The sequence below is a fragment of the Cryptomeria japonica genome, chromosome 5, assembly GCF_030272615.1.
Source record: "Cryptomeria japonica chromosome 5, Sugi_1.0, whole genome shotgun sequence".
In the NCBI taxonomy this organism is placed as follows: domain Eukaryota; kingdom Viridiplantae; phylum Streptophyta; class Pinopsida; order Cupressales; family Cupressaceae; genus Cryptomeria; species Cryptomeria japonica.
The window spans coordinates 424,316,819-424,388,907 of NC_081409.1; positions in this window are offsets into that span (position 1 = coordinate 424,316,819).

Here is a 72,089-nt window from a genome sequence, read left to right on the forward strand (position 1 = left end):
CGAGTTCAAGGAATATGAGCAAATGCTAAATCTGAACAAGATATTCCAGAAGCAGTAAAAGAAGAGATGGCCAAAATCAAAGAACTATTTGTACCATATAATATTCCTATATGGTACAGGACAATGATTCAGAGACAGATTCAAATGACTATGAATAGGGTCCAGATGTATCATATAGTGTATCAAGTGAAGAAAATAATGAAGAGCAAGCAACTATCACAAATGAAGACTTGTCTTTTACAAAATAAAGGATAGAGTTAGAACTCATAATCCAGAGAAAAGAGGCATATACAAGACAACAAAAGAAAGAGAATGAAAAGACCAAGTAACACCACAAGAAGCACAAAAAGATATTGATCAAGCATTGGGAAATATCATACTTATATCAACTGAGGAGCAAGATGTACCAAGGTATGGAAGAACCATAGAAGAACTAAGAGATAGTCAAGTAGGATTAACTATTAGTCCATAAGAAGCTGAGTTCGAGAGAAGATAGAAGCTAGTGAAAGAATCCTCTATATCATGTGCACAAGTATGTCAACTTCAAAATACAAATGAATCTATTGAAATTAATCAAGAAGGAACTTGCAGTATTAAAGATGTGTGTGTTGATATAATCCATTTGTTTGAGGGAAAAATGTCACATGAAGAGTCACTTGAGTGTGAACCACAAAATACTAATACTGATTTTGTTAGAACTAATTGGAGAACACTTGGGAGAGACTATCCTCAAGATCATACTATCTATGATATTACCTACTCTACACCAAATTATGACTATTATGTCATGAACCTTGAAGCACCTAACAATGACGATGACTATGACTTACCCCTTCATCCATAAATAATTGATTGGGATAACCTAGAAAACTGTGAATTGGACGTCTTTTCCAATGACCATGACTTAGTTGTGTATCTTAATGTTGTCGAATCCATAACACCTATGATATCTTCCATCGCGAAATCAAGTAACGTTTCTTGCAGTCAGCAGAATGCCAAACTTTCTAGTCACAAAATTGAAATAAAACAAGGAAAAAGACCTAGTGCTGAAAACCATTTCATGGCAACACTAGATCAATCAAAAGGAAAAATAAAGGACGTATCTAACGATGAAAACCTCTTTTAGGTGCTTGAAGATGGAAATTTTGACATCCTCCCTACATATTTTTAGGAGAGATCTTCTATTCTAATAGAACCAATAGAAGCAATAAATATTGGCACACCAAAGGATCCCAAGATACATCATTCTGTTACATTATTATCAGATAAAGAGGGGAAATAATACATAGAATTCTTTAGACAAAGATAGATAAATTTTGCTTGGTCCTATGCAGACATGCTAGGACTTAATCCATATCTTATCATGCATCATCTCAATGTGGATCTAAAAGAAAAACCAGTTAAACACAATCTAAGGAAGATGCATCCACACATCACTCTCCTTGTAAAAGTTGAGCTAAAGAAACTATTAGATGTGGGTTTCATAAGACCCGTTGCCTATCCAAAATGGGTTTCAAGCATTGTGCCAGTGTCAAAGCTAGAAAAAGCATAAGAGTCTGCACCGATTTCAGAGATTTAAATAGGGCATGTCCCAAAGATGATTTCCCACTACCCAACATTGATATAATTATGGACTTATCAGCAGGACATGAGCTATTTTCATTAATGGATGGATTCTCAGGATACAATCAAATAAGAATCACCCCTAAAGATCAAGAAAATACAACATTCACCTGTGCATGGGGTACTTATTGTTGGAACATTATGCCATTTGGTCTTAAGAATGCAGGAGGAACTTATCAAAGAGATATGACAACAATTTTTCATGATATGATGCATACATTTATGGAGGATTATGTAGATGATATACTTGCAGAATCTCATACAAGAAAAGAACATTTGAACATCTTGGGAAAGATCTTTGATAGGCTTGAAAGATATCAGTTAAGATTAAATCCAAAGAAATGTGCATTTGTAGTAACTGTTACCTATTTTTGCTGCTAGCTCAATCAGGATACAGGAGATATCAGACCAATGTGTCTCAGAAGGAGAAACAAGTGCTAAGTATGAAAAGAATACATGTTTTTTGTCTAACTTGTTTGCTTCATGTGCAGACACAAGGAAAATAACTTTTGATTCATTGAAGGACAACATGTGGGGTAAAATGTGGCTCCCATGAGGGTTGAGCCTAGCATGTTGATGGAAATGGGTGTTTCTTTGCAGTTTCTTGAATTTTTGCCTTATTGGCATGACCTACCTTGATCGGTAAGACTTACCCCAAAGACCCAAAGAGTAGTGCGAAGCGTAGAATGTAGTCATTAGGTTATCAAAAGGAACTATATTATGTAATCTTGATCACCCGATAGAAAGTGCAAAGTGGTGTGCGAAGTCATCAGCTATCGGAGGGAGTCTTTTCATCTTATCCCAACAATCCACTATAAAAGGCTAAGGTGAACCTTTTATCCCACATTGGCTACAGGGAGGAGCATTTTAGTATTTATGTGCAAGGCCATGTATATCTTAAGTGTCAAAGCTTACAGCCTTTTGGCAAATGGTAGCTTAGAGTTGGTGGGCCCCCGCATGTGCATGCATCTCAGAGTGGCTTAATTTTGCAGCAAAAGGAGAAATTAAACAATAGTTAGGTTGCAAAAGATCGGACGATGGTTGCTATACCGCAAGATGAAAATGCTCAACTGTTAACAACTGTGACTTGGTGACTGATGAGTTGGCAGGTTGGGTGGTGCAAAGGTAAGCATAGAGAAAATAAAAGGGTGCCACATGGTAGACAGATGGTAGATGAATGTTGAGTAGACTGTGGGTTCGATGGATCTCAATATGGACTCACCGAAGGCATCGGTTTCATCGACATGAAAGGTGTTGATGAAACTAAGATTTTGATAAGACAAGAAAGCAGTTCACCAAGAGCTCAGATCCATCAACAAAGGCACATCGAAGAAATATCAACCGGTTCCATTGAAAAGTGAAGGCATCAATGAAATTGCAGTTTCGATGAGACACAAAAATGGATAGCCAAAGAGTAAGTTTGGCCGAAAGGTTGAAGCTGAGCAAACCAAAGTAAAATGGTGGGCTCGATGGTGTTGAGGTGGTAGATGAGGCTGTGCTCAGGTGAATCAGGTAGCAAATCAAAGGCTAACACGTGGCAAATGTCTGTAGACAAGCGGATCAACTTGGAATTTGAACTTCAACTTGGTTCAATGATTCAAAATGATTCAATGGCTCAACAATGGTTCAAAATACTTCAATGGCACAATGATGGTTCAACCGGTTCAGGGGTTCAACTAGTTCAATGGTTGAAATGCAAATTAATAAGCAAGCAACATAGCAAGTTATCGGTTATCGGGAGGAGCTATTCCAATATTATCATGATAACTCGATGGAAAAGTGTGGAGTAATGGAAAAGGCATGAAGTAATGCGGGAAGCATCGAAACATCGGGTAACTCATTCCAATGTTGTTCCAAAGACCCAAAAAAGGATGCAGAGTCAATGCAAGAAAGAATGTTGTTGGGAGCGCGCCATCAGTTATCGACGGGACTATTCTGATGTTACGTTGATAATCCGATAAGAAGGTGCACGATCTGAAATAATGACATCCAACAAAATGACTCAAAAAGAGGGCCAAGTCTGGTAGGGTCCAGGTGGAATCAGCGAGGAAGAAAGGAGAAGTCATCAGGTAGTAAGTTGCAGTCTTGGAAGAGTTTCTCTCTTAGTTAAGCCCCCTGATTTTGAGGAAAAGCTTAGAATTGATGACAATTGATCCATCTTGGAGCCAAAACTTCAAATTTTGGTTTTTTTGCAAGTTTTTGTATAAGTGTTTATTTTTTGCTCTTGTTTGGGAGAGAGAGTTTTTTTTTTGAGTTTAGGGGGGAGGTTTTAGAGTGGGAGAGTTCTGGGTTTGAGCTCTGTGGTAGCAGATATTCACACTTCTATAACTCATTCCTTATGAGCATTGATCAGAGTTTGTAATGTAGAAAGTTCCTTGTTTTCAATAAAGAAGTTGAGTTCCTCCTTAAATTCTTGGGTCTAAGTGTTATGATTGTAAGTATTTTGATTAAAATTCTATGATTCTTTCATAGAACCCTTCATTTTATCTTAGTTTCTTCAGATGCTTAGGGTTGAGATACATGTTATAGTGTAGGTCTCTGATTGTGTATGTGAATCTTTTGCATCAAAATTGTGAGAACATTAGTATTCTCCTTTTTGTGAACATCAGTAAGTTAGCCTTTCAAGAGAATCATTTATGCAAACATGTATGTTTGAGTTGTGAGTTTAAGCAATTTCATTAGTTGATTATCTTGTAGATTTGTAAGTAGTTTGCAGGTCTTTTATCATTGGTGGATCACCTAGAAGTAGCCAATTTTTAGTTTTATGCATATCCTTCTTCCCTTTTTCTCAGAAATTCATTTAAGTTCTTTAGGTGATCAAATAGGAAGCCGACCTATAATTTGGAGGTCTGCTCTCATAATAGGATACTGACAGCCTACGAGTAGTCCCATGTGTCACTGGATTGCAAGAATTTCAAGCTTGCATCAGGAGCAAATCCATGTGACAACAGATTTTGGCATGCCCGGTGGGATCCTTTGAATCAGGATAGTGTAATGAATACATGTTACTGCTGGTTTTTTATATGCATCTAGCAAGTTACAATCTTTTTAGAGGTTAACATCAGCATATCATGGTGACTCTGAATTTGGGAAGTAGTAGGAAAGCTAGTGCATCATTGAGAATATCACAATACTAAGAAATTGGGTGTTTTTCTCAATATTATCGACCTTTGGAGGCAGTACAAACAACACCATGGTGACTCCAACCCTATAACAACTGGTTTCAGCAGTCCAGATACTTGAAATTAAATGGGGTTTTTTGTCTAGGCTTGCTATTGTTTCATGTCTTATCTTTGCAATGTCTAGTTATCAGTATTATAATGGTAATATATCTTTCCATTCACCATTTAATGAAAATGTTGTACCTATGTATTCCTATCAACCATATCATGCTTAGGATGATACAAGTTTTTCTCAAAATGACCCTGTAATACCAGAATACCAGTATTCTCATCATGTTTTCCACTCTCTTGTCTCTACTCAATCTCATTATCATTTAGTATATGATCAAAATCAACCACAGGAGGAGGTTTTTGGTGCTAACCAACATGACTATTTGCATAATTAGCCTCCAAACCATCCTTACCATATTGTATTAGACCTCTTCCAATAGTTTGACCATGTGTTGTGGGCTTTGAGCCAAGAGTTTGAACTTATGCAGATTAATGATGTCAATAGGACACTTGCACACATGTTTGATATGATGGTCGACATCAAGAAGAAGAAAACGACTATTATGCAGTAGCAAGAAATGGCTAAACATGCCTATTTTTGTAACCAAAGGATCCAGACACAGAGGATATAGTTTGAAGAGGGCCTTGAATGAGAGATAGTCATTAAGGAGTGGCAGATGAAGCTCTTATCTGCTTAGGTGCAAGAAAGTCAGGCTTATTTAGAGTATGAACACTAGCTATTTGAAGAGAGTTTTGAAAATCAAAGAGCTATTGCAAAAGAGGAACAAATTCAAACAATTCCTGTTGTTCTAGAGCAGCCCATTAACCGACACAACTCACATAATATGGAGGAGACTAAATATATAAACTTGCTGCATTTAGCTACGGAGGAATATAGAAGACAACAACAATAAAGTTTTGAACAAAAGAACATTTGTTCAATTGAATCCTTGAATGTTCTAACTAATGAATTTCTCTATTCTGTTAAAAGTGAGGAAGATGTCTCTATAGTTCATCTAGAAGAAAATGGTGATGGAGTGAAAAATGTTGTTGTAGAGGACCAACCTTCAACTTGGACTGATGAGTTACCTACTTTTGTTGACAAGGATGATGATTCAAGGCAACAAGAAGACATCATATAGTGTGGTGAGTTGCTAACCAATGGTCACCAACAAGATAATAGAGCATTAGACCTGGAGAAACAACATAAAACTGAACATGATACTTTTTTCCAAGATATAAGCTTTGATATTTTTGAGCATACTATAAATGAGAAGGCTAATGTTGAGCTCTATGAAGAGTTGTGCTCTGATATTCTAAAGAAATTTTATTCAAAGTTGGATGGCAAAGAACCAAAAGAATTTGATAGCCTTGATGGTTTGGAACAACAACTTATAGAGGTGTTGAAACAATAGATGGAGCCTCATGAACCTGAGTTGCAAGGTTATAACTAGTTGGAGGAGCTTCCTTTTTGCTGTACAGAAGAGTTGGGAGTTGATGTACCCATTGAAGGTTGTTTTCAAGAGGCTAGTTCATTGTTTGAGCATTTTCCTACCTTCTTTGAGGATGTAGAGCCTAAATTAGAGTGTCCTTTGAGTGATAATGAGGACCATAAACAACTTCCTTTCTGGTGTATAAAAGAGCCCGAGATTGATGTTTTAATTACAAGTGTGTTGGAAGAAGTCATTTCATTATTTAGATAGTTTCCTTCCTCTATTGAAGGAATGAGTGTTCATTCAGAACATTGATATGTACATCAAGTGAGTGAGCATGTGCCTTGGTTTCTTGACAACTAGGAGATCATCAAGGAAATACCGAGCTTTGTCCTAACAAGGGGCTGTCCTATTAGATACTTAGCCCAGATGGAGTCCAATAAAGCACCCACACATGAAGTTTTAGTTGGAGATGGTGTCGAGGATGCATTTGCAGCTCAGCAAGAGTTTGTCCAACTCTCTTATCCTCTTTGGAGCAACAAAGAATATGATCAGTTTGATCAGGTAAGTGGACTTGTTCATCTCTTTCAGGGGATACTACTTCATCTTGCTGAATATTTTTCTGCATATCATTTTTTCTTAGTTGTCCTAAAGCATGCAACTCATAATAAGTTGAGAAGAAAGGGAAACTACTTCAGTCATCCTATAAATGGTTTTGTTTAGCTAAGTTTGGTCTTGTTGTTAGTGTAGGATAGGTTTTTTAGTTGTAGTTTTCATTTTCCCTAAGTGCCTTGTGCACAGTCCTAAAAGTAATAAGAGGCATACTGTTGCAATCCATCAAGGATATAAAAGAGAGGTGTCCATCATATGAAACAAGGAATATGTTTATCCCCAATCATACACAAAAGACATCTCCCTCATATAACTACAATAAATTGTTGCAGTGTTTCAGAAGTGTTTTGTTGTTTTGTCATGTCCTAATCTGTCAATACACATGCCTAATTCATGACAGTAAGGTGTTAATCTCACTACCATAAACCACACACCTGTACTCCATAGATTAGGATAGGTTTTTCAGAGAAAGGAGAGTTTTTGCAGTCATGTATGATGTGTTGTTTCAGTTTTTCCTCAGTCTCAGTGACTTTGTGCCCAATGGAACGCATAAGGCAGCTGGTCGAAATGTTTAGCAGGAAAACATATAGAAGGTGTCACCAAAAATGTTACCTATTTTTGCTACTAGCTCAATCAGGATGCAGGAGATATCAGATCAATGTGTCTCAGAAGGAGAAACAAGTCCTAAGTATGAAAAGAATACATGTTTTTTGTCCAACTTGTTTGCTTCATGTGCAGACATAGGGAAAATAACTTTTTGATTCATTGAATGACAACATGTGGGGTAAAATGTGGCTCCCATGAGGGTTGAGCCCAACATGATGATGGAAATGGGTGTTTCTTTGTAGTTTCTTGATTTTTTGCCTTATCGGTATGACCTACCCCAATCGGCAAGACTTACCCCGAAGACCCAAAGAGTAGTGCGGAGCACAAAATGTAGTCATTAGGTTATTAGAAGGAACTATCTTATGTAATCTTGATCACACGATAGAAAGTGAAAAGCAGTGTGTGAAGTCATCGGCTATTGGAGGGAGTGTTTTCATCTTATCCCGACAACCCACTGGAAAAGGCTAAGGCAAACCTTTTATCCCACATTGGCCACAGGGAGGAGCATTTAAGTATTTATATGCAAGGTTGCATATATCTTAAGTGTCAAAGCTTATGAACTTTTGGTAAATTGTAGATCAGAGTTGGTGGGCCCCTACATGTGCGTGCATCTCAGAGCGGCTTCATTTTGCAGCAAAAGGAGAAATTAAACAACAGTCAGGTTGTAGAAGATCAGACGACGATTGCTATACCGCAAGATGAAAGTGCTTGACTGTTAACAACCGCGATTTGGTGACTGATGAGCTGGTAGGCTAGGTGGCATTGAGGTAAGCACAGAGCAAATCGAAGGGTGCCACGTGGTAGACAAATGGCAGATGAATGTCAAGCAAACCGTGGGTTCGATGGATCTCAATATGGACTCATCAAAGGCATCGGTTTCATCAACATGAAAGGTTTCGATGAAACTAAGATTTAGATAAGACAAGAAAGCAGTTTACCGAGTGCTTGAATCCATCGACAAAGGCACATGGAAGAAATATCAACTAGTTCCATCAAAAAGTGAAGGCATCGATGAAACTGCGGTTTTGATGAGACACAAAAATGGATAGCCAAAGAGGAAGTTTGGCCGAAAGGTTGAAGTCGAGCAAATCAAAGTAAAACAGTGGGCCCAGTGGTGTTGAGGTGGTAGATGAGGCCATGCTCAGGTGAATCAGGTAGCAAATCAAAGGCTGACATGTGGCAAATGTCTGCAGATGAGCGGATCAACTTGGAATTTGAACTTCAACTTGGTTCAATGATTCAAAACGGTTCAATGGCTCGATAGTAGTTCAAAGTACTTCAATGGTTCAATGATGGTTCAACTAGTTCAATGGCTCAAAAGTAAATTAACAAGCAAGCAACATAGCAAGTCATCGATTATCGGGAGGAGCTATTCCAATGCTATCCTGATAACCCAATGGAAAAGTGCAGAGTAATGGAAAAGGCATGAGGTAATGCGGGAAGCATCGAAACATCGGGTAACTCATTCCAATGTTATTCCGAAGACCCAAAAAAGGATGTAGAGTCAATGCAAGAAAGAATGTTGTTGGGAGCATGCCATTGATTATCGATGGGACTATTATGATGTTATGCCGATAATCCAATAAGAAGGTGCATGATCCGAAATAATGACATCCAATAGAATGACTCAAAAAGTGGGCCAAGTCCGGTAGCGCCCAGGTGGAATCAGCGAGGAAGAAGGGAGAAGTCATCAGATAGTAAGTTGTAGTCTTGGAAGAGTTTCTCTCTCATTTAAGCCCCTTGATTTTGAGGAAAAGCTTAGAATTGATGACAACTGATCCATCTTGGAGCCAAAAATTCAAATTTTGATTTTTTTTGCAAGTTTTCATATAAGTGTTTGTTTTTCGCTCTTGTTTGTGGAGAGAGCTTTTTTTTTTAGTTTAGGGGCGAGGTTCTAGAGTGGGAGGGTTCTGGGTCTGAGCTCTATGGGAGCAGATATTCACACTTCTGTAACTTGTTCCTTATGAGAATTGCTCAGACTTTGTAATGCAAAAAGTTCCTTGTTTTCAATAAAGAAGCTAAGTTGCTCCTTAAATTCATGGGTCTAAGTTTTATGATTGTAAGCATTTTGATTAAAATTATGTGATTCTTTCGTAGAATCCTTCATTTTATCTTAGTTTCTTTAGATGCTTAGGGCTGAGATACATGTTATAGTGCAGGTCTCTGATTGTTAATGTGAATTTGTTGCATCAAAATTGTGAGAACATTATTATTCTCCTTTTTGTGAACATGAGTAAGTTAGCCTTTCAAGAGAATTGTTTATGCAAACATGTATGTTTGAGTTGTGAGTTTAAGCTGTTTCATTAGTTGATTATCTTGTGGATTTGTAAGCAGTTTGCAGGTCTTTTATCATTGGTGGATCACCTAGCAATAGTCAATTTTTAGTTTTATGCATATCCTTCTTCCCTTTTTCTCAGAAATTCATTTAAGTTCTTTAGGTTTTCAAATAGGAAGCAGACCTATAATTGGGAGGTCTTCTCTCATAATAGGATACCCACAGCCTACGAGTAGTCCCATGTGTCACTGGATTGCAAGAATTTCAAGCTTGCATCGGGTGCAAATCTATGTGACAACAGTAACCTCTCAAAAAATTCTTGGGTATGTTATATCAGCTCGTGGAATTGAAGTAGATCCAAAAAAGGTCAAAGCTATCATGGAAATGGAGTCATCTAGGAACATAAGTCAATTGCGTTCTTTACAAGGAATATTGCAATCAATCAGAATATTTGTCTCTCAATTAGCCGATAGATGTCATCCATTCACTCATATTTTACATAAGAACGTTCCATTCAAATGGGATCAGAAGTGTGAAGAGACTTTTATGCAAATCAAAAAATATCTGATGAATCCTTCAGTACTTGTATCCCCAATCAAAGGGAAACCATTGTTACTTTATATCTTAGTGACAAATGTATCATTAGGAGCTCTGCTAGCACAACATGATGAAAAGGGAAAAGAAAGAGTAGTGTATTACATCAGTAGAATGCTTGTCGACTATGAATTAAATTATACATCAATAGAGAAGACATTCCTAGAAGTTGTATTTGCAACTCAGAAGCTACGACATTATATGCGAACTCATCTGTGAAACTGATAGAAAAAATAGATCCACTAAAGTATTTGCTAAACAAGTCAACTTTGACAAGTAGATTGGAAAAGTGGGTTATGGTACTAAGTGAGTTTGATATGGAATATGTTGATCGAAAAATGTCAAAGGACTGGTCATTGCTGATCGATTAGCTAAAGTACCTTTACATGGATGACATACCATTGCACATTGAATTTCTTGATGCAGACATTTTGACAATAAGTATAAAATTTTGGGAGTTGTACTTTGATGGTTCTTATACACAATATGGATCAAGTATGGGAATTGTGTTCATCACACCTTAGGGACACACAATTCCAAAATCATATAGACTGTGGTTTCCATGCACAAACAACATTGTAGAATATGAAGCATTGACTATTGGTTTCAAAATGGCTATTGAATGGAATATCAAGGAATTACATGTCTATGGTGATTCACAGCTTATCATCAACCAAATAAATGATGATCATCAAACTAAGGATGACAAGCTCATGCCCTACAAATAGTTGGTAGACGAGTTTAAAGAACACTTTGAAGAAGTATCATTCACCCAAATCCCAAGAAATGAGAATAAATTAGTAGATGCAATTGCTACAATAGCATCTCTCTTGCAGAATCAGGAGAATCAATAATGATACGAATTCCCGATGAAAGATATGTTAACCCCTACCATTCAATACCAACATACCTACATGATTTGTCATATATCTGAAACTAGTCAATCCTTATACGACCAAACTTATAAATAATTAAAAGAGAATATCCTTCCTCTTGACCTATCCTGTAATCAGAGAAGAAATTTTATCTGTTAGTCATCTCACTATACTATTATTGTTGATACCTTATATAGGAAAGGTCTAGATAACACTTTATTGAGATATCCCGAACAAGAAGAATCTAAGAAAGTTCTTAAAGAAGTTCATTTAGGTATTTGTGGCACACACTCAAGTGGATTAATGCTGGCTAAGAAACTTCTTCGTATGGGTTACTATTGGCCTACTATGGAGAGAGATTAATTCACATATGCTAAGAAATGCAAACAATGTCAGATCCATGGGAATCTCATCCACGCACCAGGACAAGAATTGCATCCTATAGCAGGATCATGGCCATTTTCTCAATGGGCCCTTGATTTGGTAGGTAAGATAAATCTTTCATCCTCTAATGGATATAAGTTCATTCTGATTGCTACTGAATATTTCACTAAATGGATTGAAGTGGTACATTTGACAAAAGTGATAGAAAAAAAAATATAATCATTCATCTTGAATTATATAATCTATTGATATGGAGTTCCTATGACCATTATCACTGACAATGGATGACCATTTAAGAATCAAGATGTGAAGGAACTATGTGAGAAATTCCATATCCAACATAGGTTTTTTACTCCATATTATCCACAAGGAAATGGTCAAGCTAAGGCATCAAACAAGACTATCTTCAAAACCTTGAAGAAAATAGTTAATGAAGCTAGAAAAGGCTGGCACATTCAGCTAAATCCTGCTCTTTGGGCATACTGAACCAACATCTGCACACCAACGGGGGAAATGCCATATTACTTAGTCTATGGATCAAAATCCATATTACCAATAGAAGTAGAGATACCTTCTCTATGAGTTTCCTTGAAAGGTCCTATACCGGAAGAAGAAGAACAAGTCTGTAGACTTCAAGAACTTGAGCTGATTCAGGAATGTCACCAAAATGCAACAAATCATTTGAAGGTATATCAATAAAGAATGGAAAGAAGTTATAATCACAGAGTCAAGCCACACATTTTTCAGATTGGAGATATAGTTCTAAGGGAGAATCCAAGAAATTAACAAGACCAAGAAAAGAAGGGTAAATTTGAACCAAATTGGTTAGGACCTTTTGTCATAGTAGCAACATATGGCTTAGGAGAATACAAGTTATCTACCACTGAAGGTGATTGGTTTGATGAACCTATCAATTCTATCCATCTCAAGAAATTCTATGCTTGAGATATAAATTTTTGAAAAAATCAATAAAAAAAGCATATAAAGTCCTGACGAAATTATTAAAAATTAGAAGAGTAGAAAAACTCTAAAAAGTATTTTAAAAAAAGAAAAAAAAGAAAAAAAAAGTGAGTTCTTCCATCTATGAGATCGCTTTGCGCACCTATCCACTCCATCTTATTGCATCTATCACTTCCATCTATCATAGCTCATCCATTTCATCTTTTGCATCCATTGCTTTGAACCATTTAGCAGGAAATATGCAGCTTACCAATAGTTATCAATTTTTGACATACTTGTAATAGTCATTGTCTTAGATTTTATCAGAATCTATCAATTTGCATTATATTCTGCCATGGTTTGGATCTTGATCAATTCGTACATCTATAATAAATTTTTGTTTCCACTGGGGGCAAAATCCTAAATCCTTTTGCTAAGGTGATCTTTTGAATATTTGAAAATCCAAAACATTTAGAAAACTTAGAAAAACCAAAAACATCTAGGATTTTGAAACAAATAACAAAGCAACAAAGATCAAGGCATTTTATGATAGCTGAATTGTGAAACTTAGGAAACAAACAATCAACCAACAAGTAATAAAAGATTATCAATGATCATTAATCAAGATGATTATATTAGTTAATGACCATGAGAACATGTGAATGACCTACAAGATTTAGTGTTTATATCTTGATTTTATTGCTAATCATGTACTCTATGCGACTCAAGGATGTCCATGACTAGAGAAGCTATGATGGGGCATGATTATTTTCTTTGTTTGTTGTCTATGGTTTATCTCTTATAAAGGTATGTACTTGTCTAAGGATATGATCGACAAAAGATCAAGGAGGACATTCCAAGTCATGCATGAAAGGGGATACTTCTTGTTTGTTCTACAAGAAATACTTAGGTCAACTTGATTCATTATATCAAGTTGCTTGTATAAATTTTCTATTAAAAAAACCCATGTAATAAATACTCAGGTTAACTCAGATCTTTATGTCAATTTTCTTTTATTTCATCAAGCACTGTTACAAGACAACATATGAAGAATGGAAGTATCATTTTAGTTAGATCATTTTTAGATTAGCTCATTATTCATTTGCATTATAAGCATTCATTGTCAGTTGCATTATAATCATACCATTTCATTCATAGATCAACGGTCATAAGTAAAGATTGAGTATACCTGGAGAAACAAAAACAATTTGCATTTGATCATTATAGGTGCATTTATCTTTAGAATCATTTCAATCATCATTCATTTTATTTAGTTGCATTTCAATCATTGCATTAGTTTGCATTCCATTAAGTACATTTCATTAATCATGTAGTATATCATCATTATTATTTGCATTAGGATCATTATCATTGTAGTTCTCTTTATCCATTAAAATCATTTAGTTGCATCTTTGCACTTAGATTCATTATAATCATAAGCATTACATATAAACATCCATAAGTAGCATTCATTAATCAACATTTGCATTTAAAATCATCAAACTTGAAATCAAAAACATTCCATGTAGATCATTTTCATTTCAAAATCATTACATACACATAAAAAATATACAAAAATCATCATTCATTTGCATTCCCATATAGATCATTGCATTTGCATCATTTAAGTTAGTAATCATTTTCAAGTGCATCCATGATCATCAAAATTAGAAATCAAAAGAATTCATTGTTGCATCATATAGAATATCATCATCATGAAAAGAAAAGAAAAGATCAATATAATATCATCCATGTAATCAATGCATATATATCATCATCATATAGAGTAACATGCATAATAAATGATCACCATATAGAGTCCATGTCTGCATATAGATCAACATAAAACAATAAAAAGTCTAAGTATACAATGATATCGGATAAAAAATACAAGTGCCTCATCAATATAAATCAAGTCAAGGCTGTCCTGTACAACTACCACCTAACTCTGTGGTTGTGGGTGAGAAGATCCTCTAGATGCTTGTCTCACATGATCACCACTCCTCTGAGGAGGTCCCATGACTCCACCATTGCTAGTATCCATCCTCACAGTGGTATGATAAATACCTTCACTCTGGCTCTCTGCAACTAAATCCTCATATAATCGTCGCCAGTGTGATGTCTCCTTCCCAGCCAGAAATAGTGCTCTGATGGTATTAGCTAAGAGAGTGCCCAATCCAACCAATTGAATGCGATCAAGAAGACCCTGAGTATCATGTTGTCTCCTAACAACCTTGTCCATCTTTTTCATGAGTGTTTGTACCCGTGCTCTAAGATGATCTATTTATGCTTTGAGACTATCCAAGGTATCCCAATTTGGCACATCCTGCTGAGGAACATGACCCTGAATTCCCTCATCTCCACCTCCCTGTCCACCTATTGGAATCTAAGCCCGAGTAGCTCTCAGAACCCATCATCTAATGAGAGGAACATGATCCTCAGAATCCTCCTCCTATCCACCATGAGTTGCAATTACCCTAGGGTCTAGCTGAATCTGACTAAAATCAATGCCTCTCCCACAAACACCATCTAGTACAGTAATCATGCCTCCTCTTGTAGAGGGCAACCCTCTCACTAATCTCATACATGTCCTGCTAGTATCCCTCCCAATCCATCTTGCATCTCTGCCACCCATGGGTAGTGGTCTCCCAATCCTGCCAACCAATCCAAAAGGTCCTCCATGGACTCTCAATTGACCTCCTCTCTGTCCAGGTCTCCTACCACCTCCATCTCCATCTCCTCCCTCATCTCCATCACCTCCAGCCTCCTGACTAGAGCTTCTACACTCGTAATATGAGGAAACGGGTGTGCAAGCATGTAGTGAGCATAATCCGCAATCACCCTAGGATCTAGAATGTGTAATCTCAAATCATAAGCCACCCTAGGAGTAGCCAGAAATTCTGCGTGTGCTATCTCAAAAGACAAAGAAGGTCCCCAATCTTGCCTATCCTTGTACCATTGTGCATATATAGTGACACCAGTCGACATGTGCTAAATGATACCAAACTGTCTCAAAATATGACTAATCAACTGCCACTCAATAATGTATGGAGTCCGACCAATGAGATATCTACTTTGCATAATATATTGTAATGTCCGTGCATCATCCATCCATGGCTCACAATCGATATAAGGTCTCCAAATAATGCTATCCAATGAATCTAGAACCCAACACCAATACTCCATCTTACCCAACTTATGCTGAGTAAGGTTACCTGCATATCAATAGACATATGGTTGGCTTTCCGCACAAACTATATGCTATATAGGATGAGTAATAGAAATGTGCTCCCAATAGTAGATCTATAAAAGTGTGCATCATGTAGAAAGACTAGCACTCTCATAAAAAAAAACCTGATGAAGATCATGATACAAATGAATGAGCATGAAAACACCCCAAGCATATAGAGTCTGATGCTGCACCATGCTCTGAAGAATCTCACCCCAACCAACAACAAAACCTTGAGATCTCCTATCTAGACAAATAAATCCCCCAATCAAACCTACAAGAATCACGGGGAGAGTATCATAATACATGATCATATCCTCCCATTGGATCTCTCCTCTGGAAATTCTCTCATCACCAAATATGGTTCTGCAAGCCTCTGTGCCTCCATGATCCTGAAAATCATACTGGAATAACTCACTAGTCACGGGGATGTGAAGAATCCTATAGACATCCTTGAGTGTCACACTAATCTCACTAGTGGGTAGGTGGAAATTATTATGCTTACTATGCCATCTCTCTGCTAAGGCAGTCAACAATCCCCTATTATGGGTAATATCAGACATATATAACAAATGGTGTAATTCATAGGCATCTATGTGTCTAACCTCGACGTGTGTAAGCTTTGGCACTAAGTGGCGCATGGCCAGGAATTTCTCCCGACACTAGAGAACATTGAGTTTATCCTGTTTACCAAGAGAATTTGATCTCTTATCAATCATCTATCTATCAAATCAAAGCGATCGCTAATCTATCACATCAACAATTGGTACATCTTTTCAAATGAAGCAAATCAGGCTATCAAATCAATCTAAACCTATCAATCATGCAATGAGTTCAATCAAACTCTATTATGCTCTTCATCAAAAATTGAATCAGTTTCTTAGAGCTAATCTAACAGATTACCAATCAAATCAAATCAATCAATTGTTTATCCTATCAATCAACATTACCAAATTTATACAATCAAGACATCAATCAAATACCTATCAATCACAATTGCGCATCAAAATGACTTAAATCACATCATCAAAATGAATTTTAACATGAACAACATCAAACAAATTCATCTAAAACAAAAGTGCTAATATTTTAAACAAAAATACCAATCTATTGAACATAGGCCTTGAAACACGCATAGGCATGAACCTTTTTCATGAAAGCACTAACAATTGGAAAAAAAGCGTGAAACAATCATATACGCTAACCTTTTTAACATATGCACAAATACTCAAAGCATAAGCATTAACATAACGAAAGCGCTAAGATACATCACAAAGGCGTGAACAAAACAAACAAATGTGCTAAAAATATAAAAAACACTAACATCAAATGCATATGCGCTAACATACAAGACAAAAGCATTAAATCATAAAGCTGAAAATCGAAAAAATTCAAAATAGCCTCACATGTGCTGAAAAGCAAGGAAAATTGTACAACAAATTACAAAAAAGCTCGAGATAAGGTACATATCGGATAACCATAGTCAAGAGGTCGTTGATATCATCGAACGCACTCAAATCGATGGTTCTCAAACGAAATCATCATTTTGCCACCTCACCAATGACAATTCTCTTCACAAGCTGACAAGGATGCAAATGAGATTAAAATTAACTTTGGTTAATTTTATATTTACCATTTGGAAGGGTAATTAATACTTTTAAATGGGATAATTTAATTAATTTTTCATAAATGAATTTAATTGAAGGACCTTTTCAATTATCATGAGATCAATCGCTTATCCAAAAGTTTCAACAATTTCACGATTAATCTCTCGAGGGGGCACACAATCAGGATTTTTATCTTCATCGAGCGCACTATCGAGACTTGATTTAATCTTTGAAACAATGTTGTCTCAATATCATTTCAAAGAGGGGCAAAATGTATACACATAAAAATGGCTATGAGCGATTAAATAAATATTTTATATTTATTTAATAATTATTCTTCTATTAAATAGTTAATTTGAAATGATTAATTTATTTAATTTCATGTCCTATTAATTAATTTGATTAAACCATTTTATTAATTAAATCATTTATCCTTTTCCTCTAATCAAATAATTAAATATCTAATATTTAATTATTCCTCTCAATCAATTAAATATCTAATATTTAATGATTATTCTTCTATCCTATAGTCTCAAATATTAAATAATTTCTTAAATTATTTAAACCCCTTTTCCAACTCATCCTTCCATCTCCACTTCATCTTTCCTTTGCCAATTCATCCATCATGTGGCTAAATTAATTCAAAAATAAATAAATAAATAAAACATTTATTAGCCACTTATCTTCAACTTCCAAAATAAATGAAATATTGTGTGCGTACATATATTTCTTAACCTTCTATATTCTCTCCAACATCCCTACATCTTAGGAAGGACTTGAGTCCACTTGTCCTCTCATGCCTAAATCTTCTCCAACCATCCCTAGATTCCCTCAGCAACCCAATCAAGTGAGATGAGTGACACTTGTCTTTGTTAGAGTAATTGGGTCTTTACTTTATTAATTAAACAATATTTGTTTAATTCTTTAAGTTCCCTATTATCTTCTTACACTTAAGCTAACATTAGGTGCATAATAATTAATTCTTTTATTAATTATTATGTGCAAGCCTAGGTTTTCCCTTTTAGGGTTTCTTGACCTATTAGAGGTTATTTTTCTTTTCTTTGTATCATTATGACATTACACATCTTTGGTGAATATTGAGCTCTCATCTTTTGAGCATATTCTTCTGTGTTTATGTCTTTCAGATTATTTGCTTCCTTGCTTCTCCTTGTAACAAATTATTCAGCTTGCAGAAGATCTTCAAGCTCATGTGGTGTTGTATTTTCTCAACTCCAACATGGTATCAGAGCTCAGATTTGCAGCTATTTGTTCTTGTTTTTGAGAAATTTTGCATTAGAAGTAGATCTGGAGTTTTAGGCAGTTTTTTTGTGTACTTAGAGATAGGCCTCTTTTTCTGAGCACTTTGGGCCTATACGGACCTCACCATCATGCTCAAAAGGCCCAAAAACCTCTATAGTCATATAAAATTTGCCTAGTTTTGACTCCTGAGCATCTAGGAGTGATTTTTTTTTTTCTCTAAAACCAGGTCGTACGACTCTGGCATGCAAATTGAGAAAAAAATTTCAATTATTTTTTTTGCCTTTTTACGGCATGCAAGTCGGATTTTGATTTTTCAAAAAATCTTCAAAAAAAAAAAGGGTTTAAAAAAAAAACTTTTGGGGGGAGTTGTTCTACGCAGGGTACCGTTGACTTGATAGTCCGGCCGCTATACGATGACTGGCCTTGTCAGTCTGAACCTACCCGCCGACCCTGCCTTTCGGCCCCCGCTAGCCCTTCGACTCCCGTCGGCCCAGCCCCCGCCGACACCACCCTGCGGCCCCGCTGGAACTCCCGCCTCCCGCCGACAGGCCTGCTCAGCTCCACTCTCGCCGAAAGGCCCACTCAGCTCTGCTCTGCCAGGAAGGCCTGCTCAGCTCTGCTCCGCCAGGTAGGCCCACTCAGCTCTTCTTTTCCAGGCCCCGCCCAGCCTAGCTCGCCCACCACCACCGCCCGGCCACCTCTGCCGCCACCTGGCCCAACCTACCACCGCTGCTCCGCCCGACCTCCTCCTCTTGCACCCACCACTTCACCACTCCTCACAGGAGCTCTGTTAGAGCGCCACCTCCTCCTAGCTCCTCCACCAGACCACCACCCTCTAGCCTTTTTGAGGGGGGGTTCATTTTTTGGTCATATCTTGGGCATCTGGAGTCATTTTTTGGAAATCTAGATCCGAGCCAAACCTTGTGGTGTTGGATTTTTTTTCTGAATCTGTTGTTTGACTGTGCTTTTTTCCAGTTAAATTCAGGCCTCTTTTTTGCACTTCTAGGGTCGTAGAATGTGCAAACAGACTTTGTTTTTCGAACATGAATAGGCATTGGAAAACTCTCAGCATGTTCTATTTAGATTTGTGATCTTTTTTCTCAGAATTTTCATCAGGTACATGAAATATCATTTTGAAGTTTTTTTGCTTATGCACTACTTCCTTCTCATTAGTATGTACTAGGGTTTGGGTTTGTCTATTGTGGGGGGTGTTTTTTTCTCGCTTTTTGTCATTTATATCAGAAATAAAGAACACCAAAACTCTCAAAACAAATAAATCCTTCTGCATCTTCTATCTATTCTGAAAGATAACATAATAAAAAAAACCAACAAGCAGGTGCAGGTGCAGAGTTTTGTTCTCATGGTATATCCTTCAGTTGAGTTGTTGACTTTGCACAACTATCACACTTGGAAGCCCTGCATCATGAAGCTTCTTAGGGCACGGGGTTTGTGGTCTTGTTTGGATGAGGTTCAGCCTATATTGCAACATCCTTATGAGCTTCTTCAGCACAGGAATAAGATGGACGAGGCCATGGGTTTTCTCTCCTTGCATGTCTCTGATAGTCTTCTATTTCACCTTGATGAGTTGCTCACTCCTCAAGCTATGTGGTTGAAGTTTGATTCTCTCTTTGGGAGGGTTAATGAGATTCAGGCATTATAGATTGAGGCAAAGTTGGTTTCTTTGTCACCTGATTCATTTCCCACCATTGAGGATTTTTTGAACAAGTTCAAGACTACCCAATCTATTCTTCAGGGATGTGGCAAGATCAAGATAGAAACAGAGTGCATTCATTTGATTCTTTCAAAGCTTCGGGGTCATTTTTAGTTTTTTGCCTTTGCTTTCTACTCCACCATGGAAGGCTTGGGTGCTTATTTCAACATGCCTACCTTTGATGTCTTTTGTGAGTGTTTGTCTCGTGAGCAGTCTCATCTTTCTCAGCTAGATATGCTTTTGGGATCCAAGAACAAAGCCTTGGTTTCTCAGTCCTCTAAAGAGAAACAAAAGCAGAACCAAAGCCGAAGAAGCCTTCTACAGGTAGTGATCATTCCTCCAAGCCCACTCCTAAGTCTGATTCTAAACCACCATTTCCTCCCAAGCATGGGAAATCTTCACAGTCTGGTGAGTCTTCCTCCAAGACTAAGAAGAAATCAGGAGATACTTGCAGTTTTTGTGGCAAGGAAGGACTTCTAGTTTCCAGGTTTTGGAAACATTTAGAGGCTTTAGAGGAATCCATGCAGCAACATCACAACTCCTCACCTCAGGCATCTTCTCCTTCCATAGAGAAAGGTCATGCTCTCATTACTCGAGCTTCGACCTATGGGTCCACATGGATACTTGATTCTGGTGCTTCTCACCATATGACTCACACTCAGCAGTTGGTTACTTCTCTTGCCTCTTGTGGTACTTCACAGACTGCAGTGGGTGACTCACTTCAGCTTTCAGTCTTGGGTTCAAGTTCTGTCTCATCGGATGGGGGTAATCTGCAGGATGTTTTGGTTGTTCCTGACATCTTGACAAACCTCCTATCCATTTATTAGATTTGCCACTTTGGCTCTAGTAAGACAATTGAGTTTCACCACATGATGTGGTTATTCAGGACCTCCATGATTCTGATTTAGTTGTTGCTACTGGTAGTGTTCATACTGCTTCTCGTTTGTATAGATTTGATGGATTTGAGCCCTCTATGGGTGATGGTTCATCTCTTATAGCACATGGAGATTTAGTGAGTAAGATTTGGCATGAGCGCTTGGGCCATGTCAATTACAAATATCTTCAGCAGATGAGTACACAGGAACTTGTTCTTGGGCTCCCACAGATTTCCTGCACTAATGGTGTTTGTCATGATTGTGTGCTTGGCAAGCATCACAAAGATCCCTTTCCAAAGGGAAGAGCCCCTCATGCTTTGGCACCCTTGGAGTTGATTCACAATGATCTCATGACATTTCCCACTCCTTTTTCTGGGGTCAAGTATGTGCTCACCTTTATTGATGACTTCTCTAGACGCACATGGGTGTACTTTCTTAAGTACAAGTCTGATGTCTTTGATTCACTTCGAATCTTCAAGACATTTGTTGAGAAGCAATTAGGTTGTTCTATTCGATGGATACATACAGATAATGGGGGGGAGTATGTGAATTAGGCTTTCAGAGATTTTTGCACTAAGCATGATTTGCAGCATCAGTTTACTCTTCCCTACACCCCTCAGCAGAATGGTGTCGCTGAGTGCAAGAATAAAACTTTACGGGAGATGGTGAATTGTATGATTCAGTCCAGATCCATGGATTCATCTTTTTGGGCTGAGGCAATCAATTGTGCCAACTATATTCAGAATCGGATGCCTCACAAGGCTATTCAACAGATGACTCCTGAGGAGGCTTGGTCTCATGACAAGCCTGATGTTTCTTTTTTCCGAGTGTTTGGCAGTGAGGCATGAGCTTTTATTCCTGATGCTCAGAGGAAAGACATGGAGCGGAAGAGCCAACCACTCATTTTTGTTGGCTACTGTGAGGATGTTAAGGCATACAGGTTGTTTGATCCTGATTCCAGAGAGGTCCTATTTCAATGGGATGTTCAATTTGATGAGTGCCTTCCCAAAATGGATACCCCGAGTCCAGTGTTTACTCCTCTTCCTACTCCTTCCATTGCATCTCTTCAGGATCTTTTTGAGGATTGTTCTAATGATGGTATTGATGATCCACCATCTCCACCTCCACCTGCTCCACCTTAGATGCCCAAGTGGGCTCACCTTACTTTTGAGGTGGCAGGTCCTCTGGCCGGTGATCCTTTAGATACTCATCGGACTCATTCTCATACTGTGGGTTCTAGTCTTTTGAGTCATGCTATTTTAGATGATCCTCAGAAGTTTTCAGAGGCTACCAATCACCCTGAGTGGGATTGTGCTATGGAGGAGGAGTATTCTTCTTTGGTGAGGAATCATACTTGGGATCTCTGTCCTCTTCCTAAGGGCAAAAAGATGGTTAGGTGCCACTGGTTGTATTGCACTAAGTATGTTGTTGATGGTTCCATTGATAAGTACAAAGCACATCTTATTGTGAAGGGTTTCTCACATGTTGAGGGTATTTACTACTCCGAGACCTTTGCCTCTATTGCCAAGATGAACTCCATTCACTTTGTACTATCTCTTGCATCTTTTCAGAGTTGGCCTGTTTTTCAGATGGATGTGAAGAGTGCCTTCTTGCATGGGGATCTACAGGAGGAAATCTACATGGAGCAGCCTCAGGGATTTATGCAGGATAGTTCTTTGGTTTGTAGACTTCGACGTTCATTGTATGGTCTCAAATAGGCCCCTTGGGCTTGGTATGAGAAGATGGATTCTTGCTCTCCATTGGGTTCACCCACAGTCATTCTGATCACACAGTGTAGATTAAGCTTCTTGAGGGTGAGATCCCAATTCTTGTGCTATATGTTGATGATCTCCTCATCACAGGTAGCTCATCCTCTATGATTTAGCATACCCAGCAAGCCTTGATGGATCAGTTTGAGATGACAGATCTTGGTCTTCTGCACTATTTCCTTGGTCTTCAGGTGATACAATCTTCTGATGGGATTTACATTTATTAGCAGAAGTATACTCTTGACATGCTTTGACACTTCGGCATGCTTGATTGCAAGCCTACTCCCACTCCATTTCAGTCAGGGGTTGTTTTGATCACCACTTACCCCACTCCTTTAGTAGATTCTACACTTTACAAGTAGTTGGTTGGCAATTTGTTGTACTTGACTCACACCTGTCCTAATATTTCCTTTGCGGTTGGCCTTGTCTCTCGATTCTCCCATGATCTTCATGAGAGCCATTAGGAAGAAGCCAAATGTATTTTTGCGGTACATTCAGGGATCTAGTTCTCATGGCATTCACTATACATCAGGGGAACCTCACATTGTGGGCTACACTGACTCAGATTGGGCTAGTGATGTCACTGATCAGAAGTCTACTTCTAGGTTTGTTTTCTGTCTTGGCTCTGAACCTATCACATGGTCTTGCAAAAAGTAGATTGCTCATGCATTATCATCTACCAAGGCTGAGTACCGAGCTCCTATGCTCACCAGTCAAGAGATCTTATGGCTTCGATGAATGATGACTGAGTTTGGTTTTCCTCTTGATAGTCCCACTGTGTTGGCATTACAATAGAAAGGAGATTGTTGGCATTTTAATAAGGATATTGAGAAGGTTTTTTTAGATTGTTGATATAACTAAAGAAGGATGATTACTGTCTTAATAATATTATTTTGTCATTGATGTCAAGAAATTGATTTTCTGATTCCGTATGATGTTGCCATATCTTGAGAAGTATGTTTTGATGAGTATTAAGAGGTCGGTAAGTGACATAGAAAGAATGTGATAATAAAGGGGAGATATAAGTTATTCAATGGGCAACTATTACCGAGTTAGACAATGATGAGATCATGTTGTTTTGATTGTTTTGATATCCTACACATGTTGTTGATTATAAGTTTAATACTATATTATGTCACTGAGCAAGGAACCTAGTCGGTAAACCCTAAGGTACCCAGTCGGTAAACCCTAAGGTTATCAATATTGGTTAACGAAGGCAGAATGTCTACTGAGCGAAGTTCAGTATTAACTGAGTAACAACTGAGTTATAATAGATCGCATCGGATGGATAAAAGCATTATTTAATAAAGGATGTTGATGAGCTAGAGATGAACAAATGATTGGTATGTCATGCAAGAAGTTTGTTAATGATCTACGGAAATGGAAAATCAAGAGGAAGATATACAGCACAGATTAAACCGCAATAACCTAGCACAAGTTCCTAGGAAGGAATGCAAGTTCCAAGGTGAGGTAAAACATTTTCAGATTGAAGGATACATTGAACCTAGTCATGTTTTGATGGCTAAGATTGATCATGGGAAATGTGATTAAGCGGTTAGAAATTGTTTATAAATAAGGAATTGTTGATAAACACTACATGCGGGCAAATGTATGCACAGTGATGCTACAAGAATGTTTACCGAGCGCAGAAGCTTGAGGATCTGATTAAAGAATAGATTGAGAAGCCTAGCAAGCCCATCAAGGGATTAGATAAGTCTTATGACAAGATTGTTTTGAGCGAATAAGAATTTGCTTTAGCATTTCAGATGTGAAGTTGCAAATATATTTTATTACTGTTGTTTATTTTGTAAGTGACAAGAAATCTCTTAACGGAGTGGACCTAACAATCTTATTTATAAACCCTCTAGCAAGGTCACTTCTAACAAAGTGCAAGACTCTAACAAGTCTGATGGAAATCCCTTAATCGGGTCACATCTAGCAATGTGTTTGTAATCTTTAACAGGATTTGCTTTTAACCGAGCATACTCTAGAAGGGTATATTGCTTAGTGGGCCCAAAATCCCACAGTGGTTTTTCCCTATTTGGGTTTCCATGTTAAATCTGGTGTTATATGTGTTGTGATGTTATCTGTTCATGAGTTTGAATGTTTTACAGTTTTGGTTATATATTCAGAAGTATATGCTACCGAGGTTGAATCTATTGAATATATTAAAGATTAAGTTTGTATGATTCACCCCCCCCTCTCATCTTGTTTACTATTTGCATCAAAGCTTCACAATTGGTATCAAAGTTGTGAACTTCAGAAGAAAAGTTTAAAGGTTCTTGAGGCAAAGATCCAAAGATGTATAAAAGGGATGCACCAAAGCTAAACAAGTCAAGTTTCTATACATGGCAGAAAAGGATGAAGCTACACTTATCAGGAATTGGAGAATATGCAACATATTATTTGGAGATTGATTAGATAGAACCTAGCACCAACTCGATGACCTTGGAAGAGATAAAGGCAAAGCAAGAACATATTCAAGCTATGATTGAAATAACATCAACATTGACTGACTCAGAGTTTAATGATCTAGAAGGCTATAATGATGCAAAAGCAATGTGGACCAAGCTCATATCTGTGTATGGCAGTGATGAACATGTCCAAAGAGAAAAAGTAGATAGTCTAAGAGGAAAACTTGAATCCATGAGAATGAATGAAGGTGAGAACATAACCAAATATAGTACAAGGTTAAAGGAAATTGTCAATCAAATTAAAGGAGTAGGAGGAAATATTGAAGAAAAGGATGTAACAAGTAAGTTGTTGAGAACCCTTCTACCTACTTATGACATTCGAGTCTCTACAATCAATGAATTAAGGTCTGTACCAAACATGTCAATCTCTTTGGATGCCACTATCGGTAAGCTACATGCATTTGAGTTAAGTAATTTTGACAACAATGGGTTTTTGGTAAATAAAGTAGAATCTGCATTCAGTTCTTATCATATTGGTGAATATGATGACTATAATGATAGAATGAATAAGTATTCTGAAGGGAATCATAGTGGAGCAAGTGAGAGATTTTGTAAAAATGTGGAAGAAGTACACAAACTGTATGAGGAGATCAGAAAGCAAGAAGAGTTTGAAGCACTATTGGCCAGAAGGTTACCAAGAGGCAAAGGTAAGTATAAAGGAAAGCTACCTTTAAAATGTTTCAATTGTGATAAAATAGGACATATGGCTTCTAACTACCCTGATAAAGAATCTAGTGAGAAGAGAGAATACCAAGAAGACAGACATAAAGACAATCACTACAGAGGACACCGAGACTTCAGAAGGAGAGATAGAAAGACATGCCTAGTAGCTGATGAGGAATCCAATGATGATAAATTTGATGAAACTGATATAGAGGAAGTTGTTTATGTGGCTATTAAAAATGGATTAGATGAAGAAAGGTATGAAGAAAAAGCCCTAATATCTCACATAAATAATAATGATTCTTGGATCATAGACAATGGATGCTCACATCACATGACAGGTGATAAACACAAGTTTGTTAAATTAGAAGACTATGATGGAGGATATGTAAGATTTGGTAATGATGCACCATGTCTTGTGAAAGGTAAAGGATCTATAACACTTCTTGACAATGCTAAATGTGATGATGTATACTGGGTTGAAGGTTTGAAATACAATTTGTTGAGTGTAGCACAACTAAACAATATAGGATACTGAATAGAATTCCAAAAGGGATGTGTCAAAGTTCATGACAAACATGGAAAGCTGGCTACCACCGGGACACAAACAAAAGGTAATACATTTCATCTTAACTCAACTCGGAACAAATGTCTATTTGGAAAAATAGAAGATACCTGGTTATGGCATAAAAGGTTTTGTCATGTAAATTTTGATAATCTGATCAAAATAAGTAAGAAGCACCTAGTAAGACATCTACCGAGCCCGGAAAAATCTGAGAATGCTATGTGTCGAGGATGCCAGATGGGTAAGATGACAAGATCAAGCTTTACAAGTAAGTCCTACACTTCTGAAGGAATTTTAGATCTAGTACACATTGATCTTTGTGGTCCCATGAAAGTTCAAAGTTATTATGGTGACAAATACTTCATATTATTTGTGGACGATTACTCAAGGATGATGTCAGTTATGTTTTTAAAAGAAAAATCAAAAGCTTTTCAAATGTTTAAATGGTACAAGGAAAGAGTTGAAAATGAAATAGGAAGACAGCTGAAATGTCTTAGATCTGATAGAGGAGGAGAATTCACTTTTGATGAATTTAACTTATCCTGCAATGATCATGGCATAAAAAGGCAAGTGTCTGCACCGAGATCACCTCAACAAAATGGGATAGCTGAGAGAAGAAATAGATCAATTATAGATTGTGCCAGAACCTTGATGATAGAAAAGAGGGTACCTTAAACATTTTGGAGAGAAGCAATCAGCACTGCTGTTTACACCCTGAATTGAGTACAACTGAAGAAAGGAACTATGAAGACACCATATGAAATCTGGTATGATAAGAAACCTAATGTAAGTTATTTTAAAATCTTTGGAAGTAGATGTTATGTTCACAAAGATGATAGGAATGGAAAGTTTGATCAGAAAAGTGAGGAAGGAACATTTCTTGGTTATTCTTCTAGAAGTAAAGCATTTAAATGACTGATCAAATCATCTAACAAAATAGTAGAAAGTGCAAATGTGAAAATTGATGAATTTGCAGAAAGAAATGATGAAGGAAATTCCAAAGAACCAAAAAATTATGAAGAATTTGTTTATGTTCAACTGAGAAGTCCTACCGAGAAAGTTGCTGAAGAAAATGAAGAAGATCATACAGAACCTACCGAGCCTGTATTAGCCAAATATGTCAAAAGGAATCATGCATCAAGTCAAATTATAGGAGATAAGGATGATCCAGTGATGACAAGGAACAAACTAAGACAGAACACATGTCTGATATCTGAATTTGAACCGAGAATAGTAAAAGAGGCATTTAACAGTGAAGATTGGGTAAATGCTATGGCAGAAGAGATTGATCAAATCAAGAAGAATGACACATGGACATTGGTCCCAAGATCGAAGGACAAAAATGTAATCAGTACAAAGTGGATTTTTAGAAACAAGCTAAATGAAAAAGGTGAAGTCATTCAGAACAAAGAAAGACTAGTTTGCAAAGGTTATGCTCAAGAAGAAGGAATAGATTATGGTGAGACTTTTGCACCTGTGGCTAGACTTGAGGGAGTAAGAACATTGTTGGTATATGTTGCTTTAAAAAATTTCAAGGTATATCAAATGGATGTTAAATCTGCATTTTTGAATGGTATACTAGAAGAAGTTTATATTGAACAGCCCGAAGGATTTGTTGAAGACAAGAGTAAAGATCAGGTATGTAAATTGAACAAAGATTTATATGGTCTGAAACAAGCACCTAGAGCATGGTATGAAAGACTGCACTCTTACTTAATCAAGATTGGTTTTATAAGAACAAGTGAAAACAACAATATGTACATGAAGAATGATGAGGACAATGGAATACTGATCTCAGCCATATTTGTTGATGATATTATTTTTTGTGGAAATGATTCTCTATGCAAGAACTTTGGAAATGAAATGTGCAAAGAATTTGAGATGTCATTAATCGGTGAGATAAAGTATTTTATAGGTTTACAAATACTGCAAATGAAAGATGAGATTTTCATTACTCAATCCAAGTACATAAAGGAAATCTTGAAGAAATTTGGAATGGACGATTCTAAACCTGTAAGTACTCCTATGACTACTAACTATAAACTATCAAAGAATGATGAATCTGCATATGTTGATGAGACACTTTACCGATCTATGATTGGAAAGCTGCAATATGTTGTTCACAGCAGGCCAGATATAGCACATGCAGTAGGAATAGTTGCAAGATTTTCTACAGATCCCAAAGAAACCCATATGACAGCAATCAAGAGAATTTTTAGATACCTGAGAGGCACTGAAGACTATGGCTTAGTATATGAAAAGAGGAATGATTTTGATTTAAAAGTTTATACTGATGCTGATTGGGCAGGAAACATTGATGACAAGAAAAGCACAAGTGGTGGAGCTTTCTTCTTAGGAGATAGACTAGTAAGTTGGCTTAGCAAGAAACAAGGATGCATTTCACAATCAACAGCTGAAGCTGAATATGTCACTGCAGCATTGAATTGTACCAATATAGCATGGATCAAGCAACTGTTGGAAGGTATAAATGAGAAAGTTACCAAGCCAGTAACTATATTCTATGATAATACTAGTGCCATTAATATTTCAAAGAATCCGGTAATGCACTCTAAGACAAAACATATCTCTATAAAGTATCATTATCTTAGAGAAGAAGTTCAAGAGAAGAAAGTTGTGCTGGAATATATTAGTTCAAAGGAGAAAATAGCAGACATCTTCACAAAGCCACTGCCAAGGGACACTTTTGAGTATCTCAGAAGCAAGTTAGGGGTCCTACCCCTATCTTCTACTCACTGACAAAGTTCGGTGAAAGCATCAATTCAATTACTCTATCGAATATTATTTGTCGATTGATGTTGATTTATGCACTTTAGGAGGTTTTCTAAAGGTGTGCAGGAAATAGTGATTGGAGACAAGTTGCTCTGACCGAGACTGAGATAATACATGTGTAACACAGCAAGGCAAATCACTTCATAGGGGAAGAAACCATGAATTAGCTCTTTTTCTTTTTGGCATTGTTGTCAAAGGGGGAGAAGACTTTAGGAGAAGGTTCGATCAGCTCAAGGATAACAGGAGAAGACTAAACAACAATCTGAATCCAAAACAGTTGGAACAAATCAAGTTGGTATTACCAATTAATTGTTGGTTTTTCCATCAATGCCAAAGGGGGAGATTGTTGGTATTTCAATAAGGATATTGAGAAGGTTGTTGGAGATTGTTGATATAACTAAAGAAGGATGATTATTGTCTTAATAATATTATTTTGTCATTGATGTCAAGAACTTGATTTTCTAATTCAGTATGATGTTGCCATATCTTGAGAAGTATGTTTTGATGAGTATTAAGAGGTCGGTAAGTGACATAGAAAGAATGTGATAATAAAGGGGAGATATAAGTTATTCAATGGGAAACTATTACCGAGTTAGACAATGATGAGATCATGTTGTTTTGATTGTTTTGATATCCTACACATGTTGTTGATTATAAGTTTAATACTATATTATGTCACCAAGCAAGGAACCTAGTCGGTAAACCCTAAGGTACCCAATCAGTAAACCCTAAGGTTATCAATATCGGTTAACAAAGGTAGAATGTCTACCGAGTGAAGTTCAGTATTAACCGAGTAACAACCAAGTTATAATAGATCATATTGGATGGATAAAAGCATTATTTAATAAAGGATGCTAATGAGCTGGAGATGAAAAAATGATTGGTATGTTGTGCAAGAAGTTTGTTAAGGATCTACAACAATGGAAAATTAGGAGGAAGATCTACATCACAGATTGAATTGCAATAACCTAGCACAAGTTCCTAGGAAGGAATGCAAGTTCCAAGGTGAGGTAAAACATTTTCAGATCGAAGGATACATTGAACCTAGTCATGTTTTGATGGCTAAGATTGATCATGGGAAATGTGATCAAGGAGATTAAGCGGTTAGAAATTGTTTATAAATAAGGAATTGTTGATAAACACTACATGCGGGCAAATGTATGCACAGTGATGCTACAAGAATGTTTACCGAGTTCAGAAGCTTGAGGATCTGATTGAAGAAAAGATTGAGAAACCCAGCAAGCCCATCAAGGGATTAGATAAGTCTTATGACAAGATTGTTTGGAGCAAATAAGAATCTGCTTTAGCATTTCAGATGTGAAGTTGCAGATATATTTTATTACTATTGTTTATTTTGTAAGTGACAAGAAATCTCTTAACCGAGTGGACCTAACAATCTTATTTGTAAACCCTCTAGCAAGGTAACATTCTAAATGAGTGTTTGAAATCCTTTGACAAGGTCACTTCTAACAAAGTGCAAGACTCTAACAAGTCTGAGGGAAATCCCTTAACCGGGTCACATCTAGCAATGTGTTTGTAATCTTTAACATGATTTGCTTTTAACCGAGCATACTCTAGAAGGGTATATTTCTTAGTGGGCCCAAAATCCCATAGTGGTTTTTCCCTATTTGAGTTTCCATGTTAAATCTGGTGTCATATGTGTTGTGATGTTATCTGTTCATGAGTTTGAATGTTTTATAGTTTTGGTTATATATTCAGAAGTACATGCTACCGAGGTTGAATTTGTTGAATATATTAAAGATTAAGTTTGTATGATTCACCCCCCCTCTCATCTTGTTTACTATTTGCATCAGAGCTTTACACACTATTCTTTGGTGTGACAATCATAGTGCTATTCATATTTCCCGCAACCTGGTAGAGCATCACCGGACAAAGCACATTGAGATTCACATGCATTTCATCTGCCAATTGATTCAGGATGGTGTTCTCATTCTGGAGTACATTCCCACTACCGAGCAAGTTGCAGAAATCTTCACAAAACCTTTTGCATTGTCACGCTATCTGCAGTTGCGCTCTATGCTTGGGGTGAAGGAAGTTTTCCTTGGGGGGTCTTTCTGAGGCCTTCCTTCCTTCTTCTTCTTTCAGCATGTTCTTTTATCTCTTTTTGGAGAGGAGTTTTTTCCCACTGGGTTTTCTCATTTTTTCTCTGTTTCATAGAGATTTCATTGTATTTGGGTACCTGATCAGGCCTTGTTGCCGGGACCCATCTTTCCTACTTTAAGTAGCTGTTCTAGGTTTTAGGTTCTCCCTAAGTCTAGCTTAAGGGGGGGTGTTAGAGTAATTGGGTCTTTACTTGATTAATTAAACAATATTTGTTTAATTCTTTAATTTTCCTATTATCTTTTTACACTTAAGCTAACATTAGGTGCATACTAATTAATTCTTTTATTAATTATTATGTGCAAGCCTAGGTTTTCCCTTTTAGGGTTTCTTGACCTATTAGAGGTTATTTTTCTTTTCTTTATATCATTATGACATTACAAATTTTTGGTGAATATTGATCTCTCATCTTTTGAGCATATTTTCTATGTTTTTATTTGTCAGATTATTTACTTCCTTGCTTCTCCTTGTAATAGATTATTCAGCTTGCATAAGATATTCAAGCTCGTGTGGTGTTGTATTTTCTCAACTCCAACAGTCTTCTCCTTCCCCCTTTCTCTCAACCTTCACCTTTTCTCATAACCATCCAAATCTACATATCTGATCATGACCATTGATCTAGGACACATCATCTTATCCTCTCAAAGTCTATAAATGTGGGAGTTTGAGTTGAGAAAGAGTTAGTCTTCAAGTGAGTTTTCAAGTTAACAATTTGAGAAAACTTATGCATCCACAAGTTTTAATATTGAATCAATTTAGCATAATCATTTAGCTTTAAATCATTTTCATTGCATATCATAGTATTAGTTAGCTATCAGTTATCAGTCGATTCTTCATATGCCATCTTGGAAGCTACCAGTGTTTTTCTGAGAGCAAATCATCTGCAACCAAGAACAATGGAGTTAGGACACAATGAGACTAAAATCATGAAGGTAAAAATATTTTTTTTATCTTCATATTCATTTCATGTAGTTTCATTGGTTGAGTTTGGATTTCCTGTAGCATTTTGTTTGTATTTTGTGAAACTAATATGTTGCAATGATGAAATTCAAGTTGACACAAAATTAATTAAAATTCAAAGTACAATTATATTCTGATTTTTAATTTATTTAATAAATGCAAAAAATATCTTGCCAAGTTCATTCTACTACTACTTAGACATTGTCGTGATGACAAGTGTCATCACCTCAACATCTTCACCTCTATGTATTCATAAAGTGGTCAAAGAAAAGAGTTCATGCACACATTTCCTTAACATCTTGAGTTTCAAATTACACCATCCTTCACATAGTTTTGAAAGAAATTTAATGCTATTTTCTTGTTAAGGAAGAGTCTAACTCTTGAGTAGCCACCATCTACCATCTTGTAGTGGATTTTGTAATTAAAAAAAAACATTTTTGAATCTTTCGGATTATTTAGTCTTGTGGACGTCATTAAAGTTTTAAATTTTATTTTAGTGTATGAAAATCAATAATTTGATGAATGAGAGGTTTGAGATGTCATATATTGATATATGTTGAGGAATCATCTTCTTTCTCTTTTTTTTCATTTCATCATGTTGAGTGGTTCTGTTGTTTGTCTTCTATTGGTGTTATCTCACTTGTGCAAATGGTGTGGTCTTCTATTGGCTATCATGCATGTCATTGGATCCTTTAGGAAACATGTGTGCATGTTGTTGTGCATGGCATGTTGTGTCGTATCCTTCATGATGAAGTTTTTATTTATTTGAAATGTTAAAAAAAATTATTTTGGGTTTCTTAGTGAGGCATTACATGATTTTTTCTAAAAAAATGATGTCATGGACAAATAATCCCAAGAAGGGTTGTCCAAAATGTTGTCCACATAATTAAACATGCAAAATTAGAAAGAAATACTATAAATAATATTGAAGTTACCTTAGTAAATTTTCATTAAGTGGAGAACTTAGCCACCAAGGGTCTTAAGTTTTCTTAATTTAAAAAATGAATTATGATTTTCCACAAAGGATTTCCTTGCATATAGAAACAAATAACCATTTCTAAAATTACTCCATAGAGTACCGTACAACTACAAGATCCTACATAACAGACTCTCTTACTTCTCCATATTATACATTGTATTCCTCGCATTCCTCTTAGTCCTCACCCCCTTATTTCCTTACTAAAACTCCCTTACTTTCCTTAACCTTCTTCCCTTCTAATGGACTTGCAATCTTATATTTATACCTTTCTTTTGCTCCTCAAATAATCCACATCAACCCCATGATGGCATAAAGCCCCAAACCACATGAGATGCATTACTAACCTACAACAACAAATTTATGAATTTCAATAGTCCAATGGTAAGTAATATCCCCATGTTTCATCACAAATATTCTCAAAAATCTAGACAACCTTTGAAAAAATCTTCCCTTAGGCACAAACCTAGAGTAACCTTAAGCAAACCACAATATTACTAGAACTAAACATCTTTTGTCAACTTGCATGCACTCATTTGTTGAATTACAAAACTAGACTCTAGGATAACTTTAAGAAACCCCCCCGGGTAAAGGTGTAAAATCCTAGCAAATCTTTCCTTATTTTGGGGAAAAATATTTTTTTTAATAGGGAAAATATATTAAATTATGTTGGCAAATTTTTCTCAATTGTGTAAGAATTGTACGAGAATTAAGGTGAATTTTTAGTTCTTTTTGGGAAAAAAATTAATTTTATTGGCAAATCTTTTTCTATTGCATGATTTTTATTTGAAAAATTAAGGCAAATATTTCATTATTTTTGGGGGAAAATAATATTACATTGGCGATTGTTTTCATACTGCATGAAAAATGTTGAAAAATTAAGGTGAATCATTCATTATTTTTGGAGAAAATAATAATTACATTGGTGAATGTTTTTCAATCACATAAAAATTGTAGAATAATTAAGGCGAATCTTCCATTACTAATTGGAGAAAAAAACAAATATAGAAAACACATCACATCTTAGTTGTAAGTGTCATGCATATGCGTATGAAATATTTTAGAAAGCTTCTTTTGGCACATATGAAATCTTGATCAAGGATTCTCTGCTATCCTTTTGCATAGAAAACATTGCATGTGTCAAAGGAAGAAAAATATGTAGGATAGCACAAATTTAATATTCAATGAGAAGCTACCAGTATTAATCTGTGTTGAGGTCCATGAGTCATGTACATGTGTTAGGACTATTGGAATGAAAGATTTCTTCTGGAATGATAGAAAATTACATCTCACACAGATTAATATAGTATGTGGAATAATCCAAAGTATAGATCTGATTGTCAATTACCTCCACTTCGCAAATTGAGAAATAGGGTCATTATTTGCATGCTGAATTTCAAAATTTAGAACATAGAAGTTATATAATTTTTCATGTTGTATTTCAGATTGTAGAAGATAGCCATATTTCTAGGATATTTTTTAGGACGTGTTGTTGCCTTGTTTGCAGAGGTTTTAAAAAGAAGTGCATAGATGGTGCAACTGAATTCTGGCATAAGGAGATATGACTGAAGGTTTACAGATGCCATGAAGTAAAATAGATTGATGACTTACCTTGTAGCCAAAGGGTTATTAAAACGCTTGAGTAAAACTACAAGCTTCAGCTGCAGTTGCAAATAATTTTGATCTCTCTACCAACCACCATTTCCACCTTATAATGGGTGGAATGTAGAGAGAAAGTTGGGTGATGATACAGGAGATGCAGTTTTGGAGTCAAGCATCTTTGCTTGATCAGAAATCTCAAAGTTCTTCCCTACCAGGAAATGCAATGATAATCTTGTATCTTGGTATCCTCTGCATCAATAACCACAAATGTGTGATAGTGGCATGGCTCATAAGGTAGTTGACATAAATGGAAGCTTTGTATGTCTCGACACCAAAGCTTTCATGTATACTGGCCTAGCGGTTTTACGACATCCTATACATACAATACATGTTACACATTCTTGTAAATGGCCGCTAGCTTGTTGCATTCCTTATGATTATAAAAGGAATACCAAGGCTGTAAAGAAGGATTCTAAAATTTTCTCTTCTCTAGGGAGAGTAGAAACAAGGACTTGTCTTGTCTATTTGTGTAGGGTGGTTTCATGGTAAAAAAAACTAGAATGCACACTTTCTCTCTGTATTTTTTCAATTACTTAATGAATAGACTACTATATTGTAGCTTAGCTTGTCTCCATTTGTACTTTGAGATGTTACATGAATGATTAATCATAATATTAAGGATATTTTGTTTTGTCTTGGTAATTTCCTTGCACTGTGTGATCCTTGTCAATGTGTTAACGTTAGGGATTAATGCTGGAGTGGTTCACTCATTTGAAATGATTTGTTGCTTGGGTTTACATTCTTGATCTTAGATTCGACTATGTACCCTGTAAATAAGCACTGGTCTATTGAAGCTATTCACTATTTTTTTGGAGAATAACCCATACAGAAAACACATCATGGTCGTTGTAACTTATATAAAAAATTAGAAAAATAAAAAAAGAAGATATATATTATTAATATATACCACTGAAGGCAACTTATGGTAAGTGTGCATTTGATGAGAAAATTATGATCATTGATGAAGTCAATAGAATGCCTTTAAATTGGGCATTGGGGTATTACTATATTTCCACATTACATGTTCAAGTTGGAAACAGAGAGGTGGGAGTGATGGACACACCAATTATGCTTAGGGCAACAAAACAACAGACAACATTCGTAGGTGAAGTCACTGATAAATGATTAGGAGGGGTCTTGGTGAATGACCACCTATGCATAATGCATGCGGTCAAGATAAGTCTGGGGTTGAAGTTTTTGATGACATATCATAGGCATAGGGTCAGTTCAGACATTCCAACCTTTTTTCTTGCCATGGTGTTATATGTGAGGGTTTCCAAGGAGTGGGAAAAAAAAACTCACCCAGATGCTATTTGAGCATGCATATTTGTGCAACATGGATGAGAACCTCCTCATTCCCCTCCCACAAAAATATTACATTGGGGGTGTTTCTAAATTTCCAATTATGCAAACACAAGATGCCCAGTTGTTGCAGGGGTGAAGGAGTGATATATTATGTAGTATCAATTTCCTCCTGTATGTAGCCAAAATCAAGGAACCTAAGGAGGATGATTGGCATTGGGACTACCTAACCACTGAAGGGTTGCTAGATGAAGCTGAAAATGATGAGGTAGATGTGGCTAAGATTGTAGGGGCCCTACAGCTAGGGAGTGGAGAGGAATGGATTGAGGATGACAAACATGATGTGGAGGAAATTGGAGTAGGCGAAGCTCATACTAATTGCGGACAAGACTACACGCCCATCTTACAAGACAAGAAAGTTAGGCAGGACAGAATGAAGGAGGAACGTGAAGTGACAAGGCGGGATTGAAATATCTCCTAGTCCTGAAGTATGGTGCAACTGCTTCATTCTATTTTGAATTTTTTATTATGGGTTGCAGGTTGTTAAGTTCTTTTGTTAATTACTTGTGTCATATTTTATGTCACTACTGGACATTCAATTAAAATATATTTTTGGCTACAAGCCAAATAATGATGTATCTTTATTTTTAATGTTATCTTAATATAATGGGCGCTGGCCCTACCTAGCTATTAACCTATAATATGAAAGTTCTTTCATGATAATATCATTTCTAGAAATTTTTTATGTTTGGTTTGCTTCATTTTGGAAGTTGGTGAAGCTGTATTTGTAATTTTGTGTGAGATGGGTTTCAATTTTGGTTTTGTTATTGGATTTTACCCCACTACACTGTTGAGCCAATACAGGTTATAGCTAGGGTTTCAAAATAAAATTTAAAATGATTCACTCTGCAACTCTGTTACTGTAGATGATCAATTAGGTTGATAGGTTCATGAAATTGAAAGACACAAAGAATTTTAGAAAGAAATGATTAATGTAACAAATGCAACTATAGCCCACATAGAAAACCCTAGAGCATAAACCCTTACAATGGTGAATTCAATTACAAGCATATGTACTGGTTTAATGTCTTAATTTTATTATTTTTTATTTGCCATAGTTTATAAAAACCTTTGGCACTACAGAGTTAGCTTCATCAAGCACTTTTGGCTAACTCTGCAATTGCATGAAGATCTTGGCCATTGATCTTATAGAAGACATCCACACATTATCACAATTAGGAGATGAACATGTTGGACCCACGTCCTAGCCATGCTACATGGCTTTTGACATGTCATTTGTTTAGTGTTCAAGTGTATGTCATCACTACTGGTAGGGCTTGTGCGGGCAGAGTTGTAGAGTTAGTTTTGGTGAGAAACTTTGATTAATTGCACAACTGCACAATGATTTGTTTCGTTAAATAAACAAGAGGTGATTGCTCAATACTTTGGCTTATGAGGAGGATAGATTGGTCCAACCCTTTCTGATGTGTCCTTTGACCTCCAACATGCATAATCTTATTGCTCCACTTAATAAGAGACTAATGTCAGTAGGGCCTATGTGCCATGTGTGCAGGTAGGGTTGTGGGGTTAAGGTGAATGAGCATCTTGATCTAACTACACAGACGCGTGGTGATCTATTTATAATATGTCTACTTTTTGAATATTTTTAATATTTTTAATTAATCTTTTATTTTTTATTTTTTTGGTCAGTAATGAGTTTTTGATTTTATTACTATATCAATACAAAAAAGTACATAGTTCTGAAAAATCACCATCCCAAACATCTACCAAAAAATCCCTTCAAAAACATGCACAGAAAAATATCCCTAAATCGCCTAGTCACTACCGCATACTATAGCCATGCATTACGAAACAATTTTAGGGGGAATTTATCAACCCAACAAAGAAAAAAAATTAAATACAAGTTTTTTAACACTGAAATTGAAAATTTGTAAACACAGGCTAATGCAAACTAAGTTCTCAACTAGCATTTCCATATTCTTCATTGAACCTAGCAAGAATTTGCACCACCTCTTCCGTTCGTGCCCTTGGTCACAATTTGTGTCCCACTTCCACCCTGGCAATTTCATGTGCCACACGAAAAGCTTCTTACACCCACATTAGCCCTGCAAAAGTTTTGAAATACTCCTAACATCTCCATTCTAAAGCTCTGCATCTTGATTTTATGCCATCCTCTAGCCAATGGACAAACATAATAGGGTTTACATGTTCAATTGATCCTTTTGATATGTCTATACCCACTCTTGGGACAACCCACTCTAAAATGGAGTCCAAATCACCCAAGTAATCCTCTGTAATTAAATCATTCAACCTTTTTATCACCTTATCCACTATATCTTCAAATTCAAGTCTCCAAGTAGCTATTAAAGAGTATATTTCTATATTAGTCCTATATCTATGACTAATATGGACAATGTCATCTCCTAGCATAAGCTTCACCACCTCTATTAATCTTTCATCCTTGTGAAGGAAGAGTCCTTGAATACGCCTGTTCAACACCTTCCCCACAAATGGCACAAGCTTCTTTATAGTTTTGAAAGTGAAGCAAGCCTCCATAATTATCTGCTACACTGTCGCCACCCTAATACCCCAATCTTCGCTCTTTGTGAATTCTTATAGTAATTGTAAGAAGAAAGAATGAAAATGGAAATACAAGGAAAACATCACTCATTATTTCTATTAATGCATTAATCACTTCACCCAAACTCACTTAATGCATTAAGCACTTCACCCAAACTCAAAATCCAACATTGCCGCCAAAAGCCATGATTATAAATGCACAACCATCAATACTCTTTATGAGTATGATTTCCTTTTGTGTCCACACAATTTGGAAATAACTTCTCCTCTGTATCATGCCAACTAGCTTTTCCCTCATCCAATGCATCCCCATCTGCCATTCTTGGAATTTCCATTTCCATAATGTCTCTGCCCATGTCATCCTCAATTAATCAATCAATTTAATGACTGTTGGATGTTCGCGAATCAACAACATAAGCTCAATTTTGGTTTGAAGTTGTGAAGGACAAATGTTTCTTCAAAACGTTTGCGAAATACAAACATGTGTGTGCATTGTCTAATTAACTTTTATCAACTATACACTTAATTAACTCTAAGTCTATACTTAATTATTTTTAATCAATTTAGTGACATTTGAATGATCACAGATCAACGACATAAGCTCTATTTTGGCCCAAAGTTATGAAGGACACAAGTTTCTTGAAATAGTCACCGAAATAGAGACGCATGTGAGCACTATCAGGAATGAAAGGTTTTAATAAATGAATGTTTGAATGTTTTTAATAACAGAAAGAAATAAAAAGAAATGAATGTTAACCAAGGTTTTTCCCTTTGAGGAAGCTCTGCTACTCTTGAAATTAAGGGAGATTGGAATTTGGAGGAACCAGTTAACCAAGGAGATTTAGAAAATAGAATCCAGATTCGAGGATGCAACAAAGCCTATCTGCACTAGTCTGTTTCTTCATCATTTTAAATTAAAAAAATTGGGTAAGTTCCTGAGAGAAATATAGAACACCTGCATCCCATGTTTTTAATTTTTTCAATCTTGTAGTTTAGATTGTAGGATTAGGGGCGATGGGGAAAGCCAGAGAGATACAAAAAATAGACTATACCCAATTCGTTAAAACCCTGGGTTTCTCTTATGAATTCCATGATATTTATGATCTTGTAATCCATGGTAGGATGACCACTACTCTTAAATTTTCATGTGATAATAAGGTCATAGGGGTCATGCCTCATAAGGCAAAAAATATTGTGTATAATAAAATATTAGGCCAAGACATAAATAAAACTACAGTGTGGGATGTTGGATTGGGACGCATGATGCTACCTGAGGTTTTCCCTTGCCCATAAATTGTCATGGTCTGTGCCCAAAATTATGATAAAAATAGACAAGCAATTGTTAATAAAAGTATTCAAAAGGAAATTTTATCCATTACCGAGGAGGAATTTAAAATTTTGTTAGACTCAAGGCTTGGAACATGAGATTTTGGACTCTCAAACGTCCACATTGACCTAGAAAAGCTTGCTTGTGATTTTGAAGCAATCGATGAAGAGGGGAGAAATAATTATCTCAAAGCAATAACAATTGATGGTAAACAACTGGATCAAAATCATAAGCCTCCTTATAAAGGAGATATTTTTGTGACATGGGTATAGGATACTATTGACATGCTAAATTTTTGTCTAGGATTGGAAAATAATATGGAAGTGGGTGCAAACCTTCTTGAAATGGTATTTAATATCCATTGTATTAATCAACCTATTAGATATAATTTCATTGAGCACATTATTCAATCCATGCATGAACAATTTATAGATATAGAAGAAGGTTCCTCTGGAAAATTTAGGTTTACAACCTACTTGTGCCATCTTCTTCTAGTGAAATATAGTAGAATGTTCGAGTCCAACAAGATTCAGATTCAGGTGTATAAGGATGTTGAGGAAAGAATAGTGCACCCAATATATGAATGAACCACTAAGATAAGGATGCATGAGAACAGAGGGAAATACAACCATTTTGTAGATTTCTTTTTAGCTCCAATGTATCATGTAATTACAAACACTCTAATGCCTAGATTGCCCGAGTCTTGTAGAGATTGCATTCAATTGGGATGTGAAATACAATTGGTTGATTGGTACCTCATGGAAGAATATACTATGTTAAGGTTTTATGGATTAGGAGTAGAACCCTACAAACTTCCAATACATGTGATAGAGAAGGTTTTTGCATTGGAATATGTACAACAGATGGAGAGTACAAATAAGCTCTAATTTTATGGTCAACAAAAGAAGAGCATATTTCCTTCCTTACCTTTTTGATGTGGAGGGTACACATTTGAGAGAAAAGCATTCAGTGTGGTATATGAAACTTTGAATTTTTTAATTTTGATGTTGATAGTTACTGGCAGTATGATCCATGCAACATCATTAAGGAAATGGTTGTGGCGAATAAGAAATCAACAAGTAAAATCCATCATGTAAGTAAACCCTTGTTAGAGATGTTGAAAAACAAGGATTCTTGGGATGAGGGCAAAAAAAGTGATGGATGAAAGTGTTCTTGAGAAAAGTATTTCTCTAGAACAATTGTAAGCATAAATTATGACATTACACCCACAGAGAACAACAAAGCAAGAGATCCAAACCAAGAGGTCAGACAATTTTTACAAAAGATCTGCCATGCCCAAACTTCAGGGCAAAAACACAACAACATTTTTTTTTTCAAAAGACATAATTACTTGTGATTTACGCTACGTGAGGATGTGGTTGATCACTTAGTCTCACTAAATTGATTATTCTAGTGTTAACTTAAGTGATCTTCAATGTGAACGAATGAATTCTTTATTAAAATTCTAATTAATATTTCTAATTAAAAATGCAACTTGCAATGTACATTGACTATGTGGGGAAAATTTAACCCTTTAAGCCATTACATTACATTACACTCATTAGGGACTAGTTCCTTGAAACAAATTAAAGATACCATCCCCAGAGTTTTACCATGATACTTTATTTTGGTTAATTCAATTATTTATTAATTCTCAACTAAATGTTTGATATAGCTCCATTCACTTTAATTATAATTTTCCAAAGGGTTATAATTCAATTCCCCTTGAAATAACTATTTAAGCCCATACTTGTTTAGAGTTAATTAAAATGACTCAAATAATACCATTGTAACTTTGTGGTTTTTTTTAACGTGAAAGTGGCAAGCCACTAATATATTATTTATATTAATAAAACTAGTTCAAGGGCTCCTGGAGGAAAGAACCAGCAAGAAAACATCCATTCCCATCCTAAAAATACAAATAAAATAATGATAGAAAAGACAAAGCACCCCTGCCCCCCCACCACCACCCCCCAATTACATGTATGTAAAATAGGTAAATCAAAACTAACTACATACATCAAAAATGTTGATTTGGTTATAGTTATGGACTCATGCCAATATCATAAACATATGTTCCAAACTGCAACATCTAACTCTTCACCTATTGTGCTTACCGGTCGCTTGAGCATCACACTATTCTTATTTGTCAATTTGTTGTCCCATTTACCGATTAATTGTATACCTGACTCCACTACCAATTAGGCTATACCGGTTGGGCTAAACCGGTTAGGCTATACTAGTTAGGCTATATTGGCTGGGCTATATCGGTTAGGATATATTGGTTAGGCTACACCGGTTGGGCTATACCGGTTGGGCTATACCGGCAACAAAAAATAGGGCACTTAATAGTTATCATCTGAAAATTGTCCCTTAATATTTCAAAGAGGACCCAGTCAGAAGGAAGGATTAGCAGCACAAAGATTATTGGGATGGAGGAAAGCCTGCAGCAAAAATAAGAAGTGTGACCTTCGAAGAGCACTATGTAATAATGGCCACAATATCTGAAGCAAAACTGAGCGAAATATGCATAAACTTGAATGATATTGCTTGCATAACCATCTAAATTTTCACATACTATCATCAGCCGTCAATGCCAAGAAGAGTTAGTATCAAAATTGTAGAGCTAGAAGCGAAATTTGGAAGCGAAATTTGGAGACTAGGGCAACTATTATTCTATAGGTTGTGTGCATGATTCTTCACTAGCTTCATTCAAGATCAGGTTTTGAAAGTGGAGAATAGGGATTTCTAAATTCAACTGTGATGAATCCAGAGTAAATTGAGACAAAGATTGCCTTTCAGGTGGACCTAGGTGATTGGTGCTACTTTGCAGCTAGTGTGAGCATCTGGACCTGAAATTGTTGGCGGGCTAGGGACATTGTGGTCATGCCCCATGATCGCAAGGAGAGCATGAAGCTTTGAATAAATCCTACTTCTTGTCTCAGAATCAAGAGCTCTACCCATATTCTGAGGTGCTTGTTGAAATGACCGAAGTGATAGTAAGTCCAACAAGCGCTTAATACTGTCATATATGATGATAAAGTTGTCTTGACTCTGTAAGTAATGTCTCAGGAAGAGACCACCAATATTTTCTTTACCATTCCAAAGATCATATTTCTGAACCACAGAAAGTAATTTATTACCCAATGTGAACTCAAGTTTCACGACCTTAATTGCAATACTCTGTAAACTACTCCAAGATTGAAGTATGTCCAAGGCATTAAATAGGAAATGGAGACCAGTTGCGATGGAAATATGATTCTTTTCTCCTGTAGGTACAACACTTCTTCACCAATAATTTTCTTCACACATATTTTGCAATGTTGACACTGAACATTAAAACCTTGACTGAGCTGAGAGTAAAAAATATGATCTTCAAAAGGTGTTTCCCAATCTTCAACCTACAAGAAAACTCTGTAATTTTTAGGTCAATAGTCCATAGTTGAAAGGAATTCACTAAAATACAAGTCGCAGGAGTTAGAGGAAGACAAAACTGAGCTCAACGAGTGCATTACAAAGGATTCTCGAGCATGATAATGAAAATTTAACTTGGATATTGTGAATAGAAAGAATGATGTGTGTGGGAATTTAAAAGAAGAAACACACCACTAGAAGTCATGTAGCACATGCTCAACCTGCAACACATGACAATATACACATGCGAAGTACATACTAAAATGAATGTTGTTAATAATTAGAGAAAATGGGAGAAAAAATCCTTTAATTGTCATGATTAGCAACCCATTTGAGTGAGTGACAATATATACATCTAGCCTTATACTTTGACTACCATGCCTTTCCCGTGCAAAAAAAATAGAGTGATAATTAAAGATTGATGTGCATATGTGCGACCTCGAGTTTGTTCATTTTAAGTTACTAAAATAACTCATATAATGCTCATATAGCATTATCGTTTATTAAGTTTATTAAGTGTAGTTCACCACCATACCTTATTAACATATAAATCCTTTATATTAAAATTAATTTAGTCCAATCTATTTATTTGCCGACATTATTGATCCTTCCTCATAAAATAACTAATTAAAAAAATATGAATGTGGTATATGTTTTCAAATTATCCCTTTATAAATGTGTATACTTATATGTATATGTAAACACACACACACAGATATATATATATATATATATATATATATATATATATATATATATATATATATATATATATATATATATATATATATAATTTTCTTCTCCAAAATAATGGTGTATAAATACACCCCTTTTAACTTATATAAATTCTTTAATCAAATATATATAGTTATATGTATTTATTTACATACCCCTTGTGTATGTAAATATTTACATATAATTATATCCAAGGGAACAACCCATTTTAAAATTTATATCTCTTTCTTTTTAAATTTGGGTTTCTCCCCCCCTAACTCTAATTTTATAATCTATTATTTTTTTATATTACAACCCTAAAATTTTAAATCATTTTCTAAGATCCTCTTTTCATTTATGCCCTAACTTATTAATAAGTTAGGGCATCTCTTTCTTTTTTTTTACCTTTTTTTTTTGTGTGCAAGGAAGGCTGAATAGGGAGGTGGCGACGAATTGCTTCATGGTAGATGTTTTGTTGCAAGGGGTTTATAGTTTTATGCCCCCCACCCCCGAGCCATTGGGTGCCATAGTGGGATGCGCCCACTGGTGGGTCGCGCCACCCCTGGTGGAGTCGCTTCCCACAGGGGTGGGGTGGAGCCATCGGCCCCTCCCACCCCTTTGCAATAGTTTATATATATATGTGTGTGTGTGTGTGTGTGTGTGTGTGTGTGTGTGTATACATATATATACATATATGTGTATATGTATACATATACACATATATGTATATGTGTACATATATACACATACATATATGTATATGTATATATATGTACATATATATGTATACACACACATATACATATACATACATACATATATATATATGTATGTATGTATGTATGTATATATGTGTATATATATAGATGTATATATATATATATGTATATGTATATATATACATATATGTATGTGTATATATATGCACACACACACACACATATATATGTATACATATACACATATATGTATATCTATACATATATATGTATATATACATATATATGTATACATATATACATACATAGATATATATATACATATATATAAACATATATATATAGATATAGATATATATACATATATATGTATATATATGTATATATATCTATATCTATATATATATAAATATGTATATGTATATGTATATATACATATATATATTGTCAGATTCAATGACAGTCCCAAAGACACTGAGAGGGGGGTGAATCAGTGTCTAACTGGTTGACATAATATTTAAACTTATTAATAACTTTGCAACTCATAACAGTGTACCAGTAAATAAGAATTATTGCAATAACCATAAATAATAGAGATAGCATAAGAGCACACCATAACATAAGATATTTAATGAGGAAACCCGGTGTAGGAAAAACCTCTGTGGGATTTGTGACCCACAATATTTACTCACTGGCCAATGAATAAATACTACTTACAATGAGGGGCCTGCACATGCAAGGAGGCCAACAACCTAGAGCTCACTGCTCAACAAAGAGTCACACTGACTACAAAATGGATTATCAAATCCAATACAATGTACTGCTCAAAATAACATCTCTCATGCCAGGTTCAGTACCGGTTTAAGGTCAGTCAATAACCAAAACCTTCATTGTCAACTATATCACCTTATACAAAATTGCCTTATCACACATTATACTTCTCATCCATCTACTTCTCTACTTACATAAAATGACCTATAAGATCTCATACATATATGAGTCTTTTACAATATACCATGTCGACTTTACAAAAGATAATTACATTACAAAAAAAATTCATATAAACAAAACTTTATCCCATGTCGGCTGGAGTGCCGGTATGCTTGTTGCCAATGAAGTGCCTGTCGGTGCCAGTGTATGCCGGTGTATGAAGTTTGTGATGTCGGGCATGTAGACACCAATTGCCGGTAACTTTCCAGTTGGTTGTGAGATGGTTGCCATCAATGACAACATCAACTATTCTCATAAGAGTGTAGAATGCTAACAATCTCCCCCTTTGGCATTGATGGAAACACTCATGAGAAAAATCAAAATTGTTGTCCAAAAATTGAAATCCAAAAAGATGTGCTCCCCCTGAGCAAGTGATCTCCTTTGTACATCCATTTTTCTCTCCACTACTCCCCCTTTGACATCAATGACAAAGGATGTCATCAAAAGAGTACAAAAATGCTACCTTAAGGTTTGTAACCGGTTGGTTACAATCTAAAAGATGTCCGCCAAAATTATATTCAGACTCGACAGAAATTTGTTACTGTCACCTAAAGTTGCCTCAGTCTGTTGGATCATACTAGTGAGATAGTGTATATGCTGCTCCGGTGATTGTTCTCCTTGTACTGTTGCCTTAGACAATTCAGTTATCTGAGTAATCAGATTATCCGGCCTTGGAGCAAGTTTATCTTTTAGTTCTCGGGCATTAGACTTTATCCTTGCCTTCTCTTTCTCAAGTTTTTCTAATTTCTCCTCAAAGGCTGCCATTTCTTGTTCAAAAACTGATATGAGTCCGGATGAACCTATAATATTATCCTTAATGTCATCAATTTCTTTCCGTTTCTTCTTGATCTCCTTATCAATATCCTCAGTCAAATAGTGAGGTTTACATGCTTCTTTGTATAGCTCCTTATACTCCAAAATTGTAGAATTGAGTACCAGTAAAAGTGTATCCACATGATCGGTACATTTCTTTATTGTGTTTTCAAAGAATGTGTTTTTCTCTTTTTCAACTCTCACCTTTATGATATCCCCATTCACCTTGTCTATAGTTATAATATTATCAAAAATGAATTTGGACAATGTGTCCAATGTACCTAGAGAATCCTTAATATGATCTATGTTACAATTTGGTGCAATCATCTTAAGAATAGGTAAAGTGTTATCAATTGCCTTAAAAGCCAATGCATTGCAATCAATTATCCTCTTTATAGAATCCAAAAGTACCTCTGTGATATTGGTAGGCCTGAATTCACCTGTATATTTAATCGGTTCAGCTGTAGATTTCATCTCAATAGATATTTGACCAATCACCTTAACTATATCCTCTTTACTCCCATCAGATGTATCCATTTTGCTTTTATTTTCCTCTAGTGGATCTGTCTGTGTTTGTATCTCAACCTTTAATGGTTTCTTAGATTGTTCCAGTGTCTTTTTAATTGCCGATTTTTCAGTCTTCGGTGGCCCTATGCTAGAACCTTTGTCTTCTATAGGTTTGTCAGTCTCTAACAATTTCTCTATTTAGGTTGGTATCTCATTTCCCTGAGAGTCAACTATTTGTGTCGGTTTCTTTAAAAATTTTCTATTATCAACACTATATGCCTTAACCTTTAAATTATCCTTATCCATGACAATGTTTACCTCTTGAGTATCCACATTCATTGTAAAGAGTATCTCAAACTCAGGGTTAGTATTATCATGCACTATACCTTTAGTATCAGTAGTCGGTGGATCTTCTGAGTGTATCGGTGGTGTATCCAAAGGAGGCGATGGAAGGTTATCTATAACCTTTATGTTTGGAATACCGCCAACTTTGCCTTTACCCTTGTCCTTGTCTTTCTGATATACTTTGAATGTCTTTTTAGGTCTTCTCTTTTCCTCTTGCTTTTCCTTCTCTACAAAGAATATATCCCATTTATCTCCAGTCTCTTCTGCAATCTCTTTTACCCTTCTAGCCATCAGGCTTACTTGCTAGTGTCCACTAACAAATATAGATCGGTTAGCTTTAGATATAAGTTCATCTATTTCTTCCTTGGAGTTTATCGAATGAACAACCAAGAGTGCTTCAACTTTCAATTTCTTATCTAATTCCATTACTGATAGCCTTTTTGCTTCTAGTCTCATGTAGAGATCATTTGGTAGCTCATCAATCACTTCTATAAAAACTTTCTTGTATATATCCAAGTGTAAAATAATGCTTTCCTCAATGGCGTTTCTGTTAGTATCATTTGAAGAGTTGTACCATTTGCTTACATTAGACAAATTACCTTCCTCTATTATCTCATTTAGTAAATCATTCAATGTGGGGGTAACCGGTGTCTGTTTCTTCTTAGGTGTAAGTTTCTTCTTCGGTTCCCTAACTGCCTGTTGTTTCTTTCTTAGTGTCATGGTTTTCTTAGGTGAAGGAGAGGGTATCGGTGAGGGTTTTCTCTTCCTTTCTACTCTTTTAAACTCCACAGACTTACCACTATCAGTGTCAGAAGATGTTGCAACCAGTGAAACATGTGCTTTAGGTTGTAGTCCTTCAAGTTCACTTGCCGATATACCACTGATGTTCATGACATTTTTTTTTATTTCCTTTACCTTCTTGGATGCATCTCTAATGAATTTTTCTCTTCTTTTAGTCCTTTTCTGCATAGATACTTTACTCTCTATGGTTTTTGCATTTCCAAAGAATTCCTCAGACGATTCTCTTGGTGCATCAAGTAGAGCTTTAGCATAAGTTTCCAAAATAGATAAGTTTACCTCATATCCCATCTCCGTAACCCAATTAGTTCTAGGACTTGTTGCTTCCATCCAAGTTTCATCTCTCTTAATAACAAAGTAGATTTCCTTGTCATATTATCAACTATGCTTTGTGGTAGTCTCTCTCTTGCTCTCATCTTATATTGGAAAGTTTTGAAATAGTCTGAAATGTTCTTAACACTATCTATGCCCATACCGGTGAAAGCATCTTGTATCTATTTTCCTACAGGGATGTCATAACCAGAATCTTTGTGACCTATGTTGGGTATCTCCTAGGTAAAGTACAACATCAGACATACCACAAGGTTTCCAAAATGGAAAGTACCTTTCTTGTCACCCTTAATCTTCTTCAGGTTGTCAATTAACTCATCTTTAATCCATTCACACACATCAATCTTAGCATTATTGTGTACCATCTCTTATGCACTGTGAATACATAGGCTAGAAACATAATTAAGTCTATTTGCATGAGTAGCTTTGTAACCTAGTACCATACTCACATATCTTACATTTATGTCCTTAACATCATTTACTCTAAGTGACCTATAATCAAATGTTGCTCCAGTTAAATCCATAACCCCTTTGTTAGGAATCTTCTTGGTTTTATCAGGCCTACTACCGGTTGAAGGTAAACTAGTAACTGCCTTAATTGCTTCCCTGGTTATTTTGCAAACTGATTCTGACCTTATGAATTCTCCATGGACTCTACTCAATACAATTCTGACAATTTCCTTAGGAAATTCAGGAATGTTCAGAATCTCTACAAAACCTAGATTTTCCACAATCTTATGTTTGGATTTGTTTACTCCATTTTCATCAGAAATGACCTCATTAAACATTTTCTTCAACTCCTCAGTCCCTAGATTTTATATGTTGCAATGTATGTAAATTCTAGGGTCTTTTGCAAATGCTACACCCTTAGGGATTTTTGAAAAAGCTCCTATAGAGTCATCTTGTTTCGCAATCTTGGGGATAATCTTGAATACGGGTCTAGGGCGTTTAACATTTTCCAAAATGGTAGGGTTCAAAATAAACTCTAGAATAGAAGATAAGGAAACCATTTCAAAGATAAATACCTCTAAATCAAAATTATGAATGCTTGAAAATCACTTCACAGCTTCACCTTAGAATTCCTTACTCAATTTCATGCTCTCTGATCGTTTGAATGCTCGGTGAGTTCTAAATGATGGTTTCCCGGTGCTTTATAGCCAAAAAGGTTTTTTAAAACAACATTAAATGCTCGTCGATTAAGTGTAAACTTAACACATCCATCGGTAAAGAAAAAATGTATCTTCTCACCATCAACCGAGGGTAGAATGCATGATCTTCAACTTGCTGCAATACCCCCTAAGGATTGTTCCTTAGTTAGATGAAGAATCTTCTACCGGTAGAGGATTACTTTGTTCTATCGGTGAAGATATTGTTTCATCAGTTCTCTGATTACTCTTCTTAATCCATTGTTTTGAAATTCTTGCTTAACTTCATCTACCTTTTCTTTGCCTTTCAAACTAGATCCTTTGTTGTTTTCCGATGCATTCTTGCTTCTATAGAATTTAGCATTATATCTAATCTTGTTACAAGCATAACAAGTTACATTATTCTTCTGAATAGCCTTTCCATATCCTTGACCAGTTTTTGATCTGCATTGATTAGATAAATGCCCAAATCGTCCACAAACATAGCATTTCACATTTGTTCTGCAATTTTATGAATTATGACCAACTTTGTTGCATTTGGAACATTGACCGGTGGGTGAGTTTGTATTTTGATTATTTCTGAATCTACACTAATTTTCTCTGTAACCATATTTGTTGTAATTGAAATATTTGCCATTAAATTTATAACCATTAGGTTGTCTTACCGGTTTGTTCTGACCTTGATTGTTTGTAGTACCAGAACTTTCTCCATGTTCAAATCCAAGTCCATTAGTATCTCCATTAGGTTTTTGTTTCTTTAGCATGTCATCAAGTTCTTCTGAACTTTTCTTGAATTTGTCTTTGTGTTTATTTGTAGTAGCCAACTCATTTTCTAGAATTCTAACTTGTCTCATAAGCTCAATTTTATCATGTTGCATGTGAACCAGATCTATCTTTAGCATATCATTTTCATGACCAAGTCTTAGATTTTCATTTCCAGCATCATTAAGTCTCCTAGTCAAGTCTTCTTCATTCTTCTTCTTGTCTTCAATATCTTTACATAACCTCATAGTCATATCTTGCATTTCATTTTTCATATTACTATTTTCTTGTCTTAACTTGTTTGCAATGTCTCTAAGAGTTTTTTTTCATCATCATCATTCTGGATCTTCTTCTGAAGTTCTTTTATTTTATTTTGTGCTATATCAAAGTTCTCCTAAAGTCCTTTAATGAATTCATGTGCGATCCTCAGATCATCTTCAAGTTTGATATTCTTCAATTTTTCTGCATCAAAATATTCAAGGGCTCCTTCCAACTGTTTTCTTAAGTTCTCCATCTGTACCGGTGTCAGAATCTTCCTCAAGCTGCTAGGATTTTGAAAATAGAGGACCAGGCTCTAATACCAATTGTTAGATTCAATGACAGTCCCAAAGACACTGAGAGGGGGGGGGGGTGAATCAATGTCTAATCGGTTGACAAAATATTTAAACTTATTAATAACTTTGCAACTCAAAACAGTGTACCAGTAAATAAGAATTATTGCAATAAACATAAATAATAGAGACAGCATAAGAACACACCATAACACAAGATATTTAATGAGGAAACTTGGTATGGGAAAAACCTCAGTGGGATTTGTGACCCACAATATTTACTCACTGGCCAATGAATAAATACTACTTACAATGAGGGGCATGCACATGTAGGGAGGCCAACAACCTAGAGCTCACTGCTCAATAAAGAGTCACACTGACTACAAAATGAATTGTCAAATCCAATACAATGTACTTCTCAAAACAACATTTCTCATGCCATGTTTAGTACCGGTTTAAGCTCAGTCAATAACCAAAACCTTCATTGTCAACTATATCACCTTATACAAAATTGCCTTATCACACATTATACTTCTCATCCATCTACTTCTCTACTTACATAAAATGAACTATAAGATCTCATACATATATGAGTCTTTTACAATATACCATGTTGGCTTTACAAAAGATATTTACATTACAAAATAATTCATATAAACAAAACTTTATCCCATGTCGGCTGGAGTGCCGGTATGCTTGTTGCCAATGTAATTTGAATGCTGGTGAAGTACCTACCGATGTCAGTGTATGAAGTTTGTGATGTCGAGCATGTAGAAACCAATTGCCAGTGACTTTCCAGTTGGTTGCGAGATGGTTGCCATCAATGACAACATCAACTATTCTCATAAGAGTGTAGAATGCCAACATATATACATGTATATACATATATGTATACACATGTATATATGTATGTATATATGTATATATGTATATATGTATATATATATATATATTTTATACAAACATTGTAGAATAATAAAGCCAATCTGTTTTATTCTAGATTTTATTTTCTTATATTGGGTAAAAATCAATATTTTTTTTAAACAAGTTATATATATAGAGAGAGACATATGTTTTGATTTTTTTTTTAGGTTAAACTCAGTTGTCCAGTTTATTAGCATGAGGGGTTTCGTTTATATATATATATAAACGAAACCCTATTATTTTCATAAGAGTATGTAAAATGTCAAATGGCTTTTAAATATAAACTTTTTAGATTAACTAATAACCAGATTTAAAACATTAACAGAAGTATAAATAGATTTGAATCCATTTCTTTTTTCCAAGTAATTTACTTTCCTATAGTATTACAAATGTAATTTGCTGGAAATAAAATGAAACCTTTAATTTAAAAAATGAACTTGTTAAGATATAACTATCTAAGAGTTAAACAAAATATAATTAGTACAAGTTTAGTGAATGCAAGTTTTCATTATTTTAACAATAACTTAAATCTGAAACACAACTCCTTATTTCCATTAAAAGTAAATCTTTCCAACTTGCATTTATTGAAATAAGAGTTACAACAGATTACTACACATTTCTTGTATCTGTTTTTTTGCTCTAAATACATATGCTTAATGCAATAGATACATTCTTGTCACATACATTTCTTTTGAAAACTCAATAGTAGAAAAATAAAATACATTTATTTATTTTTCTTTTACAATTTTTTTCGGATTTTCACTAAACACTTGAAATATAGCATAAACTGAAATAATATTGAAGTTGCTACTTGAACATTCCTAAATCAGCCACATAGATAACTTTCCTTCTTCCAACTACTACATCAAAAAAGCAGACCTGCAAACAAAAGAATTCCTTTGGTTGTGACCATGGAGGCTCACCTCCCAACCTAGGCCTACAAGAGGCCACCCCGAGCTAGGGAGATCTAGGTACCAAACAAGTTACAACCATACTTACACATAGAAAATAGATTTCAACAACATAGAGATTCAACACAAAACTCCCATTATCCTAAGATTGCACAAAGTCAAATATGACTTGAGATATAGGGGTGAAGGTGGATCAAATCAAAGGGGATATTTGCCATAGAAACAAGCAACAAATAACTCCATAACAGTAACCATTAAATTTGATCATAAATAACAATCTCTCTCTCTCTCTCTCTCTCTCTCTCTCTCTCTCTCTCTCTCTCTCTCTCTCTCTCTCTCTCTCTCTCTCTCTCTCTCTCTTTCCTCTCACTTGGTCTCTCATGACCCAAACCAAAACCTTTTATGACCCCCAAAGGAAAACATGCCAATCCCTCCTTATGGCCCCCAAATTTATAGAAATAAAAGAAAACAAAATGCAGCAAGGATCCCATATCCAAGTTTCCCTCTCTTCCCCGAAAAGAGCTCTACACCCTAAGACTATCAAACTCCCTTCACCCTAAGACTACTCTGCCCTCCCAAGGGTGACTATGGTCTTAACTCTCATAAACATACAGCCATATGAAATGCATACAAAAATATGCAACAACGCATCCAAATCACAATAACTCAAACTCATGAGTCACACACAAATGCACTTACAAACTTGCAGATTTAGACATAAAACAACAAGAAAACACATTTAAATTTTAAGGTGACATGCACCAACCTCAACTCCTACAAATGGAATGTGGTGGTGAAGATTTGATGAAGAGCTTCCAACCCAAGAAAATCAAACATCCCACCAGCTACAAGCTTCCTTCTCTTAGCTAAATTTTTCTTATAAAATTCAAATCCTTCAAAACTCTTGATCTCCAAGATTGGAGAGTGGGTAATAAAAATTCTAAGTCTAAATTTTTCCTCTAAGTAGACTCCTCTAACTCTTTCTAACTTCATTGAAAAAGGATGATGAGAGCTCATAGGTTGGTCTTCCCAACCCTATTACAAAGTTTCTAAAAGAGGAAACTGAAAAGGTAAGTGTAAGGTGGGGAAGTGCATCCAACACAAGAATGGAAGGTTGTCTTACCAAGACTCAATCTTCTAAAAGTTGATTGTCGTCCATCAAGAAAAGGTCACTTTTGAAGTGACTTGGCAATCACATGTGAGTGGTTCTATACCCAAAAAGGTCTCTTACCCATAGGTATATCAAGTGGGCCTTCAAATATGACTTAACCTCAACTATAGGAGTTAGTTTTGTTGGTGTAAATAATTATTCATCATGGATATTATTACACCTTACTTAAGTTTACTTAGGAAATGCATTTCATAGTAGTTTGGGTATGAGACACTTGGGTGTTTGTGCCACATTGGGATAGTGTGTGTAGGAGAATTTCCACCTTTTATGGTGTGATCTTATTGTTACATTCCACATTCAGTGGGTGATCCACCTCATGTGGAATATTATATTGTTTCTCCTACCTACCCACACCTATTTCCTACCTACCCTTGTTTCTTATTGAGCCACATGTCATGTTTGTGTGCTCACATATCCATATAGTTTTTCCTATATAAACAGGCTCATATTCATTGTATGTATCGATTGATGATCCAGTTGATCAGTATTTTCATCTTGATAGAATACAGTTTATTTCTATCATCTATTTTTCTCTCTCTTATTTGTGCTTTCCATTGCCTCTTGATCTTGGCAAAATCGCACATGGTATCAGAGCTGGTCCATGTCTCACATGGTATCAGAGCCATTAGAGTGTCATTGGTTTGCTAATTAAGAGAAATTTGATGCTATTTGGGGTTTGCATTTTGGAGCTTTCTATTGCAGGTTTTTATTGGAGCTTGTTAGGTCAAATATGAGGTTACCATTGGATTGAGAAGGACCAAGAAAGTCAGTTTTGCCTTTTTTTTCATCCAAATCAGACTTCAGAGGGCAAATCTAGAGGCATTTGAAGTTTGATGCTGCGGCGGAAATTTTCCAGAAATTATAATTTTGCAGGCATATTTCAAATAGCGATTTCTCACTCATCCGGACTCATTTTTTCGAGCAATTTTTTTTGTTTTGGGGTATAATTTCATGATCTGTACAATGGTGTAGGAGTTTTCCGATTTTTGGATACAAGTTTTTTAGAAATTGTGAAATCCCAATTTTCATCCAAATCGGACTTCAGTATTTGGCCATTTTTGGCATATTTGGTACTTGTATTTTGCTTGGATCTCAGTTTAGATCACTAGCAGTATTTGTTGAAGTCTCTTAGATCTCATTTTGAGAAGTTGTAAATTGAAATCAGAAGTCCACTTTGCCTTATTTTGCAAGTGGCCCATTGTATACGCACTAAGTATAAAGTGCTAAAATGACCATTTTGGGGGGATTTCTTGATTGAGTATTTTGGGGGGGTGTCTTGTGTGATTGTGCCTCTCTCTATCTTGTGTTTTTTCATTTTGGTGCTACGGGTTCTCCTAAATTTCCACTTTTAACTCCTCATAATTATGCATCATGGAAAATTAAGGCATGGAGTAAACTAATGGAAAAAGGACTCATTCATTATGTAAATGAAATTATTACAACACCACCTGATCCTAAGGCTGATCCTAATGCTCAAATTGAATGGCTTACTAAGAATGCTATGGCACTTGGAACTCTTAGAAAGTATGTATCAGATGACCTCATTTCTCACATTGATAAGTGTACAACAATTAAAGAGGCTTGGGATATTTTTAGGAAATTGTATGGTCAAGTTGATGAGATTAAGGGCTACAAGCTTGATAGTGAACTCACAACTTTAGATCCCAAGGATTTTGATACAATCCAAGATTATGTCACAAAAGCAACTGAGCTAAGAGCAAAGCTAAAGGATTGTGGAATTAACAAAAAGGATGCTCAATTGGTTTATAACTTGTTGGACAAGCTTCCTTCAGAGTATGCAGCCTTTATATCTAGCTTTCACACCCATAGGTTAGCTCAAGGTTCCTCATACACTTCTCCCTCATTTGATTCATTCACGGAGATGTTGATACTTGAGCAATCTAAGTTGACCACGATGGGGATTCTCAAATCTTCAAAGTCACAAGCTTTGGTGACTAATAAGGGGAATCAAATTAATCAAGGAAAAGGCAAGAATCAAAAGCAACCTAAGTCTAAACCACAACAAGATGGAGCACAATCTTCCTCTCCACAACAAGGTGATTCACCATTCTCACCTAAGAGGAAATCATATAAGGACAATCTTTTTTGTGGATATTGCAAGAAGTCGAGACATGATGAACATCATTGTTATAAGAAGGATATTGATGAGTTGAAGAATCTTCTTGAGAAGAATAGAATCAACCTACCTTCTAGAATGTCTACATCGACTTCTTCTTCCAAGGATAAAGGAAAGGATCACTCTTTTGGGATAGATAAAGGAAAGGAACAAGCTCTTTGTGCTACTACAAGTCATGATTCAGGGAGATGACTTCTAGATTCAGGGGCTTCTCATCATATGGCATCTTCGCAGTCTATGTTTTCTACATTTGAGCCTTGCCACATGCCGCAGATTTTGATGGGCAATCATATAAACATGGATGTGATTGGGAAAGGATCTATTGCCATTGGGGATAACTCCTTCAAATATGTGTTGTGTGTACCCCACTTGACAAATAATATTCTTTCCATCTATCAAATCACACATGGGGCAACTAAGAAAACTATGAGTTTACACCTAATTCAATTATCATTAGAGACTTGGAGAGTGGAGCTATCATTGTGACTGGGGTGGTTGATCATGCATCTTGGTTGTACTCTTTTTCAGATTTTGGTCTTATTGATAAGGTTGGTTCTTCCTATGTTGATGATTCAGATTTTGAGGAGAACTTTGGGCATTTGAACTTGGGGATTCTCACATGTGACCCCATTCTTGAGCCTTTCATTTCATCTCCTTCTATTGAACCTGATGATACAGCTAGTGCGACAGTTTTGCCTTCCTATGATTCAGTGCAATAGGATATTACATGTCTTCTAGCTTCATTTGATTGGGATGCCTACTTGATAGACATTGCAGATTTGGGAAACATCATTGATGACATTCATATTCTCTTTGATGAAGATGATCTCTCTTTGATTGTTGCGAGGGATCAGTCTGGCCCTCTTGTGCATTCTCTACATGATCAATCTTTAGAGGTTGACATGATTGTGGATACTTTTGTACAACACTTGGAGGAGGTCTCTTTATCTTTTGAGGAGACAAATGAGTCTTTGGATATTGTTCTACATTCATCTCCACTAGATCTTGGAGTGCCTTTTTCAGCAATGTGGCATAGTTTACCACCTTTGGAGGGGGTACCTTTCAGCATCGACATGGGGACACTTGAGCAGTTTTTAGAGATTCCTGTCATCATGAGTATTTTTGCTTCATCTTCCCTTCATGGTTGGGGATACTTCATGGATACACCTTTGGTTTTATTTCTTCCTAAGGGGAGGAATGTTGTTCAACATTCATGGAGCAGTTTCTTCATTCATCTTCTAGCTTCTATCATTGGTGCATATTCTAGATTGAGGGGGGGCTTCCTAGTCTCTCTTCTTCTTCTCTCATATGGGGGGGACTTTTTCCTCACATGGGGTTTTGTCCTTTAGATACTTCTATGAGATTTCTTTGTATCTAGTTTTCATCTCTCTTTTGGGGGAGGTTTTTTCCCATTGGGTTTTTCTCTCTTTCCCCGCTTTGTGAGAGATTTCCTTGCATTGGTTTTCATGCATTTGCATTTGTACATGAGTACCTAACATGGCCTCATAGCCGGGACCCATCTTGCATTGCTTAGTTTCATTGTAGACTTAAGTGCATTCCCCTAAGTTGCACTTAAGGGGGGGTGTTGGTGTAAATAATTATTCATCATGGATATTATTACACCTTACTTAAGTTTACTTAGGAAATGCTTTTCATAGTAGTTTGGGTATGATACACTTGGGTGTTTGTGCCACATTGGGATAGTGTGTGTAGGAGAATTTCCACCTTTTATGGTGTGATCTTGTTGTTACACTCCACATTCAGTGGGTGATCCACCTCATGTGGAATATTATATTGTTTCTTCTACCTACCCACACCTATTTCCTACCTACCCTTGTTTCTTATTGAGCCACATGTCATGTTTGTGTGCTCACATATCCATATAGTCTTGCCTATATAAACAGGCTCATATTCATTGTATGTATCGATTGATGATCCAATTGATCAGTATTTTCATCTTGATAGAATACAGTTTATTTCTATCATCTATTTTTCTCTCTCTTATTTGTGCTTTCCATTGCCTCTTGATCTTTGCAAAATCTCACAAGTTTGACCCCTCAAAAACCCACCTAAAGTTTACCTATGAGTCAAACTTGATTTGACCATTCTTAGGGCTCCCTAACCAAGTTGTCTTTTGGGAAAACTAAATGAGGTTTGAAAATACATTGGTTCTCACTTTTCCCTCTCAAGGACATGTCACATGCCAACTCACATCACATTAATAGTGTCAAATGACACCATAAAATACAACACATCAAAATACATTGGACATTCCCTTTCAAGGTGAAATAAATTAACTATTTAACAAATTGAACACACACACATGCATTCACTTATACGAAAATAGACACATTACAAATGAGGTGTTGTCTCTCCAAATAGACAAATCTTGGCTTCCCAATCACACATAGGTTTGGCCCTAGATCTCCTATGTATTTCCATGGTCACATGGATTAATACCCCGCACATCTTAATTCACACATTAGTAGATCCAAAAAATTATGCATATGCATACATGCAAGGAAATACACGTCAAACACATAGCATCAAAATATGCACTGTAAGGTAAGGTGATTCCATAACCTACTTCAAATACTTTTCCCAACAATTCACATGTGATCATATACTCATTACAACACCAATGAAATCATATTAAACCATCACCAAATAAGAATGCATCAAAAGATTAGAACATCATCAAGTATAAGTACTAAAATCAAGCATAATGTGGAATATCTCATATCCACTAGTTTTCATGAAGATCATATGTCAAATAGTCTCATGACCATAATGTATTAAGGTTATGTCTCAAAAGATAAGTCTATAACATAAATGAAAGATATTCTTATGATGGGCTCGGGGTAGGACCCCAAACCCTTAACATATATATGAAGCATAGGCAAATTACATCTAATTATCCACAAGGAGACTAACGTTCACTAAACCACCCGCCTAACATCATTCACCATATCACATCAAAGAATATAAACATAGTGTTTCAACCATCTATGTGAGCTATTAATAAGGTCAACCATGGTCAATAATAGGTTAAACATCGGTTGACCGGGGAGGGGCAGTACAAGAGATGATGTCCCATCTATTAGAGTTAGAATCCCAACTTCTCTATCACAAGCTTGTATAGAGGCAAACTGGACATGAAACAAAATTAAAGAATTTTGGTCTATGAGGAAGAATCTAGGTGAACCAAAGACTTGTAGATTTTGAAGATATCCCAGAGGATTGAGTTTAGCAAATTGTGGAATATAGAGAATCCCTTTGAAGCATATGATGTCAGTGATGATGATAGAGATCATCAAAGTGATAATGAGATACCCTCAGGTCAAACTCCAATAGCTATTACAAAATCTACAAAAACATCTATTTTGAGTGAGGCCATGTTTGAAAAATATTCTTCAGGGGCAGCCACAATGGAAAAATTAGGTTATCAAGGTGGTGGTTTGGGATCCAAAGGACAAGGCCCTTGGATGCCACTAGAGGTAGAGTTACCAAGAAAAGGTGCATATCATGGAGGCATTGGAGTTGAATCAATAGGGAAAGGTGATGATTATAAACTTGAACCTCATTTTGTTATAGCTTCGAATCCCGACACTCAGATTCAATCACAACTAGAACATGGTGGAGAGTCAAGTGCTACTACCATTGGCGGGGATGATATGGGTACTAGTTCTAGTTGTGGTCAACAAGTGCAAGGACAAAAAGGCACTCAGAAGAGGCCAATAGTAGAAGATAATATACAGAATCCCAGTGATCAAGGCATGCTAAAGAAGAAAAAGCTTATGACAACAATGATGAGTATCAGTACAATTCCAACTACATCAAGTTCCACCATGTAGGTATTTTTTCCAGCTCTAGTAAGCCCCTGATCCTCAAAAGAGTCTGATAACTCCAACTATAAGTTAGAGTTGGACAGGATTAGGAATGGGTTTTGCCTCTTTTTCTAGACCTCCACCTCACAATGAAATAGTTAGAGCCACAGGCATAGGTGGATGTACCTACATCATTGCAAGTGCTATTTCACCATTCAAACATTCATTTGTGTCAACAACCCAAGATTTTAATTACAATAATTTCATTGATCAATTTAGAGAGAGTAGAAAAAAATAAAGAAAAAAGGAAGCAAATGGTGAAGGTTGTAAGTACTACACCTATAGAGAAAGAACCTATAATGAACATGGTATTTCCCACATATGACCCAAATAAATAAATGATGAAGTTTATGGTTGTTATGCCCCCAATTCCAAATCAAAACAAACTAGAGAATCAGATTGATCCCTCCCAATTTCACATTAGCACCATCCAAATGGATTTCTCTGGAGTTAAGAATGTGGACAAAATTAATGTGTCAAGGCAGACCAACAAATTGGTGTACACATCATTTCTTGAGAGAGAGAGAGAGAGAGAGAGAGAGAGAGAGAGAGAGAGAGAGAGAGAGAGAGAGAGAGAGAAATACAAAAGTTACAGAGAGACCTAGAAAATGAGAAAGCAAAGAGGAAAGTTGCAAATAACAACTGCAATGAATTATGCAAAAGGATAAAAAATCCACCTCTACATTTACAAGTATAAATAACAAATAGTCAAAGGTGGAACTAAATGAACTGAAAAAAATCTCAGCTGAAAGCATCAAAAAAATTGAAAGTGAAAGAGCCTCTTTAGTACAATTATACAAAAATCTGGAGAGCGCCATTGCCTCAACAAAAAATTTACAAGACCAATTGAATAGAGAGAAGGAAAGAGTGGTAAGAAAAAGAAGAGGAAGAAAGAATAAACAATGAAAAACTCATACAAGAGCTACATAAGACATGCAATGATATTAACTCTCTCAAAGACAAATTGAGCAGATATTGGAAACAAACAATGAGGTTTATAAAACTAAAGATTTGGGAGCAAATAATGTAGAATGCTAAGAAATTGTGTCAGTTATTTGAATTGATTGGAAATCTCAGTGTACATTATGTGAAGCTAACTGAATACATTGTTCAGAACAAAAAGTTGAATTCAAGAGAGAAAATTGCAAATCAACTTTTGCAAACAGTCTACAAATCCAATGACAAATATTTGGCATCCAAGGGAATTCACAACCGCATTGATGCCTCAGCAAAGGCTTCATCTATCATTTAAAAATGTAAGAAAATATGAAAATCATAGGAATGTTTAGATACAACTGTAAAAGAGATGAAGAAGTTGCATGAAAAGGTGCAGAGATTGATAGAACTTGGTTTGCCAATGAGTTTTGATACAACACATCAATATATTGGAGATGCTTCTTTCAAAAATAGGATGGAGGAGAAAATGAAGCATAATTTGGACCTTTTTCCTAAGGACATAAATGATGATAACTTTTTGTCCATGACCAAACCATTGATAACCTTGAATGTAGCTTTGGATGAAACATTGATGTCAACTTCCACTTCCAATTATGAATTGCTGAAAAATTCACAATTCACTTACTATATGTTAGAACAATTTGGAGTTTCATTAGATGGAGAGTGGAGCATGCTACAAAAGCTCATACAATGATTTCATAATATGTATTATATAATTTGTATTCCCAAATAAATTCTGATTTCCTAATTAATTTGTTTGTAATTCCAAGAATATTGTAATATGTGAGGGTTTGTAATTCCAAGAATATTGTAATATTGTAATTGTAATTGAAAATAATAAATATGTATTGTAATTCCAGAAGCTCATACAATGATTTCATAATATGTATTGTATAATTTGTATTCCCAAATATATTCAGGCTTTCTGATTTAATTTGTCATGGCTTGAATTGACTTTGTTTTATCTTTGTTTTATGATTCTATGAATTTTTTTATCGTGGCTTGAATTAACTTTGTTTTATCTCTATTTTATGATTCTATGAATGTTTTGTCATGGCTTGAATTAACTCTGTTTTAATTCTAGAAAGGTTCTTAGATCTAAATCAGAGTGGAAGGCAGACCTTAGTGTTGGGACGTTTTTGAAATTTTTTTCCATATGGTTTAGGGTTTATCTTCTATGTTTTAAAATGTTTAAGCCTAAAACCCTAAACCCTAGGTCCTAGCAACGATGCATTCTCTTTTTGATCTATTGCAACAGTGACCCTCGGTAGTCGATTTCCATGTCTTAAGTTATCCATTGAGGCCCATTATATTGTCATATGACCGACCCTTTGCGTTAGCCATCAGGTTTGCCCCTCTTTCCTTTTTTGTTTAATTGTCCTTCATCTTTGATGAAATCCACGACCAGTGTTTGTGCGTAGTTTCACGATTAGATTAATGGGCTAGAAAATGTTAACTCCACAACCTCATCGCTTACGTGGTAGATGGGACCCTCTCAAGATTGCTATGAATATATGTGGCCATTGACATGGTGGAAAGGTGGTCCCAACACAGTAGGGTCCTTTGTAGTTTACTAAGTGAATAGTTTGACAAATATCAATGACCAGAAGTGATTGCGTGACTGCACAACTAATCAAAGATGCATCCAAAGTATAATTGCACAATGTCATTGTAGATGTGGCATGTGGGACCTGTGAAGGCTAATGGTAAATGTCTTGACTAATAATACAAGATCATATGGACAGATAAGCCACACAATAATAGTATGGGACCTATGCCCCCATTTTCTAAGTGCAATAAAGAGAGACACTTTGACAAGAGATCTATGGCTAAGATCATCGCATGATTGCATGATTGGGAAAAGGTGCATGACCAAGATAACTCCGCAATTCCAAGGAGGCTTAAGAGGTAAGTGATAGACAGTTCAAATAACCAGAGGAGAATTGAGAGGGGGGTGAATTGGTTGTCACCAGATTACTATAACCTTAAGCATTTAAAATTGTATTATCAGAACACATAAGATCAATACCAGAATACATAAACCAATTACTAGAATAAAAAATATACCAATTAAGAACAAGCAACAATTATAGAATAGTTACCATCCACATGACACCAAGATTTGTACATGGAAAACCCGATAAAGGGAAAAACCACGGTGGGAAGCCTACCCACAGTCAAATAATACTTCTGTAGTAAGTATGTGATTAAAAATTGAGGAGCCTACACTTGCAGGAAGGCCAACAACCTAGAGCACACTACTCATCACAAAAGGAGTCTCACTGACTATATAAGAAATCCAGACTACAATCCAGAAGGAAGAATGAACTGCAATAATAGAATCTCTTGTGCCTAAGTACAGTTTTGGTTAAGCTCAATACCGGAGCTCTTAAATCTCTTGCATAAACCCAACTTGATCACCTATGATCAACCAAAGCCTCTGCATGAATGATTATTACATTATTCGCTTGCATACCATGATCTAAAATGAGATCATACACATATATATACAAACCCTAGACCTTAAACAATTAGGCCAGCCACCCAGATAATAAACCTATTACATAATTATTAAACATGCCGGCCTGAGGCCAAATAAATATTATCCAACCCATAAATCATCCCAGAAACACATCGAGAATTTCCAACAACATGTTACATTAAGTCGGTCCATAACCTAGATAGTACCAAACCCAATTTTGGTCCACACACGCTAAAGCAATGATTCCAATAAGTCAAGGCTCAAACACGATCACCATCAGCATCCCAAATCCCTTCTAGAATCCACACCAACACCACTTATGCATAATATCAAAATATCTTCAACAAAGCTCTGCCAGTGAAACCCTCACCAGATCAATAAACTAGGCTTTCCAGCATATAAGATAGCATCCAATCACCAAATCAGTACCAATTGATTGAACATATATTTGAATTGCATGAATAGAAGATCTTAGCCAACTTCATAAGCCAAAGCATACCAGAGTATATTGGATCAACATGATCTTACCAAACAGAAACCAATCATCCTACCGGGGCCAACCGGATACCAGTAAACAACCAAAGAAGCTAGTGTTGACATCAATGACAAAACTGTTAGGTCCCGAAGACAACTGAGAGGGGGGGGTGAATCAGTTGTCAAATAAATTTAAACCAAAAACAACTTAATCAACTTTCTGCTTACTACCGGTGAAACAGTCTGTTATACCGGTGGATAGTTTTATCAAATAATTGCAATACCCATAAAGATTAATGCATGAAACAAAAAGACAAAGTCAACCACAACACATAACACCAATATTTTTACATGGAAACCATGTAAGGGGAAAAACCACAGTGGGAAACCTTACCCACAATCAGATGATACTATTGCAGATAGTAAGTGTATACAAATGGGGTCTACACATGCAGAAAGGCCAAGCGCCTAGAGCTCACTGCTCAAACACAAAATGGGAGTCACACTGACTACAATTGGATGGTTAAATCCAATAAGAATGTACTACTCAAAATAGCATCTTCATATGCTGGATTCAGTACCGGTGTAGTTTTGATTGTCTTCACAAAAACCCTCCTTCAACTTCAAATGATGTCTGTGTGTATAGCTCTTCTTATTCTCGCATATACCTTCACACAATCCTTTTTTCGCATTCCTCATTCGATCTTACAAATAAGATCTTACATTTATACCATACCCTAAGACCAATTTTAGTAGGTCGGCTCTAAAGGATAATACAATAAAATCATTTTACAAATAAATTAATACCCGATACAATAACCGATTCACCATGTCGGCTTAATGCATTTACAACAATAATAAGTCATCTTCATAGTGTGCCATGCTAGCCAGGAAAAGATAAACCTTCCGGTGTATAACCTGGACCTATTTGCCGATAACAACAAATATGCCAATTAACAAAACTCCAAGACAAGGTGTTCACATGATGTCTTCAACATAACCAAGTTTTTTCCATTCCCTTCCAAGTGTCAGTGATCATTATATCCCGCCAGTGTACCAGATACCAGTGACTGTGCACAAGTCACTTGCTTGCTGGTAAATGTTGTTGATTCTCCAAAGTGTCAGAGTTGATAAGTGTTTAGTAGGTGTTGACATCAATGACAAAACCATACCAAAATACAAACAAAAACATCATAATCAATTCCATCAAATTGCCAACAGTAAGTTGGTAATGGTGCAATAAAATATATTGAATCTACTACGTTCTCACTTCTGCTGCCAACTGACCATCGCACCTGCATACATGCCCGCATTTAGTGAATCCATTTTTCCCATTATGATTTAAATTTCTCTGCTATATTAACACCGATCTCCCGCTAATTTGTATATTTTTTATTGAATAATGCTTTTTGAGATTTGAACTTAAGACCTCACATGTAGGAGGCTTGCAGCTAATTTGTATTTACAATGCTCTACATATTCTGCAAATTATTTTGTGCTTTTTGCTATCATAATTAGGGTTTCTAAGAAGCGATTGTTGTCTGCACTTTCATTACACTCTTGCTATCTTTTGACCTTCTCTACATATTTCCATATTATCAATTCTCATTGTTGTCTAAGTGTTGTAGGATTTAATTGGAGCCAGATTATATAAGCTTCTCATTTCTATTTGTATGTAGAATCCTAACCCTAGGAATGATAGAGTCTTATGATTTGGGGAAGAGAAAGTTCTTTCAAGAAATAATTGTACTCCCTAGATCATCAGAGACACAAAAGAGATCCAAGCCCGGGTCCTGACTAGATGAATTCATCATTGACCACTCTATTGGAATTAGGAATACATTGATTCCACCATTAGTTTTTAGTCTCTGGAGGAGAGGCTACAATAAGAAGGAGAGAATTATAGTGTCCAACATATGGAATTGCAATCTAGAAAAATTTGTGTTGCCAAATGTCTGTGTGAAAACTGAATTGATTGTTGCAATTGCTACAAAATTCAAGCCTATTACTAGAGAGATTGTGTCTAGTGAATGTGGCAGGCTAACAGAGATCACTAGAGATGTTATCAACAAAGTGCTAATGCTCAACCCTAACATAAATTGGGTTATTGTTTCCCAAGATCTAGATATGGAGCATAAGAAAAATAAGCTCTTGTATAGAATAAGATTGGCATCATTCAAGCCTATATACATAAAGGGAGATCATAGAATGTTGACATCAAAGTAGATTGCCCGTTACAACAAAGACCTATTTATCAATTACTTTTTGGATACATACTATGCTTTATGTCAAGTTTGTGTTGCAGATGCAAGGAACCTAATTCCAAATTGGATGCTGATGGTTTGTATGGAAATCCAAAGAAGGGATATCAATAGGCCTTTCAACTATGATTTTGTGGTAGCTAAGGTTTGCATAATGCCCTATGTGATTTCAGAATGGGCAAATAAAAAAACATTAGGCATTACTCTCTCCTGATGCGTATACTTTTGTTCAAAGGTCTTAAGGTATGGCATCCTAATTTGGAGATTGTAACCACGGCTAAAGGATATCCACTCCTATTCAAGAGTGGACCTATATCTGGGACTCATATATGAATGAGTCAAACTATTTGGTTTTTGAAAATTTATTTGTGAGAAAGCTTTTTAGTATTTTGCAAAAGGAAATTAGGTGGATTCTAATCCCGAAGGCTAAGGAATTTCTCAGACCCAAAGCCCTTAATCTTGACTTAGGTATTGCCCACAATTGGGGATCTTGTTTTTACTTTAAGGAGCACACAATCATAAGGGTTTTTGGTAGTCCTATTACTCCTAGGATTTTTCCTATTACTATTAACGATTGGGTGGTCTTTTTAGAAATCATGCATCAATTAAATGAGGATGATAAGTCTTTGATGGGAGGGTCACACAAGAAAGGATCAATGATCCCATCAATAGTTGTGATTGAGATGTATCACTTTTTAAATAAGAAATCATATGATATCTTGGATTTTATGTTGAACAAGTATATACTTCCTTGAGCTAGATATAGGTTTTATGACTCTGAATGGTTTGTCAAAAAGCTTGGGAAGGATAAAACACCAGAGCATCAATGGGATGAGAATATGATGAAGACCTCATAAGGAATGCAGAAAATTATGAGGAAGTATTGAAAAGAAAGGAAATGTGGTAAAAAATTCAATATGAGGAAAATAGAAGAAAGGAGGACAGTTCTTACTCTCTAGCATGGGAGATGCAACTAATCCCAGAAGCAAGGATGAGAGCAATTTTTTCTACTTATATAGATGTTGATAGAATGCCCCTACCTCATGAGAGACCCTGCTTGGATGTTATACCCCCAGTGCAGGTAGTAGAGGCGGAAAGGCCATAATCTCCTCAGTCAATTGGCTCTCCCATTGGCCCTACTTCCCCCTCCCCTGAGCCCTCAAGAACCTCCATCCACATCTACTCTTGATCCAAAATCATCACACCCTTTAGACCCCTCACAAATATTTCTTGCTAAAGATGCCATGAAGAGGCCCATGAAAGCACCATATTTGAGTGGTTTTGTTTTTCAAGTCCTAGAGAGCCCTAGGGTTGTCACTCCCTTGCATATATTGTCTCTGGGAAAAGAAATCCTTATCCAATCATATCAAGGTTTTGAATTCCAAGGGGATGAGCCCTTACCTCCTCACAGAATTGATACAAGGACAGGGGTTACCATTCAAAATAATCCTAAGGAGTGGGCCCTTGATGCTTTTAAACTTGGGGGAGATCTCAGTGAAGATGTGAGATTCAATGCTTGTGAACAATTCATGAGCGATGATGATTTCATAAATACCAGGAAATTCAAGCATTTTGTTATAAGAAATTTGACACATGAAATGGAAAAGAGAAGAGGTATTAAATTTTATAATTTGGGGAATGAAATATTAAGAATGAAAGATGAGGTCCTAAGAGATGCAAAGGAACAATTTGATGCTATGACCCCAAAGATAGGAAGGCAGATTGTAAAGAGGAGTGGGGTGCTCCTTTTGGAAGGATGGGACGTCTCTTATGCTATTGTTTTTGTTGAATAAAGGAGACATGACATAGATCTAGAATCAATGGATCTAGTACAGAGAGAAAAAGTACTTTCATGAGCACTATTTGATGATCATCTTGATCAACTAGTTATTTGGTATCTTCATAGAGTCATAAAAAGTCCTACTATGAGCTATGAAGTTGATCAATTATCAAAAGATCCCCAATTTTGGGCAATGCCTAACTCAAGATTAGTCAAAATGTGGAAAAATTTACACATAAGGTGGCCTTAAAGACAAATGAAGAGGTCATAATTTTGAGAGAGAAGGTGACTGCTCTAGAAGAACAGATGAGAGAAGGATCAACATTCACACCTTTGGGAAGGATTGAGCATAAATATGATGAAGATTTGGGATTAAGGAATGATCTGGATCAAGATAGATTGGAGTGTTGGCATTATGTTGCATTTTGTATGACCGGTGAATGATATGGTTGTCATTGTTGGCAACATCATTTCCTAAGTCCTCACAATATATCGACAATAAGTTGACTAGTATACCATGGTTAACTAGCTATTCAGTGTGTAGACAGGCTAAGCAGTGAGTAGACCGGCACACAAGAGGACAACCAGAAAGTAGTGAGTAGACTAACACACAAGAGGATAGGATATTCCTTGAGGGATGAAAATGAAGAATTAAAAATTCTTCAAAAAGGATGCTCATGGGGATTGGAGGAATAAGAAGGAATTAAAAATTCCTTGGAGGATGGGATGCCTAGAGGAATGTGAGATTTTGAAAATCTCACATTCACCTAGGAAAAGAGAATTTAAGGAGAGTGGTTGGATGGAAGGGACAAGGAGTTGACTTTGTGGCTAATCATGATGATTAGCCACTAGCAATTCATTAGGAGAGGGATTAGAAGAAAGATTAGGTGGGATTAGGGTAGATAAGATTTGTAGGAGAATTTGACTAGGAGAGAGAATGAGTGGAGGGAATTAAAAAATAGAAGAATAATGCTAAGTGAGTTTAGGGAGTTTCTAGAAGAATTTATTAGGTTAATGATGGATTAGGAAAAAGATGATTTGTAGGAATCACTTAGGTTAACTAATTAATTGAAATTAATTAGTCAAGAGGAGGAATTTGAGGAGATTTAATATTGAGGTTTTTTAGAGGAATAAAAGGGGATTGATTTATTAAATAAATCAATCAACAGACTATAGTGACAATATTAATTATAATTAATTAATATTGAAGAGGAATTAAAAAGTGGCATAATTAATAAATTAATTATGTCAGGAACTTAAAATAATTAAAAAATATATATTTAAGTGTCTACACATGCTTCAACCACTAGTGAAGCTTGATCAAGGTCTAATTCATGTTGCACTTACATGAGTGCTTTTATTCTGAGTTCTTTTTCAGTAGCTAGAGCTATTTTCCATCTCCCTTCAATTTGATATTGCAAATCTTATGGGATTATGCCATATAATTCACTAGGAGTCCTACAAAACTTGTGCAAGTTCCAGATCGAGGCTTCTTCAATTTTCCTTTTGTCTTCTTCATTACTAAGGGAATGTGTTCTTTCAACACTAGACACACCTCCAAACCCTTTGATCCTATGGACCAATTCATCAATTGTTGGAGCTTTGATATTTCCACATCTGATTGGGTGTCAGTGATATCACCCTCTTTCTCATCCTTTTTGAGCTTTGAATCAACCTTTCCTTCACTCTTCTTCTTTCTGGAATATGTCACTCCTATCGGTCTATATTTACTTGGGGATGATATAGGAGTACTTGAATCCTTATCTTTTGTATATGTTGCAGGCTTGGTTGTTGCAGTCCCCTTTGGTTTTGTCTTTGACACTTTCTTTTGTCTCCTATTAATTCTTGATCCTTATTTGGTTTCACCCCTATTTTCTCACTAGCACCGGTGGACATAGTGACACTAGATGCTTCACCTCCATATTTCTTGTCAAGAGTATCAATCATTCTTCTCACTTTTCTTTTCATAATTGGCACATGAAGTTCCTATTTCATTTTGGAGCTTTCCTCCTCACAGGTTCCAAATGTCTTTACCTTCGAGTCTATCGGTTTGGACAGTAGCATATTGACATGAATTTTAACAATATTTATTGCAACTTCATAGGCCATAGGTGGAACCCAAAATTTTCTTTGTTGAATTGCTTGAATTATACAATAATCTGTTTCTACAAGAAAACAAATGTTGTCTTTGTATTTCTGTACTATTCCAGTTGGAATTCTTTCCCTCTTGTGCATCCTAATTTGGAATTCCTTAAAGTATCACCACATTGTTTCACCAAACTTATCTCCTAGATCCCTAGACATTTCACCTATCTGAACCATGATAGGTTTCTCTTACCACCATACAACCTTACCCTTACCGGGGAAAAAGTTTTGCACATAGAAAAATATACATACCAGAAGTGAATCATATTTGAAGGATTGTTTCTTGTCCTTCTTAATTATTTCCATGTTCACCATAAATTGACTTTTAATCATCTCACAGATATCATAGGTTCAATCCTCCTTGATAATTCGATAGCCAGCATGTATGGCACCGCTCGACACACTATTCATATGGCGTGATTGATAAACCGTGTAACCCAACACTGCAGAGGGAAATCTTACTTTAGCATCCTCAATATGTGTTATTGTCATTGATATACTATCACATCAAGATTTGGTTAACCAGATGACTTCAGATGATGAAATCGTTCTTAGGGTTAATGCTTCACCGGTTGCACTAAACCCTGTCACTCTTTGAATCACCTCATTTGTAATCTTGATCAATACTTGAGCTTCCAGCCACAAAAATTGATCATGAACCCTGCTTAGTACATACCTAACCCATTCATCATGAAATTGATCAGGAAAATCAACAACATTATCCAAACCCTTGGTCTTTAGAGAAATAAATAATGGCTTTCAATTGATCATTAACACAGAACCCTTTAAACTCATTTTGAATGAACTTGTCTCCAAGTTCTTAGAGCTTGCAGTGAATGTAGGAGTGAATTTAATCTACCAAAAATACACCAGAGGGAACAGATGATAAAGCACGGGTTGTGTCGATCTCACCGACTTTCATTGGATATAGCTTGAACTTGGGTTGGGGTTCTTTGATAGCTTCAACCAACACAAGAGTCGATATCAGTGCTACCATGATGTACTTCAAACAAGTTTTTCTTTAACAAAGTTGAATACCTTCTCCTTAGAAATAGCAACCACCACTACCGCCTTGCTTGAACTCTCTGCACAAATATTTTATAGCAAGATTCCAATCACCTTTGATCACATAGGAGCTCAAGAGATTTCACAAGAAAATAGGATAAATGAAAATGTGTTGACATTTCCTTATTTATCCATTGATATTTATCAGTTTTCTAATACATAGGTTAGTTTTGAAACTTACAACTTAAAGTACAATGATTTGACTTTATCGGTTGTTTGTTATCGATATTTTGGTATGGTTTTGTCATTGATGTCAACACCTACTGAAAACAACTTACTTTGGAGATCCAGCAACATTCACCGGCAAGCAAGTAAACTATGCAACAGTTACTAGTATATGTTTCACCGGCAAGATATAATGTTCATCGGCACCTGGAATGATATGGAAGACACTTGGAAAT